The 71119-nt window shown below is 47.9% G+C and overlaps 3 protein-coding genes and 2 long non-coding RNA genes across 7 annotated transcripts; 3 read left to right on the forward strand and 2 right to left on the reverse strand.

The window, feature by feature from the left end:
- Positions 1-4547: 4547 nt before the first annotated feature.
- Positions 4548-6815, forward strand: LOC120644729. 3 transcript variants are annotated; one of them, XR_005663930.1, is made up of 3 exons: positions 4551-4891; positions 5783-5927; positions 6310-6815. XR_005663930.1 is itself a non-coding variant. In XM_039921419.1 (3 exons), exons 1-3 carry the CDS (start codon positions 4848-4850, stop codon positions 6493-6495), a joined length of 309 nt encoding a protein of 102 aa, XP_039777353.1. In that variant the 5' UTR covers positions 4552-4847; the 3' UTR covers positions 6496-6815. The 3 variants fall into 3 exon arrangements, 2 of the variants coding, with proteins under 2 accessions (XP_039777352.1, XP_039777353.1); XM_039921419.1 differs by having other exon boundaries at positions 4552-4891; positions 5849-5927; XM_039921418.1 differs by lacking the exons at positions 5783-5927; positions 6310-6815 and adding an exon at positions 5225-5665 and having other exon boundaries at positions 4548-4891.
- A 256-nt stretch (positions 6816-7071) lies between these two features.
- LOC120645763 lies at positions 7072-10118 on the reverse strand. The gene is made up of 4 exons (XM_039922506.1): positions 9078-10118; positions 8115-8989; positions 7931-8009; positions 7072-7857 (listed from the first exon to the last, which is right to left on the reverse strand). Exons 1-4 carry the CDS (start codon positions 10116-10118, stop codon positions 7072-7074), a joined length of 2781 nt encoding a protein of 926 aa, XP_039778440.1.
- Positions 10119-18866: 8748 nt separating this feature from the next.
- LOC120645764 (F-box protein At5g25290-like) lies at positions 18867-20249 on the forward strand. The gene has a single exon (XM_039922507.1). It carries the CDS (start codon positions 18867-18869, stop codon positions 20247-20249), a length of 1383 nt encoding a protein of 460 aa, XP_039778441.1.
- A 12959-nt stretch (positions 20250-33208) lies between these two features.
- LOC120646317 lies at positions 33209-33841 on the reverse strand. The gene is made up of 2 exons (XR_005664379.1): positions 33612-33841; positions 33209-33504 (listed from the first exon to the last, which is right to left on the reverse strand). It is a non-coding gene; the product is annotated as an uncharacterized LOC120646317 (long non-coding RNA).
- A 27513-nt stretch (positions 33842-61354) lies between these two features.
- Positions 61355-63584, forward strand: LOC120646319. The gene is made up of 3 exons (XR_005664380.1): positions 61355-61608; positions 62171-62251; positions 63497-63584. It is a non-coding gene; the product is annotated as an uncharacterized LOC120646319 (long non-coding RNA).
- Positions 63585-71119: the final 7535 nt, after the last annotated feature.

Consider the following 71119-nt stretch of genomic DNA (forward strand, 5'->3'; position numbering starts at 1 on the left):
CAAAAGAATAACCATCCTTCATCAAACATGAAGGAGACACAATGTTTCGACTTAAACTAGGAACAAAATAACAAGTACTGAGCTCCAAGACAAATCCTGATGGTAGGTGAAGTTGCATCGTCCCGACGGCCACAGCAGCAACTCTTGCATTATTGCCGACGCGGAAGTCAACTTCTCCTCTTTCAACGCTTCTACACTTTGTCATTCCCTGCATCGAATTGCATATATGAGCAACCGATCTGGTATCAAATACCCAGGAATTAACATAAGAGTCAGCGAGAAATATTTCTGTAATATGAACAACAAGTGTACCCGAGTTGGAAGAACGGTTCTTCAACGAGGTGAGGTACAGCTTGCAATTCCTCTTCCAGTGTCCCTTCTCGTGACAATGTAGTCACTCATTATCTGCAGCTGGTCCAGGTTTAGCCTTGAGTGCGGGGTTTGGCTTAGGATTCGCAACCTTAACCTTGCCCTTCTTCTTCCAAGAAGAACCTTTCTTCTTGAAGGTAGGCTTATTCTGGACATGGGGTATCTAGAACATCTTCCTTTTTCTCTGCCCTGAGAACAATTCTCAGGTTGCGGATCCAATCCGCATAGTTAGTCCCATTCAGTTTGTCCTTCTCAAGGACCGAACGCAATGAAAAGGATTGGGTGTTATTGCGGACCATGATCTACAACAAAATAATAATGCAAAATACTAAGACAAACGTATTCATGATGGAGTAAATCATATTAAACAATTTAACAGAATCTACTCCCACTAAAATCAATATCCCTCCATTGATTCTTAGTGATTCAAGACCCACAACTATCAAGTCGACTAGTGAGCTTTAATATCACCGCTAGAGGACAAGGCAGATCGGTAAGCAACTCTTTGCTAATCATATCTCATATGACTCTTGTTGTTGGGTGACATCTCATGTCTCGGCGCCCAACCTTTATGCCCCAAGGTCCTTAACCGTTAAGCTAACCTTGTCAAGCTAACCAACCCTTATGCGTGTAAGTATCCGATACGAACCTGTCTAGCCAAGGAAAACTGGTGGCACCCCAAGGTCCTAGTTGTAAGTGATTAATAATATTGCAAGTAACATTCAGCAACTAAACTAGTAATGTAATATCCAATATGGCAAATGAACGAACAAACAATTACCTTCATTAGTCATCAGGGTGTTGCAAGCTAGTTGGGTATTTGCATCAGCTACCATGGTGTTCTCATGAAGCTCATCATTACAATCTAAAAATAGCAGATAGTAAGAACACATTCATCATGCAAACAAAGTTATTTTATTGACAATAAGAAAGCATCACCTTTGGTGCCCAGATTGTTGTGACCATCAGCTTGTGGTACGACATTAGTTGCCTCATCTAAAATATAGCAGGAAGTAAGAGTGCATTCATCAGCTAATCAAAGGTAATATAATGAGAAACATGATAGTAGAACTAGCCTGTTCCAGCTGGTCGATCAACTTGTTGGCTCACATCAGGGTGTGATGGAGGTGGGACATGGTTGCCACTTAGTTTTTCTGCCGATGTTCCTCTTAGAGCCCTGCTACAAAGGGAAGCAAACATTATTGGATAGAGTTTGCAGATAATTATATTTACCAAACAGAAATCAAGATAAGCTCTAATACGATGGAAAAGTTATCACCTTAGAAATGTCATCATCAACCAAATCTTGTTCAGCACTATCTTCTTGTGAAGGCTCATAGTTGGATGCGGAGTCTTCTCTACTTCTCTGATGTTTCTTGCTCTTGTCTTTATAAGTTGCAGATGCTCTTGCAAAACAAGCAGTACAACAAGGAATTCCAAGTTGCTGCAACCTTGCACTGTTCTGCATACATTGTCTTAGGCGCTCCTCTTCATACGGATGAAGCGGCGGTCCTATGGTGATATAAAACACGATCAGATTAAGAACCTATTAGGAAGGTGTAGTACGAAGAGATTAAAATTGTTAGGACACATGCTTGAATTGACAATTTAACCAATACTACAGCATTGAGGATAAATAAATCTGGATGCGAGCTTGAATGGTCAATTTAATCACTACAACAGATGCGTGAATGTCCAATTTAACTAGTACTACAGCATTGAAGATTAATAAATAAATGTGGATAGATTTTAAAGATTACCCAAATTAGCAAGGGTCGAAGTTTGAATGGACAAAACCACTACTATATCATGGTGCATGAATAGCTAAGCCCTGAAAAGAAACACTCTATTGAGGATGGAGAAATAAAGAACTGCTAGACTTGGATACCCATAACTGTCCTAAACCACGCCAATTCATTGTACCCCTAACTGCTAGACTTGAATATAAGGCACCTAAAATTCGGCCCTGAGTTCTCGTGTAGCTACTTCAAAGAAAAAAAATTGTAGGGAAGGCACCCAAGCACAAGACCATGCCACCACATAGGAAGACATGTTCACACCACTCAACCAAAAGACGAAGATGTGAAATAGCACATACCTTGTGGATTCTTGGATCCACCCTTCGTGGGCATGGCAGAGGAGAAGTTGTTGTCGGTGTGGTCCGCGGCGGCGGAGGAGGATCCGGGCTTGGCGGAGGAGGATCCGGGCTTGGCGGACGTGGTCCACGGCGGCGGTGGAGGAGATGTGGCTGGCGCGCCCGGATGGCAGAGGAAGAGTCTCCTCCGCCGCTGCGGTGGAGGAGACCTGGCTGCTGCGAGACGTGGCTGCCGCGGCGTTGGAGGAGGAGTCGTGGCTGTCGCGCCTGGATGACAGAGGCAGGGTCGTAGCCGCCGCAGCGGGATGGGGGACGAGGAGTGGAGGCCGCGGCGGTGGGTTGGCGGCGGAGGATTCGCGGTCGCCGCAGCTGGTGGTGGAGGCTTCGCGGCCGCCGCGGCTGGCGGCGGAGGACATGGGGGCGCGGCGGTTGCGGAGTAGGAGGAAATGCAGATGAGATTTGAGGCCAGCCGCCTAGGGTTTCTGGGGTATTTGAGGCGGATGCGGATGAGATGTGTGTATTTTTACCAAGCTACCCTTGTACAGTTGGCTGCTTCATATAGCAAGCTGAGGGTATTGTCGTAATTTGGCTGTTAGTTTTTTTGGGCTGCCGCGCGGAGGACTCAAAGGAGTGGGCGGGAGGAGGGAAAATTGAACTCAGCCCACGCGCCAATGAATCCCTTGTGAATTGAACTATATTTCATCTAAATAAAAAAATATATAAGACACCATTTAAAGTAATTTGCAAACCAAAAACTATCACGAGTATTTCATTTTTTCCCATGTATAAATAAGGAGCCCAGTCATGAACTTGTAATTTAAAAAAAAATAACCAAATTTGATCTTTTGTATCATGTAAGTGGGATTTTTTGTGTTTTTTATCTCAATCTGAACTATGGGTGCTTGCAGCAATATTTGAAAAATTGAATAAAAAATATATTTAACCTGCTATGTCGCATTTTAAACCATGTTCAGGAGACAGGTGAAAAATTCTATTGCCTTCTAGGGATAATTCAAACATCTTGCTCCAAAGTACCACACATAACAATTATCTTAATATGTAAATTTGATAAAAAAAATGGTAAAAATTGGTTTTGCAGCATATTTTAGGTTCATCAGTTTGCAAAAAAAAATTAAGTGATTTGGATAAAGAGGTAGTATACTTTGCTCATAAATGGATGCATCTCTCATATGGTTTCATACAACTCAACTCAAACTTTGAGATTTGAGTAGCACATAACATTTTCGAACTTGTATGAACTTCATATTTGGATATGACCTCATGTTAAGCATAACATTGTAGAATATGAAGTCACATTACCAATTCTTATGTACAAATATATGTTGTTATTGTACTCGAATATGGGAGAAATGCAGTCATATAAATTTGATTTATAAATTCACAATGAACACATCAGAAAATAATATTAAATGAAAGATCGTAATTTTACAAAAAGATAGAAAAAAGAATCAGCAATTTGAAGTTAATATGACGGTGAAATACAAGTTTGAAGTTTATATTTCGGATTTAAAAAAGAAAATCTGAAGTATACAGCAACCTCGTCGCGCCATGTGTCCCTGTTCTTCGTGCGACCATCTAGGTGCTGCCACCTGCTAGTGGGTGGCACGTTAATTACGATCTATATATAAAGAAAAACATGTGTCACAAAAGCACACATACGCTTGGGTCCCAGTGGTTAAGACATTACATGCTTGAACCTGAGGTTGGCTGTTCGATTCCGGCTTCCCACTATTTTTTTGGTGGGCTTTTTTGGTGGGCTTCGACTTCGATTTTTTTTAAGTGGGCAAACAATGCAATAAAATTGTGGCCCTGGAGAATCGAACTGCGGGCACTATGGGAAGAATCATTTTTTCGCGTTCATTTTTTTTATAAGAATAGTACTCCACGGCACTTATAAGGATTCTCCCCCATTCCAATCGATTCCCTCTCCCCATTCTCAATCCGGCGGCGGGTGGGCAGCACGCCGCAGAGGGCGATGGCCGGCGGCGGCAGGAAGATCTATAGGCGCGACGCTACGGGCCGGTTATGCTGGCCCGTAGACCTGGCAAGGACCACGAGTCCCCCTCCCCCCCCCCCCCAAATCGATCCGGTGAGCGGCGGAGCGTCACCCCTCCTCCCTCGATGGTGTGCAGGAAGCGGTCGGAGCATGCCCGGCTGCAACCCAGAGACAAGGATGGCAAGTTCTGCAGCACTTCCCCCTCCTTGGGCGGAAGGGTGAAGCACTCCGCTCGGGCTAAAGCGCGCCGCGCTCCCCTCTCCTCTGGCGGCGTGGGGAGGACGGGCGGTCGGAAGAGCGAGAGCGACGGCAACTCCGACGTGGTCGCGATTCCAGTTGTCGTCCTCGACGACTCGGACTCCGGCGATGACGGCGACTCGGTGTCTGGCGATGACCACGACTCGGATTTGGTACGACTCAGTTGACCTGACCATTTTGGATGAATTGAATTGAATTTTATTCCAATTATCAAGCTCAGGAAGTGGTTAGAATAAACCAGATGAACAAACCTGACCATTGGGCTACCTGTGCACATTCACAAAATGAATTTTGGATGAATTGAATTGAATTTTGTTCCAATTATCAAGCTCATGCAGTGGTTAGAACAAACCAGATGAACAAACCTGACCATTGGGCTACCTGGCTGCAACTTATATATACTTTTCTACTACAATTTGACTTTTTAGCAAGAGAATGTGAATTTTTGTGCTTACACTGTGAGGAAGGAATTACATCTGGTGCAGATGGAAGCTCAGGCTATGAGGAAGGAGTTCGAGGTGTTCAAAAAAGAGGCTAAACAGAAGTACAATTTAGCCATTCAACAACGTGATGAAGCACTGGCCCAGCGCGATGAAGCCAGGATGCAATGCGGTGTACTTGAATTTGATGTGGAATTCCTGCGTACTCGTATTCGTATGGCAGGTTATAGAATTCAGGAACTGCAAGAGAAGCAAGGAAAAAAGTAGATGCTGTTGGTCGATGCACTTGTGCATCCTTTTAGTTTGTAAATAGGTTTACCTATATGTGGTATGGTCATTTTACCTTGCAATCGTGTTGGATGTGGTATTGTCCCTTCGCCTTGTAAATGGCAACCTGTGCATGCTAGTCATATAATGAAATGAACTAGCGTATTCTGAAAAAACCCTGAAATCTATCTATGTGGTATTGTCCCTTTGCCTTGTAAATGTGCAGTAATGAAGCCACATCTTTCCATGTTGGAGAATAACAATTACATGCAGATGATCTTTTACCATGCCTATTTTTTTATTCATCAACTGATTATGTATGATTAAAAATTACAGGTGATTACCAGGTGATTACCTCAAGAGCAAGGAAGATAAGGTGAGGCTAACCTCGCGCGATTTCAGGTCCAAGCAGAAGAAGAAGGTATCGACAACCCTTGGCAAATCCTCCTCGGCGACCTCTAAGAAGAAGAAAAAGGAGGAGGTGATGCCATCCGTGAACTCCTTTTTTTTTTCTTTTCTTATTGGCATCCAGAGACTTGTATCATTTTTATCTTTGCATTTCAACTGTCAGAATATCATATTTGCCTTGTTCCAGTATAGATTGTCTTATATATGAACTGTCAGACTTAATTCAGAGACTTAATATTATTGGAGGCTAAACTGAATTGATAATTTTAGCAATATATGTGCCAGCCATGAGCACTTTTATCATTTCAACTCTAGGAGTTATGCATGATGAAATTGATGATTTGTCACTAGAATTTGATACACTGCACTGTCCATTTCCATGCAGACATAGTATATATTGTTATTTTTGCTTAGCACTAGCACTGAAATATCTACAACCTGAATTTGACATGTAGGTGACCTCTCAAGGAGAAATTAGGAAAATCTGGAAGTTGCAGAGCAAGATAGATGCAAAAAAAGTGAAGATCAGTGGACTTGTTGATACCCTGGAAAAAGAAAAAGCAGCAAAGTTGGCACTTGAATGTCAACTTGCAGCAGCACAGAAGAAGGCATCCGAGAAGTGGCGGATTCCAGTCTACTGACCTGTCACCAAAATGGTAGCCCCACGAAGGAGCACCAACTGATCCATCACAGAAGAAGGCTTTGGTTTTGGTTTTGGTTTGCATGAGAAGGGATCTTCTGTGCGATCATGTTCCTGCTAGTCAAGTACTATGTATCCTGTAGGTGCTCATCTCAAGTAGAATTGTGTCCCTGCTAGTCAACTAGTATTATGTGAGTTGGTGTTGTATGTGCTCATCTCTAGGAGTATTATGTGTCAAGTAATATGTGTTACTTATGCTCTGTGATATAAATGTACTATGATATTATGTTCTGTGATATAAATGTGTTACTTATCCAATCAGTCTTGCTATGAACAGAATTACAGAATAAATTATCTCACAATGACATTATAGAATTATCTCACAATGACAGAAATATAAGAATTCCAATACATTATAAGAGAGTGAACAGAATTGTCTCACAATGACAGAAACATTATAAGAGAGTGAATAGTATTGTCTCACAGAAAACTTGTGAATTCCAATACATGTGTCTCATCATCACAACATTACAAATTCTGCATACAAAAACAAATAGTGCTAAATAATTGGTAGCAGCTACTCATCATCACTGTCAACAACAGTTGTATTCCCTCCTTCATCATCGCTGCAATACTGCAAAAGCGTGTCATCTTCTTCATCTTCACCATCACTGTCAACGACGGTTGTAGCTGGACCTCTATGACATTCTTTCACCAACCGAGCAATTTCATCGGCCCCAAAAATAAGGCCTTGTTCATCATCTCTATTCAAAGGCATCTCAGGTGCAATGTCTGTTAGTGGTTCTCGCCTTTGCTCATCCTCACAACTTTCATCCTCTTGATATGCAGGAGCATTATATTGTGCAGATTCGGTTTCTCTTACATTGTATAGATGCCTATGGTCGAATGTCTGGACAACTTGCCAATTCTCACCTAGTTTTGTGTCTGGCAAATAGAAGACCTTCCTAGCTTGAGTGGCCAATATTAAAGAATCGTCCTTGTACCATAGACTTCCAACATTGATGCTTTTAAAGAAGCCATCATAATTAAGTTCAGTCCTCCTCCCATCCAGTTTAAACCACTCACATTTAAACAAAACTATTGTCCTCTCATCAGAATTATACTCTAACTGAATTATCTCTTTCAAGGTTCCAAAAAAATCAATGAACTGACCATTGTGCATACCTTGTGTCATTACTCCACTGTTTTGTGTTTTCTTATTCTTGTCACGGTCAACAGTGTTAAAGCGCACACCATTCACAATGCACGAGGAGTATTTTCTGACTCTAAAATCAGGGCCGCATGCCAATGAAAAGAGATCATCATCTACCTCTTCTTGATGAGTATCCCGCAACCTCATGATCTGCCACATGCAACACACACAAATCAGAATCTTTATAGAATAAAATGCCTAATAGATGCGAATGTAAACTTACATGGTTCCTGAACCAATTCTGAAAGCCAAGCCGAATCTTTCTTTCAATGTTATGCACCCCTGCTGTCTCTAATTCATCTCTGAATATGTTGCAAAAAAATTGCCAAAAAAAGAAATATGTGAAGTTAGCATCTGTCAACTTCAAAGATGCCAAAAAAAGAAAGAAGGCAAACCTCACAACTTACTTCACAAATTTCTCAACTTGACTGCAGTTGTTAAGCACATACCACACCATTTGTTCAAAGGAATTTTCATCGTATACAAGTTCATTTGCAGAAGTAAAATGAACTCCATGCCCAAAAACATCAACACCATAGGCCTCTTCATCAGAAAACCCTTTATTCCTTGGTTCTCGATTAAATCTTGTTTCAACATCATCCATGTACTTAGAGCAAAATGTTAGGCATTCATCAGCAACATATGCCTCGGCAATTGAACCTTCTGGCCGAGCCCTATTCCTCACATAGCGCTTCAAAGTGTAAAGCCTCCTTTCAATCGGGTACATCCAACCAAATTGCACAGGACCTCGGAGTAATGCTTCATCAGGTAGATGGACAGCAAGGTGCATCATCACATCAAAGAATGCCAGGGCGAAAATTTTCTCAAGCTTCATCAAAATTATAGGGATCTCTTTCTTCATTTCAACCAATACATCCTTGTTAAGCTTTCTGCTGCATAGTTCCCTGAAAAACTTCCCTAACTCCGCTATTGCTTCGTAAATATCATTGTCCAAAAATCCTCTCATAGCAGCTGGTAAGATTCTTTGCAAAAGAATGTGACAATCATGTGTTTTCAGCCCTTGTACCTTGGTTCTCTCAGCATTTACACATCTTGAGATGTTAGAAGCAAATCCATCTGGAAATTTCACCTTCCGTAGAAAATCACAAAAGGCCTTCTTATTTTTTGTGGATAAGGTGTACCGAGCATGGGGCATCTCACATGATTCTCCATCATCTCTAAATTGCAGCTCCTTTTTAATTCCTAAATCTTTCAGATCAAGCCTTGCTTTAGCTGTATCCTTTGTCTTCCCAAGTATGTTCAAAATTGTCCCAATGAGGGCCTCGCATATGTTTTTTCTCAATATGCAAGACATCAAGATTATGCCTCAGCTTCAAAAATTTCCAATACGGCAACTTCCATAAACTAACCATTCGGCTCCAAATTCGCACACGACCCGCTTCCATTTCAGAACGCTTCCTCTTCCTTGTTTCTTGTTGCTTCCCAGGTCTAACATCTCTAACTTTCTCCAATTCAACTAGCAGCTCTTCTATAGTGAATTTCTCTGGTGGGTCATCGCTTTCATGAAGTCCAGCATACTCATTGTTTCTCCGCAAACGGTGTCCCTTTGGAAGGAATCGAAAGTGCCCAAAATACCCAATCTTGTTCCTTAGCCCGTAGGAAAGAGGGTGCTTGTCACAATGGATACATGCAAAATAGCCCTTTGTGGTACGCCCTGAAAGAGTACTCAGAGTTGGGTAATCATGGATGCACCAAAGAACTGCAGCACGAAGGCTAAATGGTTTGCCAGTAAGGGCACCATAAGTAGGGACACCTTTCCAAAGATCAAGCAAATCTTCTATAAGAGGCTCTAAAAACACATCAAAGTCCTTCCCTGGTGATTTAGGTCCTGGAATAAGCAACGCCATCATGAAGTTTGACTCTTGCATGCATGCCCAGGGTGGAAGGTTGTATGGCACAACCAATACAGGCCACATGTTGTATCTTGAGTTATGTTCTGAAAAAGGATTGAACCCATCAGTAGCTAGTCCAAGTCTAATGTTTCTTGGATCTTTTGCAAAGTCTGGATATACTCGGTCAAAATCTTGCCATGCTTCACCGTCAGCTGGGTGGCTCATTTCCTTCTCACTAGGCTGCCGCTTTAACTTGTGCCAATGTGCTTCTTCTGATGCTTCTTTGGTTGCAAACATCCTTCTTAGCCTAGGTGCCAATGGAAAATGCCGCAACACTTTCTGTGGTATCTTCTTTCTTTCTGGGTCTTTCCATCTTGAGAGATCACAAACAGGGCAATTGTTATGGTTGGCATATTCCTTTCTGAACAACACACAATTATTGTAGCAGACATGTATTGAATCATATCCAAGACCTAGTTCCTTTACAAGCCTCTTTGCTTCCTCATATGATTTTGGGAGTGTATTGCATTCCGGGAATGCTTCAGCCAATAGCTTCATTACTGCTGAAAAAGCCGAATTGATTATCCTATAGAAAGACTTCATATGAAGAAGCTTTACCGCAAAGGAGAACCTTGAAAATTTGGTACAACCCGGATACAATTGATGTTTTGCCTCCCTCATAGCTATTTTGAAAAATGAATCTTGCTCATGAGGTTCTACATCACCATCCTGATTTTCTTCATCATGTCTTGCTTGTTCCGCAGTGTGTAGGTCTCCTAAAACCTCTTCCCAAGGATCAACACCATAGTTGTACTCCTCTGTCACACCATCAACATCAATAGCATCATGCACAGCAGCAGCATGATCAATAATATCTACATTCAAGGACTCCCGATGATGAATCCATCGAGTATAACTACTGTCCATGCCATTCATCAATATGTGCTTCCTCACAAGAGCCTGACATTGGTATTTCTGATTAAGGCATCTACTAAGGGGCATAGAATTTCAACATTGCCAGTGAATTTTTCTTGAACAAAGCTCATAAATTCATTGACACCATCAATGTACTCAGGGGAAAATAATCTGTCATTCACCCAGCTTCGATCCATCTAATGAAACATTGCAGAACAACCCAAATAAACAAGCTACTCTTGCAATTTTCAGAAGCTAAATTCAACAAACAAAAGAAAGGGATGACAGAGAGTCCATACCTTCACTGCAGGACGGTCTTTAGGTGGGGAAGAAGGTGTGCCTCACAAGAGGAGTGAGGGCAGCATGACTGTGATGCTCTCGGTGTCGTGCTCGCGAGGCCATTGACGATGTTGGTGCGGCAATGGCGCCAGCAGGCCATGCACCCTCGGCCCGGCCACCGCCGCGCACTCGCTGTGCGCCTCCAGCGTACTGGTAGGGCCTGGGGCGGCTGTGGCTGGCGCGGTGGCCGTCCGACGCCTGGAACGTCGGGAATCGCCGGGAGCACGTCCGTGATGTGGTGGCGGCGGGGTGCTGTCAGATCGGGATCCGGCAAATGGTGGGCGGCGGGGCTTGAAGGGGGCGGTGCCAATGGTGCGAGCCTTAGGCAATGGGGGGCAGCAGGGGTGCGGCGACGGCGAGCATGGCGGCGGCGGAAGTAGTGTGACGGGATAGGCCCGAGCGATACGAAAAGAATCTCGCCTAGTAATTTTGTGGGATGAGAAAAGAACCCATTTATTACAGAATAAAAGAGTTAGAAAGCCACACTATTCCATAACCAAGCAAATAGCCTAGTGGTAATGCGCTCTGACTTTCAGTGCTGTGACCCAGGTTCAACCCCCCCCCCCACTCAGAATTTTTGAAAAAAAAACTCATTTAATTTGTTCAGCTGACATGGAGCTTGCCCTGGTGACATGGCGCGCGTGGGCAGGCACGTGGCGGTGACATGGCGCCTGGCATGTGGTAATAGGCTAAGAAATTGAGTGTGCCGATTTGATAGTGACGAATTTACTATAACGTCATAGCTAACTGGGCCAAATTGTGACGAATTTAACAAAACATCACTGTATTTTGGGCTTCAATATCCAAATGCAGATCCATGATGGAAAATAGAAAACGTCATAGATTAGTGCTGTTAATGACGTTTTCTGAAAGTGTCGCTGAAAATCTGTCACAGATTAAATGATTTCTTGTAGTAATATTCTACTGCACTCATCCATCCTCTATACTTCTACTCTACACCAACTACCAGAAGAGGGACCCACTTGTCAGATTTATTAAATCCCCCCCAACCGGCCCCTCCACTCTTTCTCCCTCATTCCCTCCACCCCCTCCCTCCCTGCTCGACAGCGCCGGCAGTGGAGGCCCGCACACCGCGCCGGAGCTCCCTCCCTCCACGCCGGCGACAGGAGCTCTGCTCCTCCCCCCCAACCCCACCCCCTCCGCTCACCGGCGACAGGAGCTCAGGCCTCCGCGGCTGGCCACGGCCTCCCCACTCCCCAGGCCTCCGCGCGAGGCGAGGTGGAGGCGCGGCGGCTCCCCTTCCTCTCCTACTCCGGCGGGCCTGCGGCGCAGCGGTGTGCCGGCGGCGAGGCGGCGCATGCGCGCGGGGCGAGGCGGGGCGCGCGCGGGGCTTCCCTCCTCCTCCGTGCGGGGCCAGGCGGCCGGCGACGCGCGGCGAGACCGTCCGCGGCAGCGGGCGGCGAGGCCCGTCTCCTCCTCCCTCCCCGCCGGCGCAGAGGTCGCGGGGCACGCCGAGCTCCGCGACCTCTGCACGTGGCGGCGGAGCAGGGGCTGCCTCCCTCCCTCCCTCCTCCCTCCTCGAGCGCGGCGGCGGGGAGCATCTGCAGCCTCCCCACCTGGCGGTGGAGGCCATGGCGGTGCGGCGGCGGATCCAGGCGCCCCGGCAACCCTCCGCCTCCTCCCTCCCTCTCCGTCCCCCTTCGCTCCCTCTCTGCCCCCTCTCCCCTCTCTTCCTCTGCTCCTCAGCATACGCGGGGGCGCGGTGCGGCGGCGGCGGCGGCGGCGTCGCGGAAGCGGTGGGCGGCCGATGCGGGGCGCGGCCGGCACATGCGCGAGGGGCGAGGTCCGGCGCACGGTCGACCTCTCTGGCCGACGCGGCGGGCGGGCGGGCGGGCTGCGGGCCCGCGCCACGTGGGCTCCTAGAGGAGGAACGGCATCGCCTTCGCAGTTGGAGGATCTCGGCCCTTCCCCTATCGTATAGGAGGCTGTGGAGGATAGCAGTGCGAACAGCCTAAGGACCCCTGCTGCTGAATCAGGTCCAGTTCTACTGATTCGGAGCAGCTTTGACATTCCAATCAGTTACTCTGTCACGTGTCGTCGGAGAGAAAGACGTCAGGAAGAGAAAGTGGATCAAGCTCATAGAAGCCCTGGAGCGTGCCACTTCTTTCTTTGGTCAGGCAGAAGGAGATGTGATTGGAGAACAACCCCAAATTCTCTCCTGAAGGTATCATCAGATCGAAATCCTTTTTCTTGTCAGATTTAAACACACATCTGTAACCACGAACTTGAGTAAGAAGCATAAGCGTTGTGCCAGCTTCAGTGCACGCAATTATCAGGCCGACAACAAATTCGCAAGCGTTGCTGCTGGATGTAACCCAGTCAGGTGCCCAGTTCATATAGATGGCCCAGATCTGACCAACTTGTGGAAGCACCTCAAATTACCACTTAATGGCAGTTTGTCTGGCATCTACCAGATAAGAGAAAACAGGACTTGTGTCATACTTGGTTCTCCAGTACCAAACTTCAAATGTACTACAGCTGATAGGTATGTATGTCCTTCGCCAACCACCGTTTCTCCTGCTCTGACTGAGGGCAAGCCACAAGCCAGGTCAGATGCACCCTGAAAGTTCCGGCTCGACTTTTCTTATCCAGGCATAGAACTTGGGGAATTTGTCAACATCTCTGTATATAGCCCATATTTGTCCACGTTTAAACTCCTTGCACGAGCGGCCTTCTATATCATGGAAATAAGGCTTAGGATATGGATAACTGTCGGGGGGCATGTAGTTTTGCTGAGAGGACTCTCCAAATTCATTGGCACCACCATGGGTATTTTTCTGCGAGGATGTATCTTGTTCAGAAGAAATATGTGGTTCCAAGGGGATCTCCTTTTGAGCAATCCGCTCATCTCCAGAATCCATTTCACTATCTGTAGTATCAGCAGTCAAATCAATGAGCATTTCACCTATCATACTGCCGAGAGACATGTAGGAGACAAGAGTTACAGAAGAAAATGCTCAGGTCAGCTGGGAGACATGCAGCGTCAAGTTCCATAAAGCCTTCTGGGACACCAACCTTTTCAGCTCCATTATAAAATGATGGTACTATTACAAATGAGGATAACAGTGGCACCATCATTAGCTGACATAGTTGACAGGAATTCCACAACCTCATACTCAAAGGATCTATGGTCAGGATAAGATATTGTTCGACCAAACCACCGCAGCGAACGGAAGCATTACTCCAGTAGCACCTTCTCTTCAGAAGGGTTCGGATGGAAATACACTGCAGAAAATATCATCTTTGCAGAGACATTGCGAGAAACTCCAGAAATTAGGACCGGCTAGCGAGGCAACAAAGCTACTCCCTCGATTCCCCACCGCATTAGGCTATGCGCCAACCAAATAAACCAAAATAACTTAGGATCTGTTTGAATGAACTAAAGTTAAGTGCTAAATTTTAGCATATATTAGCACTCGTACACATGTTAAAAATTTTAAATCTTGCATAAAGTTTAACTCCATCTATTAATACTTCCGTTTGAATAAACTAGTACTAAAGTTTAGCATTTTCATCCATTAACACTTACATGCAAACGGACGTTAGCTTGAGAGCGGCTAGCGACTGCCGCCGCCGAACGAATCGACGGACGGGAGAGACCCACCGGGCGCAATGGGGGTGAGCAGCGGAAGTATTCGGCCCAACAAAACATGCGCACTAACTAACTAATAAAGGCTCTCGCAAAAAAAAATAACTAACTAATAAAGGTCCAACCCACTAACAACTAAACAAGTCAAGGCGAAAAAACAAGTAACTCATAAAGGCCCAACTGCCAATCAGCCCACCCGCCCGCGCGTTTGAATTTGGTCCGTCGCACCGCTTCGTTGCCGCGGCCGCCGACTAGCTTTGCGAATGCAAATTTTCATTCTGGGAATACGTCGAGAGTCGAAACTCAGGCATTACGAGTTTCACAAGTCAGCGCCCCTGCGCGACGTCGTCACAGTTCGTCGCGACGAACAAGAAGACGAAGGCCTCCAAGCAGCAGCAGCCGAGGCCAACGAGCGCGGCGAGGAGAAGGACGCCACCGCCACACCCAGTGCCGTAGTAACGTGGTGGCGAGCGCGTCCTGTCAAGACCGGCGACCGCGGTGTGGCGCCCCGGCCCCCGGCGACCGTGAAGCCACATACATGAAACCAACTGCAGAGCAACAAGAAGCCAGATGTGAGCACATAGTACAATATATCATGATTTCTAATTTATTTGAAGTTCATATATGACGGAGCGAAAGACTAGTTTGAAATTTTAAAAAATAAAAATTTATAAATATAAAACTTCTGTTCTTTTTAGCACAACAGAAATTGAAAATTATAAAAAGAACTAGGCCACAAAAGCGTTTCAAGTATATAGTAGAGATAACCATGCTTTTCGCGAAAGTGACTTAGCATGTATTTCATTAAAAGGAAAACAATATGGCCATTACAAACCTTAATAGACAGAGGCTATTAAGGCAGTTAAAGAGCACCACCAAGCTGGTGGCAGGCGACCTCAACTACACCAAACAAGAAACAACAAGAACAAGCAGGGGAGGAAACTCACTCTAACCCACAAAACCTAGACATGACTATACAACTGAACCTGCAAAAAATACAAAATCAATACAAGGGTGCATAAAGTCTCCAACCAGCAAGACGGCAAAGCATCCGCCTGGACAACACGTCAATGTGGCGAAGCATCCGCTCGAAACGATCACCAACCGACAAGATGAAGGCGGCAAGGCATCCGCCAGAGCAAGCAAAGGACGGCGGCAAGGCATCAGCCAGACGATGACCTATGCAACCCGGACGATGAGGATGAAACGACCTTTTATATTTAAATTTTTGAAAAAAAATAAAATGTGTAGTAATTGTTTTTGAAAAAATAATAAACTGAATATCACCAGAACAATGACCTTTCATATTTTATTTTTTGAAAAAATTTGAAACGAGTATATTTAAATTTCAGAATCATGATCTACCATACGTTTGGCTTCTTATTGTTGTTAGGTCGGTTTCACACACGTGTCCTTCATAGTTCGATTTAATCTATATAACTCTCATGTGTAGTAAAAAAAATCTCCGATTACAACATAAATAGACTAAACATGTTGGACTACTTTATAATTTAGTTTTCTTAGTCAACTAAAAGTTTCTGATTTTTTTTAAAAGAACTTAACCCTTTTTAGAGTTGGTTTGAAGTATCAAAAATATTGTTTTATCAAGAAAATGATAACGAGGTAAACATTTTCTCTATTCGGTATTCTTTTGATAATATATCTCCCTAGTCATGCTCTTTTTCTCACTAGCATGACGGTTCAAAATATTTGGGAACCAAACATGTATTTAGGAACCCTGCGGTATGAAGGTAACCCAAAGGGCTAAGGCAAAAGAATGTGGCTCTCAACCGTGCATCAACTCGGCTTCTTTTCCTTGCAACACCCTCGAGATCCAATTTTATTGTGATAATAACGACGGTTACGTACCACGGGTACCTCAAAGAAAGAATTCCTAGGCCCAACCACCAAGGTGAAACTAGCCCAGGAAGCTGGGCCCATGGAGCAAGGTGAACTAACCATTGGGCCCCGCGTATCAGGCATAGGGGTGGTAAACGGCTCTAGATTTTGGCCTAGAAAATCTAAGGGCCGGGCCTAAAAGGACTGGGCTCTAATCTTATATAATTTTGAGATAAAAAATTTAATGGTCTTGTTGGGCTGTGAAGAGGCCACTACAGCTATGGCCTATTACCACCCTAATCAGGCAGCGACCTGAGGATCAGGCCACCCGCTGGCAAGGGACGTCGCAACCTCCCGACCCCTAGCAAAACTTGGGTGTCTAACGCCCTCCAATGGCCAAATCTAACCCCCCCAACCTGCTGGGAGACAAGAAGGATGGACCGGTGGAGAGCAGTAAATGTGCCAGGGCCGATGGGACGCGCACGCGCACTCACGCCCCCTTTGAGAAACCCCTGGCACGCAAACCCCTGGCCTGCCAGGCCATCATGACACCGCGGCCACAGTGTCTGCGCCGTCCCCATCCCGTCGTCCTGATGGGGTGTGACATCCAATATTATTATGAGCAGGGATTAACCCTAAGTGACTAGGGTGAAGGATACGAAATGGAGGAGAGAAAAGAAAACGAGCGGAAAAGAACAAGGGAAAGTCAAACATAGTCAAAATTTGGCCACATTTAAAAACTTTGAAAGGTTTGGAAGCCAAACTCTATAGAAAGTATCAAACAGAATATTTAGCCATGTTCAAATTTGAAGATTGAAATTCAAATTCCAAAGAAAAGAGTGAGAATTCCCTCAGTTTCATGAAATGATGGAAAAGCCATGGTTAGCAGCTATTAGTTGGAAATTTTATCAAGCAAGCCAACAGTTAGTCAACATGAAAAATGAAGTGCAAAATATGTACTTAGCAATTGAACCATGATTGAACAGTTTGGAGAATGACCTGGACACATTTGAAGTGTTCAAAGTTGGAAGGAAATAGTAACACACCTGAATATTTCAAAGTGTGGCTGCACAACCATAATGCTCAAATTTGAGCCTAAATAAAATGAGACATTGTAGATCAACCATGCATGAAAAGTACTCAGATGCAAAGCTGGATGTTTGGGAAGAAATAAGGTGTCATTTTTTTGGGTGAAAACCTTTGTAAGGTCATTCAAAATCAATGTCAAAAACAGGTAGTTTGAATTAAAATGCTGAACTTTAGAAAAAGCAGCCTGAACCCTAACTGTTCAGAGCAATTTTTGAAAGGGTTCGAGGCCAAACCAGAAAAATGTTCCTGAAACAAAAGTTGTAGAGAAATATCAAATCAATAACTTTGCGTTTGGGAGATTTTTAAATACAGTAGTGAATGTTGGAGATAATGGAGCTGCAATGTTCTGGTTCTGAGGAGTTCAGTCTGAAACAGATGTGCACAGCAGGGATGAGACCAATGTTTATACAAGTTAGAGATAGAATCTGAAGAAATGCCTGTAAAAGAAAATGGAGATGAATGATAGGGCTACAATTATCCTGTTGGAAGATTTCGAAGTTTAGTAGCAAATTGGGGAAATAATTTGCATCAATGTTGATATATTTGAATAAGTTAACCGAAAGCCTTGTTCTTTAGTGACAACCGAATTTGGGCAAGATAGAGGCTGAATCAGAGAAGGTGCATAGAAAGAAACATGTAGAGTAATTTCTTCCCTAAAATTTTTATCTTGGGAGATTTCGAGGTTTATACGCAGAATTTGCAAATATTTGGGTTTAAACCTGGCAGGATTGAGCTTATGACTGAAGCACTGCATTATATTATTGGCCGAATTCAGTAAAAATGCAATAATCAGGGCAGAAATTAAAGGCTTTAGAGGCAGATTTGGGGAAAGTAACCAACACAAAAGTTATAGAGGAAGGTTCTCTCTACAAATTTTATTTTATCCAATTCCAATATTTGTATATGAATTTGAGAGAAAAAGGAGGATCAAACTTGCTGGTTCAGAGACGTAACAGAAGAGAACAGAGCAGGTTCAGACCAAGCCGTTCTTGTCCACTGCTGTCGCCACCGGATCGAATTCGCGGCAAAATTCAACGTATCCACCGTCAATCCCAAGGAGGTGGCAAGCTATCGCTGCCGTCCCGGCACCCTCCGTCGATTCCCTTCATCCACGGCAGCGCAAGAGCATCAGGAAACTGTCTCTCCCTCAAGTTTGTTGGATTTTGGCCAGCTTCGGGTGGCTCGGCGCGGCGCTGCAGTCGCCGTGCGCCACGCGGTCGATCGAGGCTGGGCATGGCAGCGGCTTCCCCTCTCTCCGTTCCTGGGCATGACGCGTTCCTAGACCTCCACGGAGTCGATCTCAGATTTTGCCAGTACTGTTCCGGACTCTGATTTCACCACTATTTCGGACTCGGAATTTGCTTGGACTTGCCGGCCGGCCTATATAACTGAAAGTTCAGAGAACCAGCAGATTGCATCATTGCAACAGTTTGTCGAAGCGAGAGCGAGAGCGAGACATCCAATTTTGGCTTTGTCCAGTACTGATGAAGATGTACAGCACGAGCAGAGCAGCCATGATGAGCCTTCGCCATCTGTTCTTGCGAGCTGTTTCCAAGTTCTTCCTTTCCTCCTCTCCGAGTTTACTGAAGGCACTCCAGGGAATTGGGCATGTTCATCAACCAGGACCATCGCTCAAGGACGATGTCAGCGAGTACCGGCCTGAACTGCCGGTGGACATCCTGATGGACATCTTTGCCCTGCTGGAGATCCCTGACCTGCTGCGTGCCGGCGCCGTATGCTCCACGTGGCACGCTGCGTACACCAGCCTGCTCAGCCATGGATGTTACCATCGGCCACAGACGCCATGCCTCCTCTACACATCTGAATCTGACGCGGATAACGTTGCCTGCCTCTACAACCTCGCAGAGGACAGGGTCTACAGGCTCACGCTCCCGGAGCTGGCGATCCGCAGCCGGTATCTGATTGGCTCCTCCAATGGCTGGCTGGTCACCGCCGACGAGAGGTCGGAGCTGCACATGGTCAACCCAATCACCGGTGAGCAGATCGCCCTCCCGCCGGTGACCACCATCGAGCAGGTCAAGCCCATCTTGGACGAGGCCGGTGAGATTAAGGAGTATGAGTTGTCGCATTTCAGCGGAGAAGAGGTTTACCGTGACCCAACAATCCTTGCTCTCAATGAGCTGCGTGATGACCTCTACTCCAAGGCATTTGTGTTCCCTGATGAGGCCTCTTCAGGAAGCTACATTGTGGTCTTGATCCACGAACCATATGAGCTTTCATTTGCAAGACCAGGAGATTCTAAATGGACACTGCTGGCAGCAAGAGATTCCTATGAAGACTGCATGTACGTGGATGGCGTACTGTATGCAGTGACAGGTGCTTGCAGAATTGATGCTTTTGATCTCACCGGCCCTACTAACTTAAGGAAGGTGATTATGGAAGAAACAAAGAACTTTATTTATGAACACATATACATTACTAAGACGTCATCAGGAGATCTGCTGCTAGTTTGGAGGGAACAGGATGTCAAAGGTGAGGGCGATGTGGGCGAGGATGCTCCAGAGCCTGTACAATGGGAACTAATTTCAGAGATCAAGATGGAAACTAGGAAAATCACGTTGTACAAAGTTGACATGGAAGCAAAAGAGCTCGTCGAAATTAATAGTCTGCATGACCATGTGTTGTTCCTTGGGTATAGCCAGACGGATTGTCTAGGTGCTGAAGAATATCCATCATTGAAGGCAAATCATGCCTACTTGACAGACAGTCAAAGATATATAGCATCTTGGAAGAGAAATTGCCGTGATATATGTGTTTTCAATTTGGAAAGTAACAGTGCTGAAGAAATTGTGCCTCCTCAGTGTTGGTGCAGCTGGCCAGCTCCCATATGGATAACACCTAACCTTACAAAGATGAGCTCAAGATTAAAGGAATAAGTCCTGTTTTATAAACTGTAATTGTATTTGCCATGTTTAAAGATGTATGTTGAGTTTATTAAATCATATATTCTTGACTCATGAATTTTCGTTAGAGCTAGAATTTATCAATATAATATAAAACACTGAGCTATCATTCATGTTTGTAAATAATGTTTGTGGGTGGCTAAACGAACAGCAGGCTAAATAATAATCCCTCATCATTTAAAGTTTATTTGGGATGCTTGTCAAATTAACTATCAGAAAAACTATATGAATATATATAAATATGTTAAATTAATGCACGTGTTCATCAAAATTATTCATTTGGCAAAAGGTTTGGGCAGGAAATACTGTCACCGGATCCTTAATTTGGCCAACAAACCACATTCTCGCACTCTCTCCTTAAAGTTTTGGAAATTCATATTTAGGCATAGATAGAATTTAAGCGGTAATTAAATATAACATCTACGACTCATACTAAGTATTTGGAGACCTTTCAAATACTTAGTTCTTCGGGTACTCCTCTTCAATAGACGGTTGATGCACTTCTGAAAAACCACAAAAATAAAACCTTGAGTAGAAAGGTACTCAGCAAGACTGACCCGACTAACCGAAAATAAAATAAACTAAAACAAAACTGCAAGGAGTATGAGGGCTTTTTAGTGGACTAGCTGACTTGACAATTTTGCATAAAGCTTACTAATGGTAGTATTTTGAGAAAAAATCACACAAGATTTTCTCTGCATGGAAAATAAAGAAGATGTGGGCGTACCAGTGTATATAGAAAATACACAAAAGAAACAAGAGACGGGAGCACAAGTTTTATTCATATTTTTATAAAATACAAATACAGGTTCTCATACATATGTGCGCGCTCCATAGCCTGCCGTTGGGCAAATCTAACTTGGGCGAAAGTGGTCTTCTGGTTCCCGGGGCCTCGGAAAGCTCCCGGTTAATTACCTCCGCAAGACTAGCTTGCCGGAGTACCTCCGATTAAGCTGCTGCTATGGTCGTCGTCTTCGGTCTTCGCTTCACGTTCTCCATGCATGATGGTGGTGGTTTAGAGGTGGGCGTCGGCGTCATCCATGGCCTCGTCGGTGTCCATGAGCCGGTGTAGCGCAGCTAGAGCACCAGCAGCGCCCGCCCGTGTCGTTCGGCCTCGTTGGTCTCGAACGGCGTGGTAGTCATAGTAGTAGGATGTCGATGCGTGGAGAAGACTTGAAGCTGGACCGAGTCGATGTCGCAGCAGCTTGGTCGAGGTAGAAGCTGTTTGACGAAGAGGGTGTCGCCAACCCATGAGCATATGTGGCGTGATTGGAGCATCAACGCCACCCGCTCGCTAGCGTCGTCCGCCCCACCAGTGTCGGATGTCATGTAGTTGTCACTGTAGACGGAGTTGGTGCAGCACAGCTGGAACATCAGCTTAGTCGTCCGCCTCGCCTGGCGCGGTTGCAGTGGGGCGACGATGCGTGGTTGTGAGTCAGGTCGATGAGATGTCGCAGTAGCTGATCGTCGATGGGCGAAGTAATGCCAAGGCATCTGTAGATGCACTTGTTCATGTAGCTTGCTCCCTGTGGCGGCGCACGTACGTAGTATTCCCTTGTGCATAGACTGCTAGCCTCTCCTCAGCAGCACAAGTGCACTTGTGCATATAGCAATGCACGTCTGCGCTTGCTCAGTCGCCGAGTTGTAGATCAACTCTTCTCGGCCCTGCGCGGCTTCGTCTCGGACCATCGGCGCGACAGCATCATAGCTTGCGGCAGCCCGATATCGGCGTCGCTCACCACCTTGCAGTCGCTTGTGGCCCTGGCGTCTTCGCGGTAGCGTCATCGTCGAGTCGGTATTAGGCTTGAAGCGCTGGGCTTGGATGTGCAGCGCCAGCCACGATGGTGCCGTCGCCGATGTTGTCGGCCTCTCGTAGAATGCCATGTCGGTGTTGTCGTTCTGTGGTGGCTCCTCGTGGGCGAGAATAATATCTGCTTCAGCGCCGCGCAAGGTTCCGGCCGCCGCTCTTCGACCCGGCTCTGTGAGCGGACATCTAGCTATCCATGCCTGCAACCAGATGGGCGTGAGGATGATGGGCGCGAGGGGTGCTGCCGCTCCACCGGCGGCCGAGCCAAGATGGTTGTCGACGATGAGGGGTGCCGCTGCCCTGCCGGCGGCCGAGTCGAGGTGGTCATCGACGATGAGGGCTGCTGCCGCTCTGTTGGCGGCCGAGCCGAGGTGGGGTCGTCGACGATGAGGGGTGCCGCCGCTCTGCTGGCAGCCGAGCCGAGGTGGTCGTCGACAACGAGGGGTGCCGCCGCTCTCCTAGCGGCCGAGCCAAGGTGGTCGTCGACGATGAGGGTTGGGCGTCGACGGCGAGAGAGGTGCTGCCTCTGTGCCGACAGTCGAGCCGAGATTGTCATCGACGATGAGTAGTTGGGCATAGCAAGTGCTCGTAGATGTACGAAGTAATTCTGCAGGAAAATCTCATCCGCAGAAAGCTAGCTTCTTAAATTAGTTTCCATGGTGGCGCACGTATACATCTTATTCGTGCATGCCACTGTAGCCTACTAATCTTCTCATTAGCTGTACGTGTGCACTTAGCTCCTGGCCTGCACGGACATGCGTGCGAGTGCGTGGTCGGGTGCCGAGTTGCAGGTCAACTCTCCGGCTCCACGCAGCTCTTTGGGGTGGGCGGCGCGGTGGTGCCATCATCCTCGACGCCAGCTTGGCGTACAGCGCCGGTCTCGTCGCGTCGCGCTTCAACGTCGTCGTTGGTGTGGCGGCTGGACTTCAGTGACTTCGTGGCGGCGTTGTTGTTGCCGGTTCGGCAGCCAGTCCTCGACGTGCAGCGGGTCTCGACGCCGGTCATCTCAGTGTTTTCGCGGCGCCGTCGTCGTCGGCCGGCAGCCAGGCTCGTTGGAGTAGCGGGGTGTTGTCGCCGGCCGATGCCTTCATCAGTAGCTTGGCGTCTCCACCATCAACGTGCTCGCGTACAGCACCATGGCGACATGGATGAGCGACGGATCGACGGGCGCATGCTGTGAAAAGAAAGGAGGGAGAATAAAAGATCAACCTGCACCTCAAGAGAGAGGCGGCCATGGCTGCCTTCTTGCTTCCTTGGCGTATTACTCGGTATCTATGGTGGTCGGCTCCGCTTCAAGATCGATCTTCCTTTGCTCTGCGGCGCCTTGCCCGGCGGCCGAGCCGTCGACGGCATCCTGGTGGCTCTTCCCTCCGTGGAAGATTCCTCCAGTGAAAAGCCTGATGATGGATGGCGAGCTCGACGGCGGCCGGCGATCTCTCGACTCTCAGGCGGTCGGCGATCTGATGATGGACGGCGAGCTCGACGGCCTCCCTGGCTTCTCCGCTCGTCAAGGCGAGCAGGAAGTGCACGGCGTCGGCATGGCGATCGGCTGGGGCGCGACTCGCCCCCTCGCTTCCTGGCCCGGCTGCTCCCGTCGAGGAAAAAGAAGACCCCCTTTGTGATGTACGGCACAGGCCTTTATATAGGCAGGGGCTAGGGTCACACGCTTGATAGGTTCTCCACCCGGCGCCGCCTCCAGTTGGTTGAGAGAAATCTGTGGGCCTTATCTGCTCGACGTGCAAAGCGGAGCGATACACAGTTGCAGTTTTAAACGAGCAAGATAAGTATCCGGCCATCCCGACTCGCTGCATGGTGGGCCTAATGATCAAGAAAACCTCCGACACACGTGCATGAGAAGCTAAGGATGATGTGTGCACGTTCATTCCAAACCCAGGCCTGTGCGCACGTAGTCTTTTCTCATCTTGTTGTGGGCCGATGCATTGGGTCGCAATCACGGCAAAAGGGTCCGGGAGGTCCCGATGCTTCTGGAACTTTCTAGGCCGCGCCGACTGTGGCGCGGGCTGGCCATCCGGCCGTTCCTCCATTTGTATGATACCAGGTTTGAGTATGTGTATTATGAACCATGCTCGTACGTGAAGCTAGCCCATGCAAGCTTCTTGCTTCTTGGTAAAACACTTGAGCTTAACCCATGACATTTGAATTTATCATGACAAAAATACGTCAAACAAATGCCCCTCACCAAGTTGAGATTGGATGCGAAGTTAATCCGAGCTCAACTTGGTGAAGAAACAAATGTGATACATATTAACCGGCGCATCATCGAACTGCAGCCGGGTGTGACAATTATATCTCTTTGGTCTCTATGATCAGCTTTCCAATTAAGAAAGCTTTATGAATACAAATCCACACAAGAGCACTGAGTAGAATCGGGCCATGTTGCACTGGCTCCACAAGCATGAGCTCCTTTCATATGGAGTTTTTTTTAAAGGTAAAATTCCATTAGGGAGTAGAATTTGTGGAAACTTTATTTGCCTGCAACGGGGCATTGTTTGCACCCTTTGATTATATTAGCACATAATGGGCAAATCATGACTGCTCCTCTTCGAACAAGCTCGGAAGCTCCATTGTAGTTCTTTTACACACATATTTAATTTCCAAGATGCTAGCACGTGACATCGTGACATCCTTTCTTTTCTTTTTCTTTTGCTTGGGCACATTTTGCCATCAAGATGCGTGCGACAGGCTACGCTGTGGCCGTGGTAGTAGTCTGTCATCGCACCCACTGAGCTTTGCCGCCAGCAGTCGCCGTGGTCTCCGCAAAGGTGCTGGCACACACCGTGGTAGCCCGGCTGCCGTCCCCTTCATGCTTGCGCCACTGAAGTCGTGGCTGCGAGCGCTGGGTTCATCACGCTGCCGCTGCGGGTATAGAGGTATCGCTACGAGTATAGAGGTAGCTGAGTCGCCGTTGGCCCATGAAGTTTCTGGCGCCGCATGCATCGGGGCGGCCTGACTGTGATCAAAGCCTTCACTTGCATGCTCTCTCAGTTTCTTGACGGTCCTAGGCTCCCAGCACCCTTGGCGCGCACTCTCGATCAGCGCCGCCATGCTGATATATACAAGCGATGGTTTGACCTCTCATGGAGGTCCACGCCTGCCTCGGTCATTGCCATATTGCCTCGAATCTCCTATAGATATTAGCACGTAGGAGAGAGACAGGAAGATCGAGAGAGATGATAGAAATAAAATAAACTAAAGATGCACATTGGGAGGATACTTAGCGAATGTTCTTGCTAGCTTTCCCAAGTATGCTCAGGGGCTCGTGTTGGGGCCGTGTAGCTGCTACGGCATTGGCCAACAAAACACCTTGCCTCCAACTTGCGATGAAGAAACCATACCGCTTGGTGGAGATGTCTTTATCAATCCAGTCGCGACCACCTTGCTGTTGTGGTGCCAGCCGACCGAATTGAAGGGTTTCACAGCTTGGCGCCATCCCGCACTGGTGCGCCGCACTGCTCCCATCAAAGCAAAGCGAAAAGAACCTGCAATGCTTAAGAAAATAGCATACACGTTGCTTGTGCACGCTGGTTAGCCATGGAGAAAAGAAAGCATCCAATGCAAGCTGGATCGAAAGGGACACATTTTTGTTGGATTTTGGAAAAAATGTTGGCTCTCCCGCCGAGTGTTAGCTATAAGAGCAGCTTAGGATCGGACTGCCAAAGGACTGAGCCATCTGCTACCGTATGATCATAGCGATGATGAGATCAACCTTGCCACCTGAGTATATGTGACTGTGGACATCATGCTTCCACGACTCTGCGGGAGGTGATGGGAACTATGGCTTGAGTCTCCTTCACATTGAGTAATACCACAACCCGCTCATGCCCCTTGGCACAGAGACATAGGTATGGCTGCATTGATATTGGAGGCTATAGGATAAAGGATGAGGGAATTTGCCATTACTTTTGCCGAGGATGGTGAACAGCAACCTTCCGCCTTCCACCGAGATCGGACATGCCTGATGCTTGAGTCGGGCCGTCTTCTTTGGAGGCTTCTCAACGTTTGGACTTGAGGATCACTTTTTTTATATATATTTTGTGTTTGGTCATCTTCTTTGGAGACCTTTGAATTTGAGCTTGAATCTTGAAGCCTGTCACGATCTCAAGGAATTTGGAGGGCTGCCATTCACCTATGTGTATCTAAGTGAATCCTCGCAGGCATTATTTTCTTTTGGTCCCTTGTTGACACCTTCCAGGGATGGCAAGTGGCTGCACACTGAATGAAACTTGTGTGGCACCAGGTAGCCCTTTTCTTGCTCTTCTCCTATAGTCTTCCCTGGAGAGTGTTGCCCCCAGACCGAGAAGCGCGAGGAGCATGGTCGCCTCGCTGCTCAGGAGTAACCCAAGTCGTCTCCCCACTAGCTCCAGTAGAGCATGCTTGGCATGAGTCGTGCACAGTGTGTGGAGGGGCGTCGGCCGTAAGCTCCACCTTGAATACATCCAGACAAAGTCCTGAGGCGGTTCCAATCCTGCGCTGCATCTGAACATTGCATAGAGAGAGCCATTTGTTTTTTTTTTGTAGGACACGTGAGGTCCATTTTTGAAAGAGAGAAGGTGACCAAGTAGTGCAATAGTGAATGCACACTGATCATCTAAGAGGCAAAATGATTTATGCAAAAAAAAACTAACAAAACTTGGATGCACGTAGGAGTAGTAGTCGGAATACCGTCGACAATGTGGATGACTGAGGAGACGTACTGCTGCCCCCAGTGTTGGAAGTTATGCTAGAACATCATCGGCGCCACATAGGGATGAGAATGCAAGATGTTGCCCCCAGTGGTGCTACCATAGAAGGCCATGCCAGAACGTCATTGGCGGTGTAGATGACCGAGGAGGCATGATGTTGCCCCCATTGTCGATGCAGAAGGTCACGCCAGAATGTCATTGGCGGTGAAAATGGCCGAGGAGGCACACTGTTGCCCCTAGTGTTGTCGATGTAGAAGTTCACGCCAGAATGTCGTTGGCGGTATAGACAACCAAGGAGGCGAGGTGCTTCTCCTTATGGTGTCGATGAAGGTGCCGAGAAAATGTCGGCGGTGTAGACGACCGTGGAGGTGAGGTGCTTCTCCCTGCGGCGTCGACGTCGATGAGAGTGCCGAGAAGCCGCCGGCGGTGGCGACGGGCGAAGAGGTGAGGTGCCACTCCTCGTGGCGTCAATAATGTTGACGCAAGCGCCGGGAAGCCGTCGGCGGTGGAGACGGGCGAGGGGGTGAGGCGCCGCTCCTCGTGACGTCAATGTTGATGAAAGCATCGGGAAGCCATCGGCGGTGGAGACAGGTAAGGAGGTGAGGTGCCACTCCCCGTGGCGTCAATGTTGATGAAAGCGTCAGGAAGCCGTCGGCGGTGGAGACGGGCGAGGAGGTGAGGTGCCTCTCCTCGTGGTGTCAATGTCGATGAAGAAGGCCACGCCGGAACATTGTCGGCAGTGGAGATGAACGAGGGGGTTCATTGCTGCCCCCAGTACTATTTATGAAGAAGACCATGCCGAAACGCCATCGGCGGTGAAGATGAACGAGGGGGTTTCACTACTGCCCCCACTACTGTTTATGAAGAAGACCACACCGGAACGTCGTCGGCAGTGGAGATGAACGATGGGGTTCACTGCTGCCCCGGTATTGTTGATGTAGAAGATCATGCTTGAACTCCAACAGCGGTGATGAGCAAAGGGGCACGCTATCGCCCTCAGTGCTGCCGATGAAGAAGACCACGCCGGAACGCCATCGGCGGTGGAGATGAACGAGGGGGTTCACTGCTGCCCTAGTATTGTTGATGTAGAAGATCACACTGGAACGCCATCAGCGGTGATGAGCAAAGGGGCACACTGTTGCCCTCGGTGCTGTCGATGAAGAAGACCACGCCGGAACGCCATCGGGGGTGGAGATGAATGAGGCGCATTGTCTCCCCTATGATGCTGATGTAGCAGGACACGCCAGAATGACGTTGGCGGTGTAGATGACTGGAGAGACAAATGTTGCCCGGAATGCCATCGGTGGTATAGATGCTTTAGGGGTGTACTATTGCCCCAGGTGTTGTTGATGAAGAGGATGCCAGATTCTGTCGGCGGTGTAGCCAGGAAGGTGTCGCTGCTCCAGGTGTTGTTGACGAAGAGGCCGCCGGATGCTGTCGGTGGTGTAGCCAAAGAGGTGGTGCTGCTCCAGGTGTTGTTGATGAAGAGGCCGATGAATGCTATCGGCGGTGTAGCCAAAGAGGTGGCAGTGGCACATGTACAAATGCATGCTTGCCTGGGCGCCTCACTGGGCTCTCCTTGCATGTGCTTGGATGGTCTCGCCGATATGACGAGCTTCGGCGCGGCAGTATCATGTTGCCTTCTGTCAGTTTGTCGTCCCCATGCTGTCTCTGAGGCCTCCTGCGGCTGGCTCAGAGCCGAACGCGATGTTGTTGTGGTGCTCTACTTCACATGAACACGGATGATCTCTAGCGCCGTTGTTGGCTCCGACCGCCGCTACATCAGCTCTGCATCCCCAGCAGCCTGCAAAACACATAGATATGGAGGAGAAAAGGGCATGTTTTTAAAAGAAAGGCTATGACGCCCCTCATTCTTGAGGTGCTCTTCTAGCTTCTTTCGCTCCGCTCGAGCGCGTGGTCGTAGTCTTGGCGCTGCATCTCCACTCCAGCAGCCTTGCCATACTCCGCTTGGCCAGGGAATAATCTTGGACACACAAGTGCCACTAACTCCAAGTAAAATGGAGGGGACGTGGCATCCTTATTGCTTCTTCTCAATTGGTGTGCTCACGAGCTTCAATCTGGCTCTGTTATACATCACTGTGGACTGCGCGCCGGCTGCGGCATCATGGATATGTGCTTCATGGCATTGATGGCGCCCAGCGGTCCTGGCGCAAGCTTCCTGGCGATGATGACATCCAGTCGTCACATGGCCTTCATGGAGGTGATGACGTCCAGTCGTCGCGCAGTCAGTCGTCGCGCGGTCAGCCATCGCAGATGCGGCCTTCATGTTGGTGATGGCGTCCAGCAGTCACGGGCGCAGCCTTCATTTTGGTGATGGCATCGTCGCGAAGATGGGCTTCATGGTGGTGGTGGCGTCCGGCCACCGTGGTCGCGGCCTTCATGGCGGTGATGGCATCGCAGACACGGGCTTCATGTCGGTGATGCCATGCATGGTGTCCAACGGGATGTTGGCACGTTCGAAGGTGTCGCTGCCATGGATGGCGCTGTTGGCAGAGAAGAGCTTGTAGTTATTGATGGGGCCTCCAAGCCGGCCACTAGAGTATGGTGCACTGACGTGCCACCTCAATTTGCCCTCTGTGCTGGTCGTGTCATGATGAACAACACAGGAAGCCACGCTATTGGGCCTTGGCACCGATTCTGAGCGTCCCCAAACACCCTACGAGCAGCGCGTGCTGAGAAGGACATGTTAACTTTAGAATCAACACAGTGCACGATCAAGATGGATCTCTTTCTCTTTTCTTTGTTCAAGCACAAGATGTTCCTAGATCTAGAACGTAGAGAACACAAGAGTACACTGAGAGGGAGAGAGACCTTCTGCACCACCAGTGGAGCTCGAGCCGGCGGCCATCTCGGGTTCGTTGATGGAGATCCGCTCAAGGGCGGCGACGAGTGGAGCAGAGAGGTCGACGCCGGGCCGACGGTGTCGAGGACGGTGGCGGCGACGGCGGGAGGGAGTCGGCTGCAGCGGAGGAAGCACCAGTGAAGCAGAGGCGGAGGCTTCCCGTTGCTCCTGCGCACCCTCAAATCGGCTAGGGTTTTCGGTGGTTTTGGCGGCGCACAGGTGAACCTCGTACCGTGTGCCGCCGGCCTCCACCTTTTTTTATAGCGCAGTGCAACGGGGGCCCACCAACCATTATGGGTTGGACGCCCCCGATCAGGGCACGGATTAAGGGCCTAATAGGCCGTTGGGCCTATTAGGAAGGAGATCAACCTAACATTCTCCCCCTTGATCTCACTTTGTACTTTAACTTTATACTTTAACCTGAAACTTTTCCTTTAGTTGTTCCATCACAGATTAATGAATAGAGCATGCCTTATCATCACGGTCCAAGACCGATAGACTCAACAGCTACCACACACATCACTGTTTTGAAACAAACTTTTTATCTTTTGGGCCCTTTTGTTTTCCAGAAATCACAGGCTTTCCCTTAAACCCATGCCGGCTATGTGTTCCATGAACACATTGGGTGGTAAGCCTTTAGTTAGCGGATCCGCAAGCATTTTCTTTGTACTTATATGCTCGAGTGTAATAGAGTGATTCTGGATTTTCTCCTTCACAACATAAAACTTTATGTCAATGTGTTTGGCAGCACCACTTGACTTATTGTTGTGAGCATAAAACACTGCTGGTTCATTGTCGCAGTACATTCTGAGTGGTCTTTGAATGTTGTCTACCACTCTTAAACCGGGTATAAATTTCTTTAACCATTCAACCTGCCCCGAAGCCTCATAACGTGCCACAAATTCAGCGTACATCGTCGATGATGCAGTGACGCTTTGTTTGGAGCTTTTCCACGATATAGCTCCCCCTGCGAGTGTGAACACATAACCGGACATGGACTTTCGGTCATCGATGTCCCCCGCAAAATCCGTATCTGAGTACCCTTCTATCTCTAGGGAATCGGATTTTCTGTATGTTAGCATGAGGCCTTTTGTGCCTTGCACATAACGTAATGATTTCTTTACCATAATCCAGTGTGCCTGTCCTGGATTACTTTGATATCTGCCAAGTATCCCGGTAACAAAAGCTAAGTCAGGGCGTGTACAAACTTGAGCATACTGTATGCTTCCTACAGCTGAAGCATATGGAACCGCTTTCATTTGATCGATCTCATACTGGTTCCTGGGACATTGAAATTTCCCAAATCTATCGCCCTTGACTATTGGAGCAGGTGAAGGCTTGCACATATGCATACTGTATTTCTTTAGAACCTTTTCTAAGTATGCCTTTTGTGACAGTCCTAATACCCCCTTTGTTCTATCTCGGTGAATTTCAATTCCCAAAACAAATGAAGCTTCACCAAGATCTTTCATATCAAAGTTTGAGGACAAAAATTTCTTTGTCTCCAGTAGCAGACCAACATCACTACTAGCAAGTAGAATGTCATCCACATATAGGATCAGGAAAATAAATTTTCCACTTCTGAACTTTGCATAAATGCAATTGTCCTCCTCATTTTCTTTAAACCCAAATTTTCTTATGGTTTCATCAAACTTTAAATACCACTGCCTAGAGGCTTGCTTTAATCCATAAATGGATTTCTTTAAGCGACACCCCATATGTTCTTTTCCTTTCATGACAAAACCTTTTGGTTGTGCCATGTAAACATTTTCATACAAATCCCCGTTAAGGAATGCCGTCTTTACATCCATCTGATGTAACTCTAAGTCATAATGTGCCACCAATGCCATTATAATTCTGAAGGAATCTTTACACGAAACCGGAGAAAAAGTTTCGTTATAGTCTATCCCTTCTCTTTGCGTGAAGCCTTTTGCCACGAGTCGTGCTTTGAATCTTTCTACATTCCCTTTGGAGTCATGTTTTATCTTGTAAACCCATTTACAGCCTACTGTTTTGGCTCCTTTAGGAATTTCCTCTAAGTCCCAAACACCATTGGAACTCATTGATTTCATCTCATCCTTCATAGCTTCCAGCCATTTAGATGAGTGAATACTTCTCATGGCTTCTTCATATGAAATGGGATCACCCTCCATATGAACCTCTTCTGTATTATAAACTTCATAGTCGCTAGAAATAGCCGACCTTCTTTCTCTTTGTGACCTTCTAAGGGCCACTGCTTGTGGCACATTTTGTGCCTCAACTTCTGGCATATTTTTCATAGGGGGCTGTAGCACCTCCTCCTCATGTCCAACCGCGGGTTCAGGCGGTTCCTGGATGACAGGTTCCAAACCTTCGCTCACAGTTGGTATGGGTGGAGTTGCGACAGGTGTTGACACCGTAATAACTGGAATAGTTGGCGCAGCAACAACCGAAGAAGGTACTGACGTCACTATTTCAGGAACTTTTGGTGCAGCATCAACAAGTAGTGAGAAAAATGGCTCTTGAATCATAGGAGTAGGCACATACACCCGCTTCTCCTCAAGGTCAATTTCTCTAGGTACCATGCTCCCCCTGATCATTTCACTTTCTAGAAAGACAGCATGTCTCGTTTCTACAAACTTTGTATGTCTGTCTGGGCAGTAGAAACGAAAACCTTTCGACTTTTCAAGATAGCCTATGAAGTGGCAGCTTACAGTTTTGGGATCCAGTTTTCCAATATTTGGATTAAACACTTTAGCCTCAGCTGGGCTACCCCCAGACCCGTAGGTGAGTCAGTGAGGGTTCTCTTCCTGTCCATAGCTCATACGGCGTTTTGGGCACCGATTTGCTTGGCACTCTGTTGAGAATATGGATGGCGGTTTTCAATGCCTCCATCCACAGACTCAATGGCAATGAGGAATAACTCATCATACTGCGCACCATATCCATTAGTGTACGGTTGCGCCTTTCAGCTACTCCATTTTGTTGAGGCTCCCCCGGTGTAGAGTATTGGGCAACTATACCATTTTCCTGTAAAAACCTTGCAAAAGGTCCAGGAACTTGTCCATAAGGGGTATGTCGACCGTAGTACTCCCCTCCACGGTCTGATCTTACTATTTTAATTCTTTTGTCAAGCTGATTTTCAACCTCAGCTTTGAATATTTTAAATTTATCCAATGCTTCAGATCTTTCTTTAATTGGATAAATGTAATCATAGCGGGAGTAATCGTCTGTGAATGTTATGAACGAATCATAGCCATCCACACTTTTCACAGGAAACGGTCCACATATATCAGTGTGAATTATTTCTAACGTTCCTGCACTTCGTTTGGCACCCTTTTTAATTTGCTTTACAAATTTTCCTTTAATGCATTCGATGCATTGTTCAAGATCAGAGAACTCTAACTGTGGAAGAATTTCACTCTTCACTAATCTTTCAATTCTCTCCCTCGAAATATGGCCTAAACGACAGTGCCATAATTTCGATGAAGTATCTTGAGTTCTCTTTCTTTTCTTTGTTTCTTTCTCTGACAAGGATTCATTCACATTCACATTATATACATAATGCACTTTATCACGCATAGATAATAAATAAAGATCATTGTAAAAGACAGCATCACCAATACAATTATTATCAAACCATAGTTCACATTTGCCATTCGCAAAATGACAACCAAAACCATTTGTGTCTAAACGTGATACACTTATCAAGTTTCTTTGAAGCGAAGGAACAAATAAAACATCTTTTAATACAAGCATGAAACCATTAACTAGCTCGATGGAGACATCGCCAACAGCTTCAACATCTGCTTGTACTCCGTTCGTGACTTTAATGTGTCTTTCGCTTCTTTGCGTAGTCCTTGTCGAACGGAATCCCTGTAAAGAATTTGCAACATGCACAGTTGCACCAGAATCAATCCACCAAGTAGATTTAGAAAACTTTAAATACAGGGATTCATTAACAAATGAAATTACATTCTCACCATTCTTTGCCATTATCATCTTTAAGTAAGCGGGACAATCTGCTTTACGATGCCCCTTGTCAAAGCAGTGGAAGCACTTATCTTGTGCTGGAGTGCGCTGTTGCTGACGCTGTTGCTGATACTTCTGTGGCATAGGGGCTTTGTCTTTAGCTTTAGAGGAAGAAGCAGCATGGAAAGGCCTTTTCTTGTTATTATGCACAAAATTGACAGACCCACCATTCTGTTTATTGAGTCTATCTTCCTCTTGTGCACACAAGACAATAGCCTTTTCCATGTTCCACTTCTCTGGCTATGAGTTATAGTTTACAACGAATGTTGCAAACTCTTTTGGCAGAGAAGCGAACACCAGGTGCACCATAAACTCTTCCTTGAGATCCAAGTTCATTGGTTTGAGCTTGGAGTTCAAGGCGCACATCCCCATGATATGATCTCTTATAGTACCGGCATTGCCATAGTACCTCTTTGTGACCAACTGCTCTATGATCTGTATGGCATATGTCTTTGAAGAACTAGTAAACTGGTTCTTTATCTTTTCAAGGTACTCTGCAGCTGAATCACACTCTCCAATTGAACCCAAAATGTTAGGATCAATTGTGTTCTTTATCACTGCCACACATTTCTTGTTGGCATTATTCCACTTTATTTTTTGGAGATCATAAGCCATCTTTATGGGAGCATAGTCCCTTTGCTTTTCCTGCCACTCAGCATCAGTGTCAGATTGCCCTCTCACTGGAGCCGGTGGCTCAGTGGGCTTTGGAGTGGTGATCATCTCATCCACCTCTCCACAGACGAAAGCAAGATCAACCTTCTTGATCCATTCGCCATAGTTGTCTCCTTTTAGAGTCGGGATGTGACTGATGAATCCCATCAAGTTCATCCCCGCTGAAAATTTCAAAAAATAGTGAGAACATAATAACAACAATTGTTTGTAATAATTCCAACGTTGGTCAAAAATAGAACATACAACTGTTTATGCAATTAAATCTATATCACCGTTGGGTAGAAATAGAAATAAATGCACAAAAACTGTGAAATTACAGTATTGTAATTAACAATACCATAATCCTTAAAATAAGCTTTTAACCATGCTCTTAAACTTTAATTGTCTCGTTGGTTCGAATTAAAGTATAAAAGCAACTATATAATCTTAGCAGCAGAAACAAGTAGGAATTTCTATTTCCAGAAGCAAAAATATAAACTTTTATCTCTAAACAATAAACACATTGGTGCAAAATTGAATAGAGATCAAACTATAATTAAACTGTTCAAAAACTGCTATTAAAATGCTTCTGGAAAATAGAAAAAACAATTTAAAGCTTTCACTGTTGAAGCAGCCCAGTCACGAAATCGGCCCAGCCCGCTCGACGCGCGCGACGCTCGGGCCCTCGGCCCAACAGCCAATGGCCAGGCTGCCAAACCGGCCCGGCGCCACGCCCCTCTTGGGCCAAAACTGGCCCGTTCGCCGGCCGCCGTTCCCAGCCGTCCGTCGCCGACGATCAAGATCGGACGGCCGAGCGCTCTTTTCGCGGGAACAAAACTCGGCGATGCCGCGTCGCCCGCAAACCCTAGGCTCATTCTCCCTCTCTGTCTTCTCTGTCCACGAAACGGAGGCGACGGCCGCTGGCGATGGTGGCCCGGCGGAGTGGGCAGGGCGGCACCACCGCGGCTTGCTCGCCGGCGCGCGCGCTCGCCGGTGGGTGTGCGCGCCGCCGTCGAGCTCGCCATGGATGGCGCCTCGCTTTCGAGCCCGCGCGCGTGCGCCCCGGCGTCCCGGCGGCGAGCGGCGGAGCATCCTGTGCCGCGCCCCGACGAAACGGGCTGCGCGGGTCTGTCCCGCACGAGGGCGGCCATGGGTGACGCATAGACCCAGTAAGTCCGGCGTCCCCTTTCCCCTAGAGTTAGGGTTAGGGTTTCACTGTTGAACTCGATTTGCCATCGATTCTTTCTGTTCTTTTCGATTTGCATCGTATTCTTTCTTTTCCTTTGATTTCTTTCGATTCACAGACGAATCCAACTTTACCAATCTCGATCTACACGAGTGTAAGCGACTGATACCAATGTGAACTTTAGAATCAACACAGTGCACGATCAAGATGGATCTCTTTCTCTTTTCTTTGTTCAAGCACAAGATGTTCCTAGATCTAGAACGTAGAGAACACAAGAGTACACTGAGAGGGAGAGAGACCTTCTGCACCACCAGTGGAGCTCGAGCCGGCGGCCATCTCGGGTTCGTTGATGGAGATCCGCTCAAGGGCGGCGACGAGTGGAGCAGAGAGGTCGACGCCGGGCCGACGGTGTCGAGGATGGTGGCGGCGACGGCGGGAGGGAGTCGGCTGCAGCGGAGGAAGCGCCAGCGAAGCAAAGGCGGAGGCTTCCCGTTGCTCCTACGCACCCTCAGATCGGCTAGGGTTTTTGGTGGTTTTGGCGGCGCACAGGTGAACCTCGTACCGTGTGCCGCCGGCCTCCACCTTTCTTTATAGCGCAGTGCAACGGGGGCCCATCAACCATTAAGGGTTGGACGCCCCCGATCAGGGCGCGGATTAAGGGCCTAATAGGCCGTTGGGCCTATTAGGAAGGAGATCAACCTAACAGGACATTCGCTGGCAGAGATCGATGACGAGCAGGTGGATGTTGTTGACGAGCAGAAGAGTGCCGTTGGCCGGCTCCTTTGCCCGTGCGCTTGATGGAGAGGAGCCCCGGCTGAGAAGGGCCACTGGCATTTTGGGCATCGATGGGTGAAGAAGTTCCGCGGGAAGATCCCGTCCGTAGAGAGCTTCATCCTCTTATAGCGGTAAGACATCTGTACATAGAGGCACTTGATCCTTGCACTCGTGCATGGCACTGTAGTTAGCTAGCTTCTCATCAACAGCACACGTGCACTTGCAATGCACGCGTGGGCTCGCATGTGAGCGCATGCTTAGGCACCGCCGGGTTGCAGATTGGCTCTGCGGCTTCGTGTAGCTCGGCCCCGCCGTTAGCATCGCTTGCCGCCTTCACATGGCTTCTCACCCCGGCATCTTCACGGTGTCGGCGACGTCGGGTCGGGTCGGTGTCGGACTTGAGTGTGAAGCGCTCGCCTCGCCTTCGGGCTGCACCTTGGCGTCTTCGCGGCGGCAACAGCGTCGGTGTCGGGCTTGAACATGAAGCACCTGCCTCGTCGCCGAGCTGCACTCCGGCTTCTTTGCGGCGGCAGCTTCGTCGGTTCGGTGCCGACGTGTTTCTGGTGGTGACGGTGGACGACGAGTTTGAGGGTGATGAAGACGAAGATCGCTGCCGACGTGACGGAGACTTGACGATGAGGGCGAGGCCGCCGCCGGCGTGGTGAAGACTTGCACGACGCGGATGAGCCCGGCTCTCCTCCTGCCCAGATGGAGGCGTTGAGCACGCGCGGTGTCATGCCCCTCGACCTTGGCCCTGGGGAGCAGAAGTGTTGGCTTTCTGCGCCGATATCGTCGATGGAGTCCTGATATGGCCGGACTCGCTTCCTTGGTGGGAGCTTGGTTTTGGGTGCCCCGGTGGCTCGGACGACTATGGATGCACGTCAATCTCGTGGCTCCTCGGTGCACCAGGAGCGCCTCTCCTCCGCTCATCAAGGCGAGCAGGAGGTACACGGCGTCGGCATTGACCGGCTGGGGCGCGCGCCTCGCCTACTGGCTCCATTGCCCGACTGCTCCCTGATGTACAAAAAAGGAAGCTCACCAAAACAATATAATAACGAATCTCACCCCAGAAGTGTGCGGCCATGTTGCCGGTGATCCGATCCCTCGACTCCGACACAGTCTGGTCGTGATGACGAACGACCAGCTTGATGGCGGCCGGCGATCCGATCCCTCGACTCAGGTGTGGCCGCCGGCTTCTGCCTTCTAGTTGCGATGATGGACATGCATGCCCACCTCCCTAGCTTCTCCGCATGCCTGAGTTGTGACCACCCGAAGCCTCCCTCCTCCGCTCATCAAGGCGAGCAGGAGGTGCACGGCGTCGGCATGGTGATCGGCTGGGGCGCGACTCACCCCTGTCTCTGTGGCCGCCCGCTGCTCCCCGATGGAAAAGGCCGACTGACTGGTTCAGTGCATCATGTGGTTGTTGTGTCGCACCATCATGAGCGCCACCCTGGATAGTAGGCAGCAGCTTGTTCCGCTAGTGTCCACTGGAGCCACTGGCATGTGGCTTCCTGTAGCAGAATGTTCGCCTGAGCAGGCTTGCTTAGGCTGTTATAGATGGACGTGCGGCCCACGGTAGATGTAGGGCCATGTGGAGTTCCAGCCACGTCGCCGGAGTACGAATGAAGTCGACGAAAGCTTGGATTGATGTACACGAGACTTTCGTGACTTGGTGATGAAGTGGGTGTAGTCTTGAAGGAGATGGAAAGCTCCTCCTGGTGCAGCAACGGTGCATGCGTCTGTGCCATTGGGCCGGAGCGTGGACGTCCGTCTCCATGCCACCACCATTCTCCATGGCCGTCCTTCAGCTCGCTGGCGTTCGATCAGCATCAAGGTTGGCGAAGTCATTGTCCCATGGGGTCCACACCTAGCCGGCACCGCCAGGAAACCTCGGGCAGCATCGGTGGAGGCTTGATGCGTGCGCCTAGGTGCATCCTCATGTTGGCTTGATGGAGCTGCCCCACAGCGACTAACTAGGGGCTCGGTGTTGTGAGTCCCGGCCAGGGACTGTCAATAGCACCTGTCAAGTTGTTGGTGTAGATGGGTGCCAAGCAACGATGTTGCCACTCGAGACATCAAGGACGTCCAAAACCTCCAGCTTGTTGCGTCGGCGAAGAAGTGTGGAGGCATTTTTTTCACAGTTGCCTCATGATGGCAAGCACAATTGCCCCAACGTGAAGATGATCCTTGGCCTTGCCGGAGCTTGACTGCTTCCTCCCACCTTGGCCTCCGCATGAAAACTCCAAAAAAACAAAAACGAAGTGGCCCTAAAAGGGACCACTATTATTGGGCTATGATGAGAGGAGCCTCAAAGTAGTAGAGGCTTCCAAAATAGCACCAGCTGAGGTTGGCACTTCTTGAACATGTGTTCAGTAGATGCGCCGAGAGTTGCAGTTCCCACGCTCCTTTTGATCACCTTGGCGCGCAGTTGCTGCACAGCCTGGATGTCTTCCTTCCACTTGGACACCACAAACTCTTTCACTAGAGCTCATGCCTCCTGTATCAGGTCTTCATGTTCCACCTTCACCTTAGCAGAAGCTCGTTTCTGAGCATTCCTAGACTGGAGCATCTGGAATGTTTTGGCGTGATGCTCGAAGACCGCCACAGGAGGGACTCGCCCGAAGTGGATCACGGGTGGCTCCTCGATGTCGATGTCGATGGATGGCTCCTCCAGCTTGGTCGGAGATCATCGTCAAAGGAAGCTGCTCGACTTGGATTACGGGAAGTGCTTCAATCTTGGAGACGATGGTTCCTCCAACTTGCACGGGATCGCCACGGGTGGGAGGTCTTCCGAAAGGGGATGCTGCCGCTCAGCTCGCCATAGCACGAAGCTGACTTCAGCTACGTCTGGACCTCCTGCTTGCCACACTGAAGAAGTGTGGAGGTGTTCATCGTCACAGTTGCAACGGGGCAGGCACGGTTGCCCCTAGCATGGAGAGGAGCCTTGGCTTTGTCAGCATTGTAGACACACTCCCCGCTTTATCCAAAGCACAAGCATCCACCCTGTTCCCTGCACGAAGAACACAAAAGGAAACCCAACAGGGAGGGAATAATAACCACCCAGTGAAGCTTTGGGCTATCATAAGGAGCCTCAAACCACGTGAGGCATCCAAAATAGCACCAACATAAGACTGAGCAAGATGACGACGACGAATATTTGCGCAGCAAAGATGGGAGGAGAACCATGTCCCACTGGGCGTGCCATTTTATTTTGAGAAAAAATCACACAAGATTTTCTCTGCGTGGAAAATAAAGAAGATGCGGGCGTGCCAGTGTTTATAGAAAATACACAAAAGAAACAAGAGACGGGAGCACAAGTTTTATTCATATTTTTATAAAATACAAATACAGGTTCCCATACATATGTGCGCGCTCCATAGCCTGCCGTTGGGTAAATCTAACTTGGGCGAAAGTGGTCTTCTGGTTCCCGGGGCCTCGCAAAGCTCCCGGTTAATTACCTCCGCAAGACTAGCTTGCCGGAGTACCTCCGATTAAGCTGCTGCTATGGTCGTCGTCTTCGGTCTTCGCTTCACGTTCTCCATGCATGATGGTGGTGGTGGTGTAGAGGTGGGCGTCGGCGTCATCCATGGCCTCGTCGGTGTCCATGAGCCGGTGTAGCGCAGCTAGAGCACCAGCAGCGCCCGCCCGTGTCGTTCGGCCTCGTTGGTCTCGAACGGCGTGGTAGTCGTAGTAGTAGGATGTCGATGCGTGGAGAAGACTTGAAGCTGGACCGAGTCGATGTCGCAGCAGCTTGGTCGAGGTAGTAGCTGTTTGACGAAGAGGGTGTCGCCAACCCATGAGCATATGTGGCGTGATTGGAGCATCAACGCCACCCGCTCGCTAGCGTCGTCCGCCCCACCAGTGTCGGATGTCATGTAGTTGTCACTGTAGACGGAGTTGGTGCAGCACAGCTGGAACATCAGCTTAGTCGTCCGCCTCGCCAGCGTGGGCCTGGCGCGGTTGCAGTGGGGCGACGATGCGTGGTTGTGAGTCAGGTCGATGAGATGTCACAGTAGCTGATCGTCGATGGGCGAAGTAATGCCAAGGCATCTGTTGATGCACTTGTTCATGTAGCTTGCTCCCTGTGGCAGCGCACGTACGTAGTATTCCCTTGTGCATAGAGTGCTAGCCTCTCCTCAGCAGCACAAGTGCACTTGTGCATATAGCAATGCACGTCTGCGCTTGCTCAGTCGCCGAGTTGTAGATCAACTCTTCTCGGCCCTGCGCGGCTTCATCTCGGACCATCGGCGCGACAGCATCATAGCTTGCGGCAGCCCGATATCGGCGTCGCTCACCACCTTGCAGTCGCTTGTGGCCCTGGCGTCTTCGCGGTAGCGTCATCGTCGAGTCGGTATTAGGCTTGAAGCGCTGGGCTTGGATGTGCAGCGCCAGCCACGATGGTGCCGTCGCCGATGTTGTCGGCCGCTCGTAGAATGCCATGTCGGTGTTGTCGTTCTGTGGTGGCTCCTCGTGGGCGAGAATAATATCTGCTTCAGCGCCGCGCAAGGTTCCGGCCGCCGCTCTTCGACGCGGCTCTGTGAGCGAACATCCAGCTATCCATGCCTGCAACCAGATGGGCGTGAGGATGATGGGCACGAGGGATGCTGCCGCTCCACCAGCGGCTGAGCCAAGATGGTTGTCGACGATGAGGGGTGCCGCTGCCCTGCCGGTGGCCGAGTCGAGGTGGTCATCGACGATGAGGGCTGCTGCCGCTCTGCTGGCGGCCGAGCCGAGGTGGGGTTGTCGACGATGAGGGGTGCCGCTGCTCTGCTGGCGGTCGAGCCGAGGTGGTCGTCGACAACGAGGGGTGCCACCGCTCTCCTGGCAGCCGAGCCAAGGTGGTCGTCGACGATGAGGGTTGGGCGTCGACGGCGAGAGAGGTGCTGCCTCTGTGCCGACAGTCGAGCCGAGATGGTCATCGACGATGAGTAGTTGGGCGTAGCAAGTGCTCGTAGATGGACGAAGTAATTCTGCAGGAAAATCTCATCCGCAGAAAGCTAGCTTCTTAAATTAGTTTCCATGGTGGCGCACGTATACATCTTATTCGTGCATGCCACTGTAGCCTACTAATCTTCTCATTAGCTGTACGTGTGCACTTAGCTCCTGGCCAGGCATGCACGGACATGCGTGCGAGCGCGTGGTCGGGTGCCGAGTTGCAGGTCAACTCTCCGGCTCCACGCAGCTCTTTGGGGTGGGCAGCGCGGTGGTGCCATCATCCTCGACGCCAGCTTGGCGTACAGCGCCGGTCTCGTCGCGTCGCGCTTCAACGTCGTCGTTGGTGTGGCGGCTGGACTTCAGTGACTTCGTGGCGGCGTTGTTGTTGCCGGTTCGGCAGCCAGTCCTCGACGTGCAGCGGGTCTCGACGCCGGTCATCTCAGTGTTTTCGCGGCGCCATCGTCGTCGGCCGGCAGCCAGGCTCGATGGAGTAGCGGGGTGTTGTCGCCGGCCGATGCCTTCATCACTAGCTTGGCGTCTCCACCATCAACGTGCTCGCGTACAGCACCATGGCGACATGGATGAGCGACGGATCGACGGGCGCATGCTGTGAAAAGAAAGGAGGGAGAATAAAAGATCAACCTGCACCTCAAGAGAGAGGCGGCCATGGCTGCCTTCTTGCTTCCTTGGCGTATTACTCGGTATCTACATGATGTAGACACGGTGGTCGGCTCCGCTTCAAGATCGATCTTCCTTTGCTCTGCGGCGCCTTGCCCGGCGGCCGAGCCGTCGACGGCGTCCTGGTGGCTCTTCCCTCCGTGGAAGATTCCTCCAGCGAAAAGCCTGATGATGGATGGCGAGCTCGACGGCGGCCGGCGATCTCTCGACTCTCAGGCGGTCGGCGATCTGATGATGGATGGCGAGCTCGCCGGCCTCCCTGGCTTCTCCGCTCGTCAAGGCGAGCAGGAAGTGCACGGCGTCGGCATGGCGATCGGCTGGGGCGCGACTCGCCCCCTCGCTCCCGTCGAGGAAAAAGAAGACCCCCTTTGTGATGTACGGCACAGGCCTTTATATAGGCAGGGGCTAGGGTCACACGCTTGATAGGTTCTCCACCCGGCGCCGCCTCCAGTTGGTTGAGAGAAATCTGTGGGCCTTATCTGCTCGACGTGCAAAGCGGAGCGATACACAGTTGCAGTTTTAAACGAGCAAGATAAGTATCCGGCCATCCCGACTCACTGCATGGTGGGCCTAATGATCAAGAAAACCTCTGACACACGTGCATGAGAAGCTAAGGATGATGTGTGCACGTTCATTCCAAACCCAGGCCTGTGCGCACGTAGTCTTTTCTCATCTTGTTGTGGGCCGATGCATTGGGTCGCAATCACGGCAAAAGGGTCCGGGAGGTCCCGATGCTTCTGGAACTTTCTAGGCCGCGCCGGCTGTGGCGCGGGCTGGCCATCCGGCCGTTCCTCCATTTGTATGATACCAGGTTTGAGTATGTGTATTCTGAACCATGCTCGTACGTGAAGCTAGCCCATGCAAGCTTCTTGCTTCTTGGTAAAACACTTGAGCTTAACCCATGACATTTGAATTTATCATGACAAAAATACGTCAAACAGGTAGCTTAACCCGTTGAAATTAATATTACTTTCAAGGAAAAACCACACAAATATCTTTCTTAACTATGATGCTCAAGCGATGATCAAGTGCATTCATGACCGAGAATTGCGGCGATCCGGATCGATTTACATCCTGCAGGAGATACCTAATCATCAGTTATGTACAGTTCTGGGGACTGTACATAACAACCTTTCAATTAGCCGTACCCAAAGGGCTAAAAATAAAGTTACTCGAACCCAGAGACGCACCCCCACATGGGACCCCACGCCTGGCCTGATCTCCAATGTGAGTTTCAGGCTACGCCCCTGCCTTTCTCTCACTCGCCAAGCACGCGTATAAATCATTTCCAATCCAAGAGCCAACTAACTCACCGGATTGCTGGTTCCCAATGACAGTAAGCAACCAGGTAGTATCACTTGATCAAAGATTAACACAATGAACGGTCCTTAAAGAAATTAATTTCAACGGGCAGAACCACATGTCACACCCTGAAATTTTCAAATTTCAGGATGTGACTAAAATAAATAATAAAGCCACAATTTTCTCAGGTTTTTGGATTTCAGAATGTCATTAAAATTAAAAATAATTCCACAATTTTCTCATAATTTTAAAATTTTGCCAACATTTATTTTTCTTCACAGGGAATTTAGTAAAATTAAATAAAGTTTGTTTGATTTTCAAAAAAAAAATTAAATGAAGTTGGTTGTGTGTTGCACTCATGCTACCCTTGCATTGTTTTAATGTTGTGGTTCAATTTGAATTTGAATTCTTCGAATTTGGATTCAAATTGAATTTGTTTGAAGTCTTCTGCAAAAACAAAAAAAAAGACCTTTCTCTTCTCTCTCCCTCTCTTTCTCCGTTCAGCCCAAACCGCCAGCCCGGCCCAGTCCGCTCCTTTTTCTCCTTCCGCACGCGGCCCAACCTCCCTCCCCCGGCCCAGTCTCGCGCGTGCGCCGGCCCATCCGCGCCTTCCCGTCCTGTGTCGCCGACAGGCGGGTCCCGCTCATCGGATCCGTCCTCCTCCTCTCGCTCGCCTCTGCTCTCTGCTCCTGGCCCCGCGCTGTGCTCCGCCGCTATCGTGGGCCTCCGCCAGTGCCGAGCTGGTCCCGAGGCCCCCAGCAGCTCCGCTTCGCTCGCACGTGCCGCCCGAACCCCGAGCCCGTTTTCCCCTCGAGCCTGTAACCGAGCCAGACTCGAGCTGTGTCCGGCCGACGTACGCCGCGCCCGCGCCCCTTGATCCGCACGCCGAGGTCCCTTGGGACCTCTATAAATAGCGCCGACCCTCGCCCCTCGAACCCCGAACCCGCAGCGCCGCCTTTGCCCACGCCCAAAACCCTTGCTCTGCGCCCTCTATTGCCGCCGCTGTCCGGAGCTTGCTGCACTGCCGCTCTGCCGCTCCCCGTCGTGTCCCAGCTGCCTCGGAGCTTCGCGTCGAGGTGAGCAGCATTGCCGAGCCCTTTTTTTCTCTATTGTACCCTCTCTGTGCCGCGCGCTATCGCTCACCGGAGCAAGACTACGCCGCCGAGCCACCCCTCGCCGTTGCCCGCTCGCGTCTGGCCACCCCCGCACCTTGCCAACCCCGCAATGGAGTTCCCCGTGCCGCGTGTAGTCTTCACATGCAAAGCCCACGTCAAATCAAGCTCGGGAACGCACTTATGCGTTACTCCGGCGTGATCGCCGCCGCTCGCCGCCGCGTTCACTCGCCGCTGGCGTCTTGCGCCGCCGCCGCGCATCCCCTTCGTTCTCAACCGCCCGATCTGTTTCTGACGATCTAGATTAGATCATTTTCTCGGATCGGCCTCAGCCGTTAAATCTAGATCCGACGCTCCTAAACCCTAGATACCGGTTCGCGTGTCTCTTTTGCAAAACAACCCTTCCGTTTTCACAAAATAAACCTGTAGTCCAGCCATGTTCAAAAATATTTACGTATAGGTCCTTCCTTTTACGTTTTAAACCTTGAGTTTTTCTAAAATAGAACCCGCCGTCCGTGAGTTGAGTTTTTGCAATCTAACCCCTGCATTTAAGGTTTAGTTAGGTTTTACACCCTGGTTTCTTTAAAGCTAGCTGTTGTCGGTCGAAACCCACCGGCGAGTAGCGACGGGCAACACGAAGAGCCGGGAGGTTGCCGGGGCGCTGGCAGGCACTACTCCCTCGTCGACGCCCCGCAATTCCGTCACGCGCCCGGAGGTTCTGTGGAAAACCGGGCGTGCCACCTGACCTATACCCGATCAGGAGGGTGCAGACGTGCTTCGAACAGTTTCCTGCGTACAAAGACACATGTAAACGTAAGTCCGAGCCGTGGTCGGCTCCCCGAGACGACTCTTGCATCGGCTTTAAAGAGCCGATCGAGTCCCGGTGTCGGGTTGGATCTGCATTTATCCAGATACTGATGAATAAAGCAAATAACTATAAAGTTGCTTCAATTAAATCTAGCTAATCTAATCCACGATGGTAAAAGCTTCCCTGCTAGATCGGAACATCCTACACGTGACTAGGCCTAATGAACGTAACAGACAACTAAACCAGAACCCAAAACAGAGGCTTAAAAACTAGCAAGAGCCGATTCCCGGAACAATCCCTATCAAGGCTAAGATAAAGCATCTACTACGCCACCGAATCATCCAATCCGTTTGCAAGACCTAACCTAGCTGATATTACGCCAACTCCTAAAATAAGAGCAAACCATAACAGATTAGTTCTACTAAACATAAAAGAAGCAGGGTGTTGCCTCTGTGCGACTAATTCTATGCAACAAGAACTAGCATAAGATCGAAACGTGACAGCACAGAGACAACGTGATATTCGTAGATGATAAGCAATGAAGCACAATAAATCTATTAAAAGCCATGCTACGAACATCAGGATAACTAGCATTACTCGCAATCAAAAACGCTACAGTACGAGTAATACCAAGGTAAAAGTAAGAACAATGCTGCCCTGATCGCAAGAAGCGATCAAGGCAGCATGGCGCTTACTTGGATGAAACCCTAGAATTAGGGGTGGCGATGCGCCGAGAGTTGTTGTTTGCGAGATGTGATGACGCCCTCTCTTACGAATAACAAAGGGTACATATTTATAGTCCGGAGACTTGAGAAACAATCTAAACTAATCTTGTCCCGATTGGACTCTATCTCTAATCTTGAACTAAATCTAAGGATACATGGCCCATATGGCCCAGATGCTCACGCAGGAGCCGATTTACAAGTCTTCTTAATTTTCTGCTTTAAGTCCATCTTGCTTTCGGCCCATAAATTAATCCTGTTAATTTATGGCGATAACACTAGCCCCTGGAAGTTTAAATCTATCGCAAACAAGTCCTTAGAACCTTGTTTTAGCCATATCTTTCACGTTTTAACTCCGTTTTCATCGATTCTCGTGCTCACGTGATCCTTGCAATGTGTGCGATAGCTTTATGATCTTGTTATCCTCTGTGAGCACAATTTTCTGTGTCTTACAAATCTTTTCTGCTAGCTCTTAACTCTATAGTTAATCGCGACTAGATCCCTGAAGCACCGTTTAACTCATAGAATCGCCGTTTTAGCTCCGTTTTCCGTGTTTCTTGCGCTCCCGTAACCATAGCAGTGAGCTCTATCCTTTAGTGCATTCTTTTGAAGCCTTTCTTTTGTTATGGTGTAATGTTCTTAGTTGTATCTTTTTGTTGTTTTGTATGTTTGCCCGATGATTGCTCCGAGTAGAAGGATCATTGTTCAAAGATTGAAGATCAAGTTCTCCAAGTGAGCAAAAGCTGAAGAGTAGTAAGAGTAGCTTTTCGTTGGAGAAAGGCAAGTGACCCTAACCATACTTCTATCTATGCTTTATTTACAAGATGATATGATTTAATTGGAACATGGAGAACCACCCAAGAAAACCGTACAACCACAATACTATATGGCTCTGGTCTTGGCTAAGTAATTAGATGAACTATATGTTGTGTTGGGGTTGTTCCGCTTGGTGGTTATGAGTTTGTGTTGTGGAGCGGGTAAAGGAAGCTGTGTCTTCTGAGGGACCGCACGGCAGGGACCAACATATACATATAGGAATTCTTTGTAAAGGCCTCGTAGCGTCCCTATGCAATCACACCTTGGAAGTGTGGTATTGTGCCTGATCAGCACATATGCGTGATTGGGTTCAAAGTTCTTCGGAACTTTTACGCGAATTGTGGTGAATGTGTACAACCTCTGCAGAGTTAAAACTAACCGGTTAGCCGTGCTCACGGTCAAGAGCGGCTTGGACCCTCACATGATTAATAAATTTAAAGATGGATATAAATCACATTCTGGTTATTTCTTGTGGCCTTGCTGAGTACCAACCATAAGTGTACTCACCCTTGCTTACTGCTGCTCAGAAGGGAAAGTTGCTGTGAAGTCTTTTGAAGATGATGCTGAGTTCTAGGCGTACGCAACCCCCAGTCGATTGCCTGTGAAGTTTGGAGCCTTCATTTCCAGGATAAGCTGTATAACTCTGATAGTCTTTTAATTGTTTTAGTTTCTTTTTTTCGTGATACTGTTACTGATTATTCACTTATAATGTCTCTATATGTATGAAACTTGATCCTGGCATACATATAGCTATGCATTCGGTTTTGACCTTAAAACCGGGTGTGACACCACATCACTAGCTTCTGCCCACAACTTTAAAAAAACAAGCCATTTCCTTGATTAAAGTGAGATCTAGATTAACCTTAGGTATTGAAGTAACATGGTTACTATAAAGTAACAACTAAGCTTTGCTAAGCATAGGACATTACTAGTTAAATTTGAGAAGGTGGCAAAGTTGTCCTATTAAACAAGGATGGATTATGCATAAGAGAATTGACTTGCAATCAACTCCTAGAAGTAATGCACAATCATGAAATAAACCAAATTTTATGATTTTATAACGATTATAAAAAAGGTAGTTATAAATGCACCGGGGCTTGCCTTTGGTCCCTGCTAAGTTAGTATCTTCAAAAACCCCTTCAACAACAGGAATAAGATCAATAACTTCCTCGGTCTCCTGGGGATCTTCAGATAATTCCACAAACTCCACTTCAGGTGCTTCAGATTCTACCTTAGGATGCAAGTCAATATTAGCGTGCAAAACTTTTGATAAAATAAGACTGTACAACTTATCTCATGATAACGTTGCAAGTCAACACTATTCTACCCACAAAAGAATTAACCCACCATTTTCTTAATTACTAATCTACCTTATGCATTTTCTTTTATTAAATAAAAGGGTTTCACAATTAATTTCTAACTCAAAACCTAATTCCTATGAATTATCAAGAATATGTGATTAATAAAACATTATTCATAATTTTACACATTTTATAATTGTTAAGTACTTATTTAAATACCTTAAATAAAAGGCATAGAAATAAATACTCGATACTATTATTATTTTTCTTAGAGTTTAAGAGTTCTCATACATAAAAGACAATAAAATAATCCTAGAAAAATTGGGCTTGTTAGATTTGGATAAATCTACAAATATAAAGAATTAGGGAAGAAAGCAGAATTTACATCTAATTCTAGTAAAATCTACACAATTTTACAAGAAAACCCCCTTCACTCTCATCCTTCTCCACTTAACCCTGCTTTCTTTCACTAAACCCCCTCACTTTTCTTTTCTTCTACCCCAAACTCCTTTTCCCCTTCCTCTGTTTCTTCACGCGCATAGCCCACGGTGGCTGCCCCTGGCACGCCGACGACGAGCTTGCCGTGAGACCAGGCCGGCCCGCGCACAGGGATCGCCCCCAAGTCCCCCACGCGCACCAGCCCCCAAATCTCCTCCACAACACACGCCCAGACCCAGAACGTCGACACAGGCGACAACCAAGGCACGACGCATGGCGGCCGGCCATGGCGAGGCCCCCCCACCAGCCCCGACAGATCGCCAACACAGCAGCAACCTCACCACAGGAGCACGCCTAGGCTCCCAACCTGGCCCTGGAAGCGCCAGAGCACAGGGCTCAGCGGCGACCCCCATGGCCACGGCTCGGCCACGGCGGCGCGACAACGTTCCGGCCATCCCAACCACGAAACGGGCCGACCAACAGCCCCTACCCCATCTACAACCTCTTTCATCGCTTCTAGACCACCCAGAACTGGAATCCAAGGTCGGGAGGACCATGCTCACCGGCAACCCCCAGCACGACAACGACCCGAGGAAGAAGATGATTTTGGACCCGGAGCTGCCGTGAAGGATTTGGCCCGGGAAGGGTTCGAATGGATTTCTAGTGATCCTGGGAGGTCCTGTGTGCAAGGAATCAAACCAAGATCATGCGAGGGAGACGAATTTTTGCGAAGAACAGAGAGCTCGGTTTGGGGAACAGAATGGCGCGAAGTGGAAGATGATATGTTCAGACACGGTTTAAACTTTCACCACCGAGGCTTGAGCGGTGGGCGACGCAAGGATAAACTCGTCGGTCTTCTGTAGCAGTCTGAACAGGGTGTGTTTCAGTGCAAAACCCCAATCTTTGAGCCATTGTTTCCACAAATTTCATTACCAAAATTCATAATCTTCCAAAACGAAAGTTGTATCCCTGACGTTTCTCTAAAACTTTTCTTCCAGAAACATCCTTAATTTAGGCCTCTAACCTGGTCGAAATTGCCTCAGAACAAGGCAGGTTCAGGCCGTTTTTCAGAGTTGCAGACTAGACTCTTCAAAACCTGAGCGTTGCAGTGCACTTTTCTCCAAAAATTTTCACTGTACTTCAAAATATCCCAAAATAAAAGTTGTAGATTTCATATTTACATACAACTTCTGTTTAAGACACACCTTTCAATTCTGCCTCTAAAGCACCCAGATTTTACTCTGAAGCAGGGAACCGAATGGACAAATCATTCAGTTTCGTCAGAACCTTCCAAGTACAACCCGATGCTCCACTTTGATCCTTATTTTAACCATTCAAATCTAATTTATGATACTCAATCCCAGCTGTAACATTGGTGCGGGCATGTCGGAAGCACGCAAGTAAAGAGTGGTCAACTGGGTCATTTGACCCCAAAATGCCACCATGCCACCCTTTCGGCAGGCATGTCGGAAACAATCATTAACCCTCGCATATATGTATAAGAACTGGAGCTCTTTCGGCGGAGAAGGTCCAATTCTGCAACCTATGGATTCTGCTCTAAAGTAAACATGCCTTAGAGCAGGGATAGCCCATATGGATTTTGGCACTTCTGATTCCAAATATGTATGCCTTAGATCTATAGTTTTCAAGTAAAGTAATTGCCCAAGTGAAGAAGGAAGCGTGACCCTGCCACACCCTATTAACCTGAGGCACCTAAGGTGAATGCACCCACTGATTGCCCGAGAGAGATTCATTACTCTCGATTTCTCTACGTGAAGAACCCTTAGGTATCTCAGCTTAGGTAGGGAGAATGATGGAAGATCAAAGCCAATGAGAGTTCGGAGATTAGGTGCTGCCTCGAACATGTTATCTTCATAGTAGTTCTGAAGAGGAGCGGTATGATAGCACAACATGCCCTGCAATTTTGGGGGGATACATGACAGGTCAGGAAGGAGTCAATAATTAGGAAGAACTCTTTTTTCAAAGCTAAGGAACTATATATTCAAAGAGGGGAGATGAAACCTGACCCGTTGTTTTGTCGATGACATCACAGAAACCAGCATCTCTTGCTTCTCCAACGCACCAGTCATGTAAAATATCATGAAGTCGTATACTTTCAATCCACTTGTGCGCATTTGTTACATACTTCCGTGCCATTTGTTCCTTATGCTTTATTGAACTGGGAATGAAGCTTTCTGCTATCCATGAATTGATAAGATCTGATACATGTATGGGGTAATCCTCAGGGAAAACAGCAAGATAGAGAAAACAGCATTTTAGATGATTTGGCAAGTCATTGTAACTTCGGGCCAGTATTTCTCCCATCATGCGCCCATTTTCAGTCGATGTCCAACCTGATAGTGTATCTTTCCATGCTTCTATAGTTAAATTCTTTGATAGAAAACCCCCCAAAACAGAAAGTGCAAGTGGTAATCCATTACATTTACTTGCAATCTGTCTCCCTAGTTCTTCAAACTCACCAATGTTATGTATCGAGGACCTGTTATATGATGGCAAGGCCTTGCTAATGAAAAGGTCCCAGCTTTTCTCAGCATCCAAGAGTTTCAGATTGTGAACTTTTCTCGGCATTTCAATGTGATTTGCAACATCAATCTTTCGGGTGGTTAACATTACTCTACTGCCATTATCTACATCTGGAAATACTTTGACGGACATGATGGCTGCTTTTGTTAGCAAAATATTAAGATGGCATGGGGGCCTAGAGCTGTGTTTGTGCTTAAATAAAGAAAAGTGTCTGTGTGATCCTGTTTTGATGGCGTGGGGGCCTAGAGAAGAGTGCAAATTCAAATTACTAAGCTAGATAATTTATTCAACTGGGACATTTTTCGGATGTTGAGTACCATGTCGTGATATGGCTGTCGGCCCGTGGCTAAAGCTCTCATGGAGTTGGTCAAGAATATTAATGAACTTGAAGAGTGCAATCTTCAAAATTTTCTTCCTAGTGCCAATGCGTTATGTAAACTCACCCTTCTGCCAGCTTGTGTTGTACCAGGTAGAGATTGTGCCACGCATAATAGCTGTTAGGTGCTTAGCAAGTAATTCCTATAGTCACTCATGTAGGCATGAACGTGATCTTGGTCACCTCGGAATACAGGGCGCAATGGAACCAATATTCTTTTGTTGGCATGTTGCCTAACAAGGGTGGAATGGTGATCACTACTTTGTTTGAGTGTTAAACTTGTTGGGGATATCTTCCAATCCATCCCAGCTGTTACACACTCCCGTCACTTCAATGAACAATGCAGCGAACACTTGCTCGTCGTGTTGAAGCTAGTGCCTGATAATGGCTCTAGTATAGCATTATGTGTCGTGGTTGTAGATCACTTGGAGTTTTTTTTTGAGGGTCAACTGGGGGGGGAGCATCCCCACCTGAATCATTTCATTATGGCCCCTAACGGCCCCGCATGATAATCAAGGTTTTAGACCATTTGCCTAGCATAAGGTGATTTGTGGCATAACCACATAACAACACGTCCTAGCTCAAGGACTCAACAGTGGCAAACCACTAATAATGAACTACAACTCACGCCATAGTCATGACTTGATGTGCGGAGGTGGGCACCTCCCCGCGCACCGGGCGCAACGCTTTCGCTGCACATCAGTCACCACCTCGAAGGACCGGCCATTGTGGGAGAGGTAGAACCGCAACGGCGACACCTCCAAGAAGCGCCTAGGACGTCGTCGCCGTCGAGGCCGGATACATTCCGGCAAGGCTTTCGCGAGCGATTCCACCGACCATGTACCTCATTCGTTGCTTGAGCCCTCAGCGGCTCGCGTGTTGCATCGAGGCACACAACCATTGACCATTGCCTCACCCTGCTATTTGAATCCTTGGTAATTCGCACAAGCAGCAAGGCGTAGCATCTTGAGTTGTAGCCATGGCACCGCCTGGCCGCTTGTTCAGAAGGGCATCGACGCGCCGGCTGCACGCAACAGCCGCATAGCTGCGTCGGCCACCCTTCGGCTAGGCGGCACATCGGGCCGTCGCCGGCACCCGCCAGCAGTTGCAGCTACACCTTCGCCTCCACGATGGGATCCTTGGCTAGCCAGGATGGGAGCGGAGGAGGCGCCGGCGGGGAGCACGACCATCCAATCGAGCGGAGACGACCAGGCCGGCCAAGCAGGAGGCTGTGGAGGGCCGCCGCCCAGCCTGCATCCCACGCTACCCTCCACACAGAGTTGCACACATACTACACTACTGGAAACCGAAATTTCCTTGTGTGCCACAAACCGACAGGGATATAGGGTAAAACCGTCAAAAAAATAAATTCTGACGGCAAACCGAAAGGAAAATCCCGATAGGGATAAAATGACAGAGAAATTACAATTGCCTGTCGATTTACCGACAGAAATAATTTCCTTGACGGGATTTTCCTGTGTGGTTACTCACAGGAAAATTAGGGTCCGTCAGGTTAAAGAATCCGTCGAGAACGATTTCCCTGTAGGACCTTCCTGATAGGGAAATCATTTTTCCCCATCGGTTCCCCATCAGTGTTATTAACTGTATCCCTGATGGTATTGTTTCAACCAAAAAATAATGAACAGACCGACAGAAATATAATCACAGGCATTTCAGGTGCTAATATAGCATTTTGCAGTATCCTTGCCGGTTCAGTTTTCACAGAAAAATGGTGAACCAATAAAAATAGAATCCTACACATGTTGGGTAATAGATCTTCAAACAAACATTCAGGCACAAATATAACATATATGGTCCACATCACTAGCATAGAGGTACAACCAGATTACAGAGCTAGAATTCAACCAGATACATCAACAATTAGATAAAGAAATATCTTTGCCTTCACTATATAGAGCATAATAGCCGTCGGTCGATGTTTGCACCAACAGCCAGGCTCTACCATATCCCATCAACATCCTTGACATCAAAGCTGCAAATACATCAATATTAGATCTCTGACAATTCAACAAGACAAGTTGTTGATGTTAAGAGCATCACAAATTAACTATTAATCAGAACATAGCCTAACCACACTAATAACATACTATAAGATTGTCCAAAATTTGAAGAGCACTATCTAAAATTGGACTACAATAATATATATCAACCAGCTCCAACACAGTTTGATCATATCCTATGACAAGTGTAAAAAATATCCAAGTAGCTTTCTAGTAGAACTTCACCATGTATCACAATAGATACTGAACACTAGTTCTTGTAATGTAAGAAAAGAAATTACCTTCCAATTTCAGCAGAGAAGAGCACTCAATTCAGATAGCATAACTTCCAGACTCAATTAGCATAAAGATTCATAATCCCTTCTGAATAATGTAAATCAATTAGTCCACTCTGAAGGTAAGCAGTTAGTAATTATAAGAGAAACACAAATATGCTAAAAGAATCTGGACACTAAAATAGACAGTGAAGCTCAAACGGCTGTACGAATCTGAATACAAATATATTATATTGCTAATCAAGAGGGACGAGTAGCATGCTTTGGGGGACCTGTATCGCTGATCTTTCTTATTGCCATGTTCATAGCATCTGCAACATAAATGCTGCCCCTATCATCCACAGTGAACCCCTTACGATGGTCCATCATCGCTTCTCGGAGCCTTCCATCCACATGACCAGATAAACCTTCTGGAGAACCAGCAAGAAGCTTTGGCCTGCTATCTGCATTGTTGGATCCATTTTTCAGAAGATCACATCATAGGAAAAACTGCTCATTTTGCAAGCTACAGGATTATACATAGCCGAGAAGTTTCAGCCTACTAAAAAATCTGCTGGAACATGCCACAGTATCAGACGCATAGGCTACCTGTCTAATCGTCCAGCTCAATGATCTTCACAACCGAGGAATCTCCCACTTTCTGGCAAACAACGACACGGTCGTGGGACTTGATCACACCAGAAGCTTTGCCGTGGTCAAGAGCAACCTTCAAAACTGACTCATTCGTAGTGCCGGTACATTCAGCCTGAAAGACATAACGAAGTTGGATTAATGTCAAATCACCTGACTACCCGTATAGTGTTCATTATCAATCAGTTCTATCATGCAATGGGGAAAAAACATTCGAGATGAACATAACCTGTTAATATCTGGCCAGGTGACGAGATGCAATCAGCCCCTAAGCAGCTACGCTGAAGCTGTACGATAACTTCAATCACGCAAGGTTCAATTAAAAGTCCTACCGGTTTACCTTCCGTTATAAGCCATCAAGCCGCATTATTGTGCATGTAGTATACAGGTTCAATAAACCAACCTATAAAAGTTTTATTTAAAAATTTTTTGGCCAATCATGTTTAGGAGATAAGTAATGCGCTTCTGTGACAAGCTTGCAAATGGAAAAAAAACTCGTGTTGGCATCCTCTTCGGCGAGATAAGTAATGCGCGCACGTTGCCTAACCAGCGTTCTCTGTAACGAAGCCAGACCCAACGAGCATAGCTTCGCCTTTCTGCTTAAAGCCAACTCATGTGGCGCTAGAGTCCTGAAATCTTGTGCCACCTCCAGTCGGTATATGATCTCCTTCGCAATTGCAAGTTGTAGTTGCACCAACCCGATCTGTTTAGCGCTCCAACTCTTAAGCGCCTTAGCCGTATTACACAATTTGAAATCTAAGCATCTGAAAGCATCGACATCGGTGTGCGACCATGGCAATGGTGCGTTCCAAGCTTCCTCCACGACCTGCAGGTACCCTTCACACTTCAGCCAGAAGTTTTCAAAGCAGAAGCGCTTAAAGTGTGGAAGGGAAAAATCAGTTTTGAGTAGAAGTGGCGCATGATCAGAGCACTCAGTTGCCAATGCCGATAGGTCATGATTTGGAAGGAGTCAGCCCAGTCTTCTGAGATGAAAACACGATCAAGGCGCTCAAGCATCGGATTATCGCGTTCGATCGACCAAGTATAGAGCCGCCCCTTGAGATAAAGCTCCTGAAGCTCAACATCATTGAGGAACTGTCGAAAATGGCACATCATACGCCTGTTAAGCCAATGGTTATTTTTGTCTTCGGCTTGATAAATCAGGTTAAAATCGCCCCGTACCGACCAAGTGCCTGAACAGGCTGCTCGCACCTCCCTGAGTTTGTCCAGAAAAAAGATTTTCTCCTGGTCCGTTTGTGGACCATAGACACATGTGAGCCACCACGTCTCATCATTCTGTAACATGGTTACTTGTGCTGTCAGGCTGTGTGATCTAGACAATGGGTTTGTTACCAACCAAATGTTGCTCCGCCATGCCAGCAGGATGCCTCCACAGGTGTTAGAAGCTGGCTGGAAAAAATAGGCGAAGCTAGCCCCACAAATTTCCCGGACAAGGTCCAACAAACAAATTTCTAGCTTAGTCTCTTGCAATGATAACAAGGAAATGCTTTCCTGATCAACAAGCTCACGCACCACGTTGCGCCGGGCTCTAGAATTCAAGCCCCGCACATTCCACACAAGACAGTTTTCATTTAACATGGATAACAGTTCTTTGCCACCAAAAGCCCAACGACAATGGGGTCAAGACATCATCACAAGCGCAGCCACCTCCGTTGCCAGAGAACCCATTCCGGCCAGCAACAAAGTGTCCAGAGCACCATAGTGGGATACTGTCAGGGTGGAGGAGAACGTATCCGTAAATTGCTGGAATGAGGAAGCATCCGGGGGGCGAACGTCCGAGGTCAGGCCTAACTTCTTCATCATCACGTTTTGCGCCTGGACCGCGGGCTTGGTAGCACGGTGGCGCGATTTCTTTGCCAGCCTCTCGCTATGTAGGATGGAGAACACCTGCTGCTGCTGCCTGGAACGCCGGCGCAGTGGACAAGCAACCAACACCGCTGGAGGGGGGGGGGGTGCTCCCTACTCACAGCATTTGCGAAATTAGCGACAGTCTCTTTCACCGGCGTGCTGGCATCAGAGAAAAGATGCAGCGGAAGGGCCTCCCGTGTCCCTCGGGCGACTGTGACATTGCGCAGGGAGGGAGAGGCACGGAGGACCGGCTCAGGGGTCTGAACATCGAAATGTACTGATTCCAAATCGACCGGCGCAGGTCGGGCGGGATACCTCACCGTAGTGGGCCGAGCATCTCTGACCAGGATCCCAAGATCGGCGAGGGAGCATCATCTTCGGCAGCGGTTGGGCTTGACAGGGCGGACAACAATTCAACTTCGACAAACATGGGGTCCATCAGGGTGTCGCTCATCAGCGAGTCTTGGCGAGATGGGAGCCCATCACCAGCCTCCAGATTGCAGACCCACAAATGGCAGCCTTCCGCTTCAGATATCATGGGGTCAAAAACCTGATCATCAGCATGACAAAGTGACCAAAATCATGTAAATCAGCTGCAGCATCAAGACATTTGCTCGGAGCACGCTGGCCCCACCCCACCGACGGGACACTGCCGAAGCACAAAGGAAAAGGGAGCGATCATCCTAGCGCCAGACCGGCAGTCGGAGCATCCGAACTCGGGCCCTCGCCACTACCACCAGCGGCTGCAGAACCACTGCCATAGCCAGGAGTTCGGAAGACTGGCTGCCGCGGCCTAGGATGAGAGCGAGAGGCCTGGTGAAAGCCCGGGTAGTCATCTTCGTCATCATAGTCGCTCAGCACACAATCAGGTAAGTTGCCGGAGTCATCTGAGGAGCTCGAATCATTCCAATCATGAATCTCAAGAATCTCGATTTCAATCTTGTAGAGAAGCATAGGCAGATCATGGTTTATGATCTGATCTTGTCTAAGAAAGAGGTTATTGTCACCCAAACTATCAACATGTTCAGGAATGCGGATGATGGCCTCGTTTGGGATGAGATCCGGATCGCTACACCAAATAGCTGCCTGAAAGCGGTGCAAATCAGCACGCGCCACCATGGAGGGTGTGGGTTCCGGGGTAGCATAGGCGTCACCGAGGATGCATGATCTGTGCAGTTGCAGCCGACCAAGCATGAGAGGGGATACCGCGGAACTCAACCAGCACCCGAAAGCACAATTTTTCTCCCTCGGCCGTGGAGAGCCTTCTTCAACAGCAAAAAAGCAGAACCATGTCTGCACGCGGCAGGGGAGGAGCATCAAGCACGTGCTGCAGATCCTCAGCGTTCCGGAATATGAGTAGGAAGTCTTCCGGCCAGTACTGATGCAAGGTAAAATCTCTGCTGGAAACCCCATAGCTATCCTGAACAAAGCGTCGGACCTAGAAAGGAGCGAGGGAAGGGTGTGTGCCGATGACCAAGACGATCAAGGTGGTGGCCACGAGTGTGTCCTCATCATGCTGCAGCTCCACCGTACGAGGAACCGTGCGAACAACAAGAGAGGGGTGCCGAGAAGGATGTCCCCACGGGAACTCCGAGGCAGCGACGGTGAAACCCCGGGATCCTCCGACGAAGAGGCGTGACCCGCCGAAGAAGGTGCGCAGATGGACGGCGGGCCAGAGTAGGCACGACTTGTAGAAGCCGACCCCAAAGAAGCGGTCAAAGCGGAGGCTGCGGAGTGACCCTGACCCCGACGGTGAGACGCCACAGCTGCATCAATGCTGGAGCAGACCCACACTACTACAGAAAGGATGTGCAGGGGCTGTCCAAATAGCATTTGTAGCAGTGGGCGCCAGGCCCATTGCTGCTTTTCGCAGCCAAAAATGAAGTTTGTAGGGGCGGGTAACATGCCCACCCCTAAAAATCCATTTTTAGGGGTGGGTCACCCCTCACCCATCTCTAGAAATATATTTTCAGGGGCGGGCGACTGGGCGACCTGCCCTTATGAATCGAATAAAAAACAAAGAAGATTAGGCGCGTTGTACGCCGTGCTGCCGTCCGGATCCGCGACCGCCGCGCACGCACCCCGCTGCCGCCGCACCATGGAGCACGAATAGGCCGAGCTAAATGATGTGGACCGGGACGAGGATGAGCTGGTCGGCCAGCGCGCCGACTGCAATGCCACGAGCTGCCCCAACGCCCCATGGCCGTGTGCCCCGCCGCGCCACCATCGGGACCTGCGATCGCCGCTCACCACCGCTGCCGAGCCATTGAGCATGAGGAGGCCGATATGGACGACGTGGACGAGGATGAGCTGGTTGGCCTGCGCGCAGACTGCGACACCGCGAGTTGCCCCGATGCCCCGCGGCCGTGTGTCCTGCCACGACGCGCGCTGCTCCACCGTCAGGACCCGCGGCCGCCGCGCACGCACCCCGCGACCGCTGCACATGCGCCCCACCGCCGCCGAGCCATGGAGCACGAGGAGGCCAAGCTGGATAGCATGGACGAGGACGAGGACGAGGATGAGCTAGTCGGCCTGCGCGCCGACCGCAACGCCGCGAGTTGCCCCGACGCCCGTGGTCGTGTGCCCCGCCGCGCCACGCGCCGTGCCGCCATTGGGACCTGCGGCCGCCGTGCACGCGCCCCACTGCAGCCGAGCCATGGAGCACGAGGAGGCCAGGCTAGACAACATGGACGACGACGAGGATGAGCTGGTCGGCCTGCACGCCGACTGCGATGCCGCGAGCTGTCCCGACGCCCCGCGGCTGTGTGCCCCGCCGCGACGGAGGCTAGGGAGCGAGAGAGGATGGAAGGGGAGGGGATGACGGGGGAGAGAGAGAGAGGTGGGGAGAGATGGGACGAGGGGAGAGATAAGGATGAGGGAAGATGGATGCGGTGGGTGGGTGGGCCCGTCGATCCTCGATCACTGGATTCAACCAATGGTCTTGCATGTTTGTCCATCACGCAGATCCTCAGCTCCATTTCTAGGGGCGGTTGACCCTGTCACCCGCCCCTACAAATTCACGCCGGCGGACCATCCGCCCGCCCTTTACCAGTTTTTGTTCGGTGGCGGACCGTTCGCTCCACCTGAGCGGACCATCCGCCTATAAAGACGTTCGGACATCCGAACTATCTGCATGTAACTTCAGACGTACAAACGTTTAGCTGGCAGACGGTCCGCTGTTCAACTTTCGATGCCCACTAGAAACTCCAAAGAATCTGGACAACCTCTTTCTTTAACTGGCGGACCGTCCGCCCACCAGGGCCGAACCATCCGCCCACCGCCGTCCGCCCTTTGTTCCTTCAGAAAAGCTACAGGGAGAGGCCTCTCCACTTAACCTTATCACGAGAGCCTCTCCATTGCCGTCCGTATCTAATTGGATGGAGAAAAAAGAAACTAGCGGGTGTGAGGGCAGCGGTTCCAATCTATTTTTGAATCTAGCGAATCACTGAGACAAACCGGTCCTCCACTTTTCCCATCCCCAATCCCGTTCTCTCGCTGGATCTTAGCGACGCGCAGTGGGTCAAGGCAGAGGCAAGGGGAGTGGAATGTTGGAGGCCAGGCGGTTCATGCAGCAGGGTCCAGCGAAGGCGACGTGTCCGACGACCAGTGGGGCGGAGGTGGAGGCAGCTCATGGTGGGGTGGGGGCGGCCGGGTGGATTTGTGCTCGCCAGATCTAGGCGTGGCTTGGCAGTGGTTGGGGCAGGAGGCGCCGAGCGGCGGGTAGGAGACGGAGTCCCGGTGGAGGCGGAGGCGTCGTGTCGACAGCGGGAAGGTGACGCACAGTGGTTGGTTGATGCAGAGGTGGCCGGAGTCACATGTGGAAGCGAGGAGGTGAAGGTCACCAGAGTTGGCGTTGTGAGGCGGCTTGCTGCATTTGGAGGTGCTGCTCCACGCTACAGGCTACTCCGACCGGGGTGGAAGAGGTGCTGCAGGTTCAATTCAACCCGCCCTTGACCGAAGGGGAGTGCCGCCTTCAACTCGACCCTTCGACGATGTGCCAACGATTCTAGCAATGGGCGACGATGAGGCCACGGATCGAGGTATGCGAAGATTCCTCAACCCCCCCCCCCCCCCCCCCACCACCACCAACCTTCATGCATCCCTGGCTTATCTCTTTGTATTGAAGTAGATCAACATTTCATCGATCTGACATATTGGCATGGGTAGATTGGCATTTCCGTGAAGGTTTTGGTGCATGTCTACGTATATTTCTTACCAACCATGTTTGAAACAATTTGGTTTCGACTATTTAATTTGCTGCGAGCCGTTTTTGTGCCATGGATGGGGTTCTGCTCTATGCTTAATCCCCCTTTTGAAATAGAATAAGATGTAACAAAGTTGCTTCTGTCATTGTTAATATTTTGTTTTAAACATGAATTTCAGGCTAATTTGTAGGATACTCAGTGGGCAAAACCTAATAGCACGTGATAGCGAAAACCTGCTGCTACAACAAGCCCAAGAGTTTTTTGGATTTTGCAGACTATATAGTATTCTAGTGTTCATCTTAACACGTCGGAGTTAGCAACGCTGCTCTCGAGCATATTGGCAGTGTCGATGTTGGGATAGGGCTAGCAAGTCCAAAGAACATGTAGGTTCATTGATTTTCAACTGTACTTCCAGGGGTTTTCCGCAGATCGAGGTGTTATATTGAAGTAACTTATCATTGACTTACATAATAAGTAGAAAGTAACCCATTCCATTATCTTATATATAGGACGTAACTTTTTAATTTTTAGAGAAATTACCATATGAATAAAGTAACTTACTATTAAATTATGTCATGGAGGAAGTAACTTCTCTTGGTTATGGCATGCTACAGGAAGGAACTCGTTGCTGATTTTTTAACTGCAATTTTCATATTTTACATAAGAAGTTAGTTATGTTTAAGTAGACTATAAAATTTCTTAAACTGTTTGTAAAAGTACCTTTTTGCTACTAGTTTGAACAATATTGTAAACCTCATATTTTCATTAGGGACCGACAGATCTTTTTGATCAATATAGGAAGCAACCTTTATAGGAGAATAACTAACTTTCTCATGTTCCTCAGTTTTTCCAGGCAAAGCAAAGGAAGGGTCACTGCATATAGTGTTGGTGTTCCTTGTATTTGTATTGACACAATCCGGGAACTGGTATATCTCCATTAGGTTTACCTCAATCACATATGCTGTGCGTACTTTTAAATGTGACAGTTCATAGATATTACTGATGGTAGGTTATTGGTTTTTCTTTACAGCTAGATATTCTTCAAGTATTCTTTTAGGTTGTTGGGATACAGCTAGCAAGTTCAAAGAATATGTAGGTTCTTTCCGGGGGTTCTGTGGATCGAGGTGCTTGTTTGCACATGATTTTGCCTTTTTTTAAAAAAAATTCTGGTAGATTATGTAGAATCATGGATCGATAATGATTGCATTGCTTGAATTAAGGGGAAGGGATCAAAGGGTTGCTCCATGTGCCGATGTGGTACTGGGTTCTAGGCACAGATCCACCTCCTAAGCCGGAGAAAATAAGGTAGGCGCTGGTGGGTTTGAAGATCTCCTTTCAATCCAGCATTTCTCACGCTAATCTTGTTTGTGTACATCTCTACATCTCTCTATGAATAGTATATTTTTTAATTTTTAATTGTTTCAGTTTTGCATCTCATCGAAGTAACTTTATTGTTTTATATAAGGTAGAAAGTAACCAATCCCATTATCTAGTACATGTAGAATGTAACTTTTGATATTTTAAAGAAATTCCCATATGAACAAAGTAACTTACCATTAAATTATATCTTAGAGGAAGTAACTTCTTCAAGTTATAGCATGCTACAGGAAGTAACTTATTACTAATTTTTTAATCCAGTTTTCACATTTTACATGGCATGTTAATTATATTTATTTTAAAAAATAGCTTATTAAATTTGTTAACCTGCAAGTAAAGTACATCTTGCTACTGCTTGGAACAATATAGCATTTGAGGAGTAAACCTCAAGGTTCATTGGGGATCGACAAGTCTTTTGAGTCAATATAAGAAGTAACCTTTGTGGAAAAATAGCTAACTTTTTTATGTTACTCTTTTTTTATTTTTGCAGGTGCACCAAAGCCAGGATCAGTGCCTGTAGTATTGGTTTTTCCTTCTATTGACAATATAAGAACTGGCATATATCGATCAGGTCCTGATTCTCCCAATCACACATGCTATGCATTATCTTTTTTAATGCTTAGAATAATATTTTCTGCTGCACAATGCTGCTGCTATAAATCCTTCTTCCATCTATAATGCAATGAATTCAGTGAACTACATATCTGGTTGTACTTAATGGATTTTTTTTCTCAAAACATTATCGTGATATCAATCAAAGTGTGGTTGTTCCGCGCACTGAGCTCTAATGTTTTTCATTTTTGTAGTTTACCATTATATGGTAGGCTAAACTTATTACTATTGTCCCAATTGTTAATTTATGCTAGTTAGATACTTTTTTATTCACAATAACTATGGTGCTCTGAATTTTCTAGAGTTTCTCTAAAATAATAACTTATCATTGATTTAGATGAGGTAGGTAGTAGCTTGCCCCTGATTTTCAGCGCGAAACTTGTGCCAAAAAGTTGTCTCGAACTGCTATAAATCCTGTTTGTGTCTAGCTGTTGTATCTAATTATAAACAGTTGGGTTCAGTTTTGGTCTGGAATTCAGATCATCAGCAAGTTGACCTACCACACCACAAAAACAATCGCTTCTTATTTACATGCATAAAAATAACTAGAGATTAGGCCACACCTCTGTTACCTTTTTTTGTTTTGTTTTTGGGTGATGTAATGGGAATGAACTTGGTGTGGATGTTATCTGTTTGTATTGCAGTAGATTGTAAATACAAATAACTTTCTCAGTATTTTGATGAATAAAGAAAGTAACTTGGCACTATTTATATGAATTAGAAAGTCACTTATCAATAGTTCACACGTGAAATAATGTAACTTGACTCTATTTTTGCATAATAAAGGAAGTAATTTTGTCAGTATTTTGGTGAATAGAAGAACTAACTTGGCCCTGTTTATGTGAAATTAGAAAGTAATAACTTATCTCTGATTTGCACATAATAGGAAGTAACTTGTCATTATTTGCGTGAATTAGAAAGAAAGTAATTTATCAATAGTTCATATGTGAAATAAAGTAACTTGATCCTAGTTTTGCATAACAAAGGAAGTAACTTTCTCAAAATATTGGTGCACTGAGGAAGTAACTTAGTACTATTTATATGATTAGAAAGTAACTTATCTCTGATTCACATATAATAGGAAGTAACTTTCTCACTATTTTATTGGACATGAGAAGTAACTGGAACTATCTGTGTGAATGAGAAAGTAACATTTCTATAGTTTACATGAGAAACAAAGTAAGATGTTCTTTTCTTAATACAGGTCTTTGCAATGTACGAGTGGGCAACTTGAAAGGACTGAAATAATAAGCAATTTTATCTCATGCTAGAAATTGTAGTATATTGAAGAACAGTGGCGGAGCTAGGATTTCAGAGTTGGGTATTCCTATCTCAAACAAAAAAGATTACTCCAAAACTATATAAAATAGTTTATAGGTAAAAGCTATACAAAAAGACTAATCACAAACATGTCATGTACTTATAAATGGTCACAATGTGGTCAATTGATTGTATTAGAATATTTTGATAACTAAGAAGCCACTGTTGAAGAAGCTAACAGCATGTACATAGCTTATAATGATGCTCTAGTTATTTTTCCCTAAATCTGTACCACATTAGTTGAATATGTAAGAAACTTTTTATGATGGTTTTAGAAGGATTTGTACATGGATCTGTTGCTCACGGCCCCCAAAATTGATGCTTTTTATCTCTATGATGTTGTGCATTCTATTGTTAGTTATTTTTATTTTTATCTTGATTTATGCCTGGGAATTTTGTCGTCATGGGTACAATATTAACACTGCAGAAAGAAGCAGCAGATCCGTAGTTTTATGTTAGCTTATTATATAGTCAACGTTACAATATTAATACTGCAGAAAGTAGCAGCAGATCCGTAGTTTTATGTTAGCTTATTATATAGTCAGCGTAGCAGCAGCAGTAGAGACGTGCAGGAGGAAGGTAAGTTTTTTTTTTTTTTTGACGCGAAACAGGCCTGTGAGTCATGCGGGAGGGCAGGTGGAATTATTTTCCATTTCCGTCTAAATTGGCTGCATAAAAATGGAAAGGGGGCTCTCCACTTAACGCTAAATGGAGAGACCTCTCCACGTAGTTGCCTCCTTGTTCCTTTCAACACACTCCGAATAGGCTGTCTATTTTTAGGGGCGGGTGACACCCCCACCCACCCCTATAAATAATTTTTAGGAGCGGGTGACGTCCCCACTCGCCCCTACAAATGATTTTTTTAATTCTAAAATTTTGTTTAAATATAAAATTTTTACCATAAGCCTACTGTGATATGTAGAAATTAATAAAAATATGAAAACTATATTTCAGCGTCTATAATGGTTAAGAGTGTGAAAGCATAATGTATAACTCACTCACTCTACTCTCTCATACAACTCAAAGCTTACTTTGTGGTTTCCACTCTCATAATCACTATATACACTAAAATATGATTTTAATATTTTTTCTAGTTCTATAGATCACAATAGGCTTATGGTAAAAATTTTACTTTTGTATGTGTTTTGCTATTTTTTGAATTAAATGAATTTCTGGAATAAATTTGAAATTTTTTTGTAGGGGCGGGTGAGGGGGTGACCCACCGCTAAAACTAGCTCACCCGCTCCTAAAAATGGGACCATTTTTAGGGGCGGGTGAGGGGTGACCCGCCCCTAAAGCTGCATTTTTAGGACTAGGTGGTTGGGTCAGTTGCTACAGTAACCTCACTCCATTTGTAGCAACGAGTCCAATTTTGACCCGCCCTGAGAAAAAAATTAGGGTGTTCCTACAAATTGTTTTTGTAGTAGTGCCTCCTGGTGGGCGACCACGACCGCACGGCGGTCCCAGGAGACAAGGGCGCTTGTAGTTCTTGGTAATGTGCCCGATTTCTTCACAGCGGAAACACCATGATGGCTGGGTGCAGCGGGAGGCGACGTGGTCGAACGCGAGGCAATTGAAGCATCTTCCCACAAAATCAGCGGGGACCGGCCGGCGGACATGCGGGTGATGAAGGATGCGTGCCTCCTCCCGCGCCCGACGCTTGTTGACGACCCTGTGGAATCCATCCTCATCCACCAGAGGAATCATTGCGTGACCAAGCTGTGGCGCCAGAGTCAGGATGCGACCGGCGAGCGTCGGCCATGAAGCCGCCCGCCCCGCATACAGGAGAGGGGGGTCCGCGACGACCGTTAGACGCGACACCTTTCCCCTTTGGTGAGGAGCAGGGGGGAGCCAGTGGAGATCCTCCTCTTTGTCCGCCTCCGAATCGGACGGGAGGCTGAAGTAGATCCCCTCCAGAGATTCCTCCACCAGGCGAGAGGGACCGGCTCCGGGGGAGGGGCGGAAGGGGGTAGCTCCAGGGTTGAGCTGTCAGCGTGGATTTGGCGTACATCTGGCACCAGAGTGACTACCATCCTGACGGGGCGAAGGGGGTGGATCCGACATCGCGAAGGACGCGAGTGGGCGACGGGGCGTAGATCTGGATGCTGGGGCAGAAAGGCAGTCGGTAGGGAGGGCCAGTGGCGGAGCCACCACTAGGGCGAGCCCGGGCGGCCGCCCTAGGTGCTTCTAGACGAGATCTAGAGCATACTGTTAACAACAAAGGTAGCGGAGAACAAGAAGTAGGATGGATCTGAGGAACATAAGAAGAACAAAGGAGAACAAGGAATTAACTTTCAAAGGACAAATTACTTGAGTAAAGAGTAAGAGTTCATATAAGTTGTTCGATACTCCTCCTCGTATGCACTCAGTATTTTAACCAGCGACTCTCTTGCATTTATATGGGTTGGGCTTGATACGTGCGCGCAGGCACATCTAGCGAACCCATTCGCTGCCACCAAAACTAACACTAGGCTTTCTGGTGGGGCTGTCCATAGTGGTAGATGCTTCCTCCGGTTCGTGGGTGCTGACAATATCCCCCGTTCTCAACTCCGATCGGGGCTCATGACGGTGCGATGACGCCCCCCTCCCCCGAACGTGAGGACGACGGTCATCTACTGCCAAGAGTTGCGAGACTCAGATTGGGCCAATGGAGCACTACAAGAGAGGACTTCGTGATCTCGTGGACCGTCCGGTCGAGTGGGCTGTAGCCTCTTAAGAGGTTCAGCCTAGCCCCAGCCCAACGCTGCGTCTTCTTGCCACTAGACGCTGCTGGCGACTTTGGCAGTTCACCATCCACCCCCCTTCCTGCAGTCCCGCTCAGGCACTCACGCCGACGCATTGCTGTCGTTGCATGATGGCGCTCCGCGTCCGTCCGTCCGTCCTGCAACCCCAACTCGACACCCGCCAGCCGCGTCAGCGGATCCCGTGCACCGCTGCCGCGGGCGCTTGCAACCGGGCAGCAATCTTCGGCGCATCACTTTGGCCGTGCGAAAATTTTGATGTTGAACTCCGCCCTAGGTCATTTTTTGGGCTGGCTTCGCCACTGGGGAGGGCGGAGGACCACTAGGGCTATAGTAGCCGCCGGCAGTGTTGCTGGTGGACGCCGGGACCGGGGTGGTCACCGGCGGGGACAAGAGCTCGCTCGGCTAGAGAGCGAGTCTATAGAGAGAGTTCTAATGGAATACACTTTAAGGCCGGATATTTCAGTTCAATATGTTTTCCAAAATGGGTTTGATTTGCATCTGCGTCCTAGGCTCACTACGGCTGCACGCAGTGAGCTACACAGCTAGTTGTTTGCTCTTGCGCAGGTTCATCTCACCATGAATGCCCCTGACCAACGGCTTCTTGTCTCGACGAGTGCAAAGTTTAATGTCCGTGATGCGTACAAGCTTTTGACATACACTGGTATGCAAGACCAGAATAGCATTAATGTTTGGCGTACAAAGGTTCCCAACAAAGTAAAGATCTTCTCGTGGTTGCTTTTTAAAGACCGGCTAAGCACTCGTTCAAATCTGTTTCACAAAAGTATCCTGGATGATGACAAGTGCCAAAGGTGCGGCTCATGCATAGAAACTCGTCACCATCTGTTCTTTGGTTGTGCAAGCAGCGCTGAACTTTGGACAGCTCTTCGGCTGGTGGGGATTACCTCGTCTACGACTGACAGTCTGAAAGGAATCGGGCGCTCGTAGCCTAAGAGAGGAGGGTGAATTAGACAACTTAAAACCTTAACCTAAGACTCCAACTAGTTTGCACAAAATATAAGCTAAAACATGCTATTTAAACGTGCAACTACTGTTCTCGGCCACCAAGTCTCTTCCGGGACTCTTCTTGACTTGCCACCAAGACTTGCCAAGTCACCGCGGTCACCTTGGCCCCGCTTTCCACTAAGGAGCTTCTCCACGAAGGATGGGGGTCTCCACGTCCTCCGCACAAAGTCGTCGACGCCGCTCCACACAAAGCCGGAGGGTCGTTGACGTGCCGGCGAGCCGCCAAGACTCCAAGGATGGCCGGCGCACCAAGATACATGTTGGTTCACTCAAGAACCAGCTCACAAGGCACAACACCTTGCTCTCACACTCTCTCAAGAGCTAATCCTAGTACTAACACTCACAAAACTTGTGCTAAGCCTAAGAATTTGATCACTAAGCACTTGGGTGGCTTGGAGGTGTTCTTCAATGTGTATGGGGTCTCTTTGAACTCCAGCGACACCAAAATGGCCGTGGAAAGGCATATATATAGGCCACCAAGTCGAACTAGCCGTTTGTAGCCGTTGTCCATTTTCTGCGTAGAGCATCTGTTAAACCGGTGCTTAGGGTATCGGTTTAACTGGTCACTCTAGACCTGCAGGTAGCCATTGAGCCCTGACATGCACCTGCTGCTGACGTGGCTGCCATCAGTTAAACCGATGCCTGGGTGTCGGTATAACCGGTGCTACTTGAACTCCGTCTCAGCTTTTGCATCGCTGATGTCATTGCACCGACGCCTTACTCCGGTGCACCATCGGTTTAACCGGTGTTGAAGACTTGGCTCCTTGCTTCGCGACATGCTCTCTAGACAATGCCCCGATGAATGCACCGATGCCTTGTTTTGGCACTATCAGTTTAACTGGTGCTACTGAGTTTTTTTCCTTGAATTCCAAATGCTCAGTATATTACCCTGGTATTAAGCTTCCGGTTTAACCGGTGCATGGTCATCGGTTTAATCGATGCACCCGTCGGTTTAACCGGTGCCCTGTTTCCTTCTTGCACTTGTCCAACTTGTCGCTGCGGTCATTTGGACGCCTCAAATATATTCTAACTCTGCTTTTTCACTATGTTTTGGCGTATTGACGGTGAATTAGACACATCTCTATGGCGCGTTAGATATCTCGTATATGGTTTGGACTTCATCCATGGGACCTAGAAATCCTACAAATATGATCTCACAAACTTGTTAGTCCCATTGATTGCATTGTCATTCGATCACCAAAATCACAAGAAGATGGCCTAATGGGGCCATGTTCGTTACACAGTCTATGGTGTATGTCGATGCCGCCTGAAGCTCCACAACTTGTCTGGCCAGATGTTCTGCTCACCATCTTGTGGCGTATTTGGGATGCTAGGAAGGGCTTCACATTCCGTGATGAAGTTTTCAATCATCGCCGTATAATCTCCACTGTTTGTGACGATTTAGATGTTTGGTCTCATCGTTATTCTAAATCCTTGGACAAGGAGGCGCTACACCGGTGGTGCTATTTCTTACGTCTTTGTAACTCTACCTAAACCTTTTCTTGGGCACCTTTCGTGCCTTTTTTGAATGAAATTTCCAGGTGGGGATTTCTCTCCCCCCCCCCCCCCCCCTAGTTCTTTCAAAAAAAATGGAATACAACGTCAACATCTCATTGCCACGATCCATAGTGCTAGAGTTCGTTTCGAAACTACATGCCGTTGCTTTTGTAATGGCCAGCAAGAAATATGAACCCGAATCCCCACTGTGATTTGTCAGGGGTGTTACCATAGTTAATCCGGATAGGTCGAGTACGTTAACTTGCGTTAAGAAAGCTAGCTGTACGTCCCATTACTTTCTAGCTCGCGACCTCGCGTGCACGCTCAGAAAGCAGCTCGATCGATCGGGTCCAATCGGCGTGACGAATTTGCTAGCCAGTTTGGTCATTAGGCAAGAAGTACTTTAAATTAATCAGATGTGCGTGTAGTTGAATTTGTAAACATGCCTATCCAGCTAAAGATGTGAAAATTACAGCCATGATTGAAACAAGCACGCATGCACTACTGGACGTTAGCTATTTAACTGCTAGCAAGTGGGGCGGTAAAGCTGAAGATATATTTAATTTCGTCAGTCATTCAAAAATTATACTATGTACTTAGTTCGTTCTTGAGTGTGTTAGAAAGTGCGCGATCAAGCCTAGGTGATTTCGACAACTAATACTCATTTCAGCTTTTCAGAGGCTTAGCTGTCGAAATTTGGAACACCGTTTATGAAAAGAGCGAAATCAAGATGTTTCCCAAAAAAAATAACTCTGTAATCTTCTATTTCTTTTTTCTTGCATTTTCATGTTTCTTGATGCACTTTGTAAACTCTTTTGATTTATTTTCTAATATATATAATCAGTCGCAGCGTGCCCTTTCTGTTCATGTAAAAAAAAATCTGGAAAGATGATTATGTTGAATACGTGGAATTGTTTTTTTTTAACACTGGTATTTACTAAAAACATTTCTGTAAAATAAAGCTCACAATTTTTTGCAAGTGTTCAAAGCTTCATGTTTAGTGGTCAAAGTTTTAGGACTCATTTGGAACACAGGAATCACGTAGGAATTTTACAGGAATCAATTCAATTTACAGGAATTTCACAGGAAATAAGAATTTTTCCTCCATTCTAAAGGGGCCCTTACGCCCCCTTTGTAACAAAGGAATGGTCAAGGAATTTCGAAGGATTTTAATCCTATAGGAAAAATTCCTATGGAGCCCTTTGAAACAAAGGATTGGACCTTGAATTCCTATAAAATTCCTATAGAATGGCTTGTTCCATAGGAATTTTGAAGGATTCCTAGCATGAGGTCCAACCTCATGGAAAAATGTCTTTGATTCTATCTCTCTCCTCCAATTCCTGTGTTTTTCCTACGGTGCATCTGTGTTTTGAATTCCTGTAGGATTCCAACTACTGCGCAACTTCAATCCTATGTTTTTTCCTATTTCTGTGTTTTGGAAATCCTATATTCCAAAGAGGCCCTTAACTTAGTGAGCTTCCTTTATTTGCGGCTTTTTTCTTTTGTTTCTCCTTACAAGCAAATTCTCTTGAATCTGGCTTCATGAGGTGGACGTACGTAAATTGAGCTCCATTATTTCATATTTGATTTTCCAGACCGCACTTGAGCATTTTGCACGTATGTCGAACGCACATCATTTTAGTCGCCAAATGGAAAATAAACCGGTACTGGTAGATCGATTACCTAGCGAAGTGTGAGGCCTAAACAGTGCACTCTTTTTTTTTTGAATTTTAAACAGTGTACTCTATTCTATCGTCTAAGACAAGTAGACGTTTATTCATTAGCACGAGCAACACTCATGCTAACCAGATCGATCGAAATATCTAGTGTCACAAACCGTCACAACGCACAAATCACAGAGATCCATCGCTCATTGGCTGACTGCGCCTATAAATATCAACGCTCTACCCAGTCGGCTTGGCACCCAAGAACTGTGTCAAGGTAGCCACGAACAACGACCGGCCACTCAAACATTTCAAGCTCGACGCACTGAAGCCATGGTGAGGCGCCTCCGCTCGCCCTTCTTTCAGCTGCTCCTACTGGCTCTGCTTCTCTCTTCTAGGTGTGGAGTCGCAACTGCAGCCAAACCCTCAGCCTCAAGTAGGTCCAAATCTACGACTACATCAGCCAAGGCCGAACCCACGGCCACGGCCCATGCCACGACCGGATCCAAACCCGCAGCCATAGCCTGTGCCACAACCAGACCCGAACCCACAGCCACAGCCAGTGCCACAACCAGATCC

Source organism: Panicum virgatum, chromosome 8K (genome assembly GCF_016808335.1).
Source record: "Panicum virgatum strain AP13 chromosome 8K, P.virgatum_v5, whole genome shotgun sequence".
Classification (NCBI taxonomy): Eukaryota; Viridiplantae; Streptophyta; class Magnoliopsida; order Poales; family Poaceae; genus Panicum; species Panicum virgatum.

Bases quoted from the DNA above. Each gene is read 5' to 3' on its own strand.
- LOC120644729 (XM_039921418.1), top strand. From the start codon at position 4,607: ATGGTGTGCAGGAAGCGGTCGGAGCATGCCCGGCTGCAACCCAGAGAC. The intron at 4,892-5,224 runs GTACGACTCAGT...CATCTGGTGCAG, and splicing joins ATGACCACGACTCGGATTTG to ATGGAAGCTCAGGCTATGAG.
- LOC120645763 (XM_039922506.1), bottom strand. From the start codon at position 10,118: ATGAAGCTATTGGCTGAAGCATTCCCGGAATGCAATACACTCCCAAAA. The intron at 8,990-9,077 runs GTTAGTTTATGG...AACATATGCGAG, and splicing joins TGCGAATTTGGAGCCGAATG to GCCCTCATTGGGACAATTTT. The intron at 7,858-7,930 runs GTAAGTTTACAT...TGCATGTGGCAG, and splicing joins AGAATTGGTTCAGGAACCAT to ATCATGAGGTTGCGGGATAC.
- LOC120645764 (XM_039922507.1), top strand. From the start codon at position 18,867: ATGATGAGCCTTCGCCATCTGTTCTTGCGAGCTGTTTCCAAGTTCTTC.